This window comes from Scyliorhinus torazame, chromosome 14 (genome assembly GCF_047496885.1).
Source record: "Scyliorhinus torazame isolate Kashiwa2021f chromosome 14, sScyTor2.1, whole genome shotgun sequence".
In the NCBI taxonomy this organism is placed as follows: domain Eukaryota; kingdom Metazoa; phylum Chordata; class Chondrichthyes; order Carcharhiniformes; family Scyliorhinidae; genus Scyliorhinus; species Scyliorhinus torazame.
Window position 1 is genome coordinate 221,338,936 of NC_092720.1, and position 68,961 is coordinate 221,407,896.

General features: G+C 51.8%; 3 protein-coding genes across 4 annotated transcripts in view; 1 reads left to right on the top strand and 2 right to left on the bottom strand.

Annotated features, from left to right (window-relative positions):
* The window catches only part of cchcr1 (coiled-coil alpha-helical rod protein 1), a 47,614-nt gene extending 23,701 nt beyond the window's left edge, over window positions 1–23,913 (bottom strand). The window contains exons 1-9 of the mRNA XM_072475720.1: window positions 23,811–23,913; window positions 19,402–19,621; window positions 16,360–16,870; window positions 10,854–11,029; window positions 7,787–7,922; window positions 7,021–7,131; window positions 3,600–3,743; window positions 2,955–3,065; window positions 2,066–2,172 (exon numbers count right to left, since the gene is read on the bottom strand). Of these exons, the coding sequence (XP_072331821.1) occupies window positions 2,066–2,172; window positions 2,955–3,065; window positions 3,600–3,743; window positions 7,021–7,131; window positions 7,787–7,922; window positions 10,854–11,029; window positions 16,360–16,870; window positions 19,402–19,621; window positions 23,811–23,874 (1,580 nt within the window). The 5' untranslated portion in view covers window positions 23,875–23,913. The remainder of the gene's footprint in view (window positions 1–2,065; window positions 2,173–2,954; window positions 3,066–3,599; window positions 3,744–7,020; window positions 7,132–7,786; window positions 7,923–10,853; window positions 11,030–16,359; window positions 16,871–19,401; window positions 19,622–23,810) is intronic.
* A 5,506-nt stretch (window positions 23,914–29,419) lies between these two features.
* On the top strand, window positions 29,420–43,464 carry tcf19l (transcription factor 19 (SC1), like). Its single transcript, XM_072475721.1, has 3 exons — window positions 29,420–30,192; window positions 33,283–34,075; window positions 38,873–43,464. The coding sequence occupies exons 1-3, from the start codon at window positions 29,916–29,918 to the stop codon at window positions 39,126–39,128; spliced, it is 1,326 nt and encodes a 441-aa protein (XP_072331822.1). The 5' UTR covers window positions 29,420–29,915; the 3' UTR covers window positions 39,129–43,464.
* Window positions 43,465–45,554: 2,090 nt separating this feature from the next.
* On the bottom strand, window positions 45,555–60,660 carry LOC140390548 (POU domain, class 5, transcription factor 3-like). Of its 2 annotated transcripts, none has more exons than XM_072475724.1 (4): window positions 60,554–60,660; window positions 57,551–57,681; window positions 53,289–53,453; window positions 45,555–47,782 (listed from the first exon to the last, which is right to left on the bottom strand). In XM_072475724.1, exons 2-4 carry the CDS (start codon window positions 57,674–57,676, stop codon window positions 47,519–47,521), a joined length of 555 nt encoding a protein of 184 aa, XP_072331825.1. In that variant the 5' UTR covers window positions 57,677–57,681; window positions 60,554–60,660; the 3' UTR covers window positions 45,555–47,518. The 2 variants fall into 2 exon arrangements, with proteins under 2 accessions (XP_072331825.1, XP_072331823.1); XM_072475722.1 differs by lacking the exon at window positions 60,554–60,660 and adding an exon at window positions 58,793–58,972.
* Between the last annotated feature and the right edge of the window lie 8,301 nt (window positions 60,661–68,961).

The window sequence follows — 68,961 nt, forward strand, 5'->3', positions numbered from 1 at the left end:
CCTGGTAGCCCGGCGAAGGATTCTCCTTCAGTGGAAGGATGCGAGGCCCCCAAGCGTGGATTCCTGGATCAACGATATGGCGGGGTTCATTAAATTGGAGAGGGTGAAATTCGCCTTGAGAGGGTCGGTACAAGGGTTCTTTATGTGACAGCAACCGTTCATAGATTTCTGGCAGAACGATAGACATTGGTCAATGGCAGCAGCAACTCGGCGGGTGGGGGGGGGGTTTACTTTATTACTGTTTTTGTTATTTACACTGGAGGGTCTGAAGGGGTGTATATATCTGTTGTGTTAAGTCAGGGTGTTAATGTTAATTTATTATTTATGTACAGGGGGGAGGGGGGTATGGAGGGTTGCTTTTCTGGACTGTGTTTTGTACTTAACCCTGTTGGGTTCTTTTTTTCTTCTCATTTTGTGATTGATGTTTTATGAAAACCTTTAATAAAATTTTTTTAAAAATTTTTTAAAGTCTGTGCCGGCCATTCAGCACCTATCCATTCTAATCCCATTTTCCAGCACTTGCTCCGTAGCCTTGTTCGCTACGGAGTTTCAAATGCTCATCTAAATGCTTCTTAAATGTTGTGAGGATTCCCGTCTCTACCACCCTCTCCAGTGCAATCATAATCCGTCCTATAGTGTGGCGACGAGGACTGCACAGGGTACTCTAGCTGTGACCTAACCAGCGTTTTGTACAGCTCCATCATAACCTCCCTGCTCTTATATTCTGTCCCTCTGCTAATAAAGGCAAGTACCCCATATGCCTTTTTAGCCACCTTATCTACCTGTCCACACAGAGGGTGGTGAGCATCTGGAACGGGCTGCCAGAGGAAGTGGTAGAGGCGGGTACAATTTTGTCCTTTAAAAAGCAGTTAGACAGTTACATGGGCAGGGGGGTATAGAGGGATATGGGCCAACGAGGGTAAGTGGGACTAGCTTAGTGATAGAAACTGGGCGGCATGGACCAGCTGGGCCAAAGGGCCTGCTTCCATCCTGTAAACGTCAATGACTCTACGATATCTTCAGGGATCTATGGATTGCACCCCAAAGTCCCTCTGGTCCTCTGTCCATCCGAGCATACTACCGTTCATCATGTATTCCTTTGCCTTGATAGTTCTTCCAAAATACAGACACATTTCAGGGTTCAATCCCATTTTCCACTGTTCTGCCTATCTGACCAGCCCATCTATATCATCCTGTAAGGCTTTCCTCCTCACTATTTACCACATCACGGAGCTCGGGCAGATTACAGAGACCGGGAGGGTGATGCCATAGAGGTAACCGAGAACATGGATGAGAATTTTTAAATCGCGGTGTTGCTGGAACCAGTGTAGGTCAGTGAACACGGGGCTGATATGGGTCGAGGGGTCTGTGCGCGTTAGGACACAGTCGGCAGAGATCTGGAGGGTCTCAGGTTTCCTGAGGGTTGAATGTGGGTGCCCGGCCAGTTGTGGGCTGGGATAGTCAGGCAACTGCCTGGCTGAGGGTTTCAGCTGCGGGTGAGCTTAGACAGGAGCGAAATCTGGTGATGCATTAGGGTGGAAGGAGGTGGGCCCAGCTACGGCACAGGTATGGGCCAATAGGGCAGCACGGTGGCACAAGTGGCTAGCACTGTGGCTTCACAGCGCCAGGGTCACAGGTTCGATTCCCCGCTGGGTCACTGTCTGTGCGGAGTCTGCACGTTCTCCCCGTGTCTGCGTGCGTTTCCTCCGGGTGCTCCGGTTTCCTCCCACAGTCCAAAGACGTGCAGGCTAGGTGGATTGGCCATGATAAATTGTCCTTAGTGACCAAAAAGGTTAGGAGGGGTTATTGAGTTACGGGGATAGGGTGGAAGTGAGGGCTTAAGTGGGTCGGTGCAGTTTCGATGGGCCGAATGGCCTCCTTCTGCACTTATGTTCTATGTTCTTATGTGTGCCGAGGAGTTCATCCCACCAACCAATCAACCAACGCCCCAATCTTTGCACTACAGTACTGGATCAGGGGGAGGGGTAAGGGACGTACAAAATACTGCATCCAAGCACCGACTCGCGAGTCCGCTAATCAGTTTTCCAATGTGTCCTCCTTCTACCTGCTCACCACCTCCTTGAAGCTGCGCAAAGTATTCTCAGCTCGGTCTAACTGCCCCCGAAACCTCACGGCATCATTCTGAGCACCGGATAATTCCTCCTGGAGAGTCTGGATGGGAAAATAGAATCGTTGTAGACATTGGAGAGAAGGAGAGAGAGACAGAGAGAGAGAGAGAGAAAGAAAAGAGAGTGCGAAAGAGAGACTGAGAGAGCAGGAGAGATAGAGAGGGAGAGAAAAAGAAAATAAAGTGGGAGAGAGAGAGCGAGAGAAAGAGAGAAGAGAGAGAAAGTAAATAGGGTGAAGGAGCGAGAGGGAGAGAAGAGGAAGAAACAGAGGGAGAGGGAGAGAAAGAGGGAGAGAAAGAGAGGGAGAGAGGGACAGAGAGAGAGAGAGAGAGAGAGAGAGAGAGAGAGAGAAAGAGAGAAAGAGAGAGAGAGAAAGAGAGAGAGAAAAAGAGAAAACATGGGCAGCACAGTAGCACAAGTGGATAGCACGGTGGCTTCACAGCTCCAGGGTCCCGGGTTCGATTCCCTGCTGGGTCACAGTCTGTGCGGAGTCTGCACGTTCTCCCCGTGTGTGCGTGGGTTTCCTCCGGTTTCCTCCCACAGTCCAAAGACGTGCAGGTGAGGTGGATTGGCCGTGATAAATTGCCCTTAGTGACCAAAATGGTTAGGAGGGGTTATTGGGTTACGGAGATACGGTGGAAGTGAGGGCTTAAGTGGGTCGGGGCAGACTCGATGGGCCGAATGGCCTCCTTCTGCACTGTATGTTCTATGTAAAGGGAGGGAGGAAAAGAAAGAGAGACTGACAGAGACAGGGAGAAAGAGGAAGAGAGAGAGAGAGAATAAAATAAAGACACACACACACAACCCCGCCAGTTGATTCCTCACCTGATTTTGAACTCGCTCCATGTTCTTCTCTGCGGTCCTGTCTTCTAAGCTGTGTAACAGCACCGCGTGTTCCTGACCCTTCACCCTGATCTCCTCCTCCAGGTTTGCAATCTGTACCAGTTCAAAATGTTTCAGCTTCGTGAAGGTTTCACAGTCAAAAAAATACATCTTCACAGATAGCACGAACAAGGCGACAAAGCAGATAGATAACCAGCCTCATCAAGGACACGTTCCGCCTCTGCGTGACTTGCCAACGTTATTTTTGAAACAGCGCGGCATTAGCAGTGACCTCCTTTGCTGTTTTCAAGATTTCATAGAGATTTGGCGACCGATATGGTCGATTTATTCACACTGTGAAAATAACAGTGGAATACGATAGACAAATTAGGATTGGGGAGAAGGGGAAAAAAGTTGGGCAGAACGTTTTTGTCCCCCCCCAAAAAATGAAATATGCCATCAGGGAAAGTGAGTGGGCAAATCATACAGTCAGGAACCAAAGACATCTCATTCTCAGGCTCCACAGAGCAACCAGATAGTTTGGGTTGGGGTCGATCTACGAAAAAGGAAACAGAGCCCTGATTTGGGCTTTTCGTTTTTGGGAAAGGTTAGCAGAATTAAACCACTGTGCCTCAATCCAGTACGTACCTTGACCTGGAGCTGGTTCATTTCGTTGGCGTGATTGATTTCCTGCGATTTCAGCTGTACCAGCAGGGCGAACACCTTCTCCCGCCAGCGAGTCAACAATGGCGGTCTCTTCCCACTCTCCCCATCTCGGGAATCAGGATTGGGCTGGCAACACAAGACAGAAGAATTTGGATTTGGGTTTATTGTCAGGTGTACCGAGGTACAGTGAAAGGTATTGTTCTGCGTACAGTCCAGACAGATCGCTCCATACATGAAAAACATCGGACATTCGATAAATACACAATGTAAGTATACCGGCATCGGGTGAAGCATACAGGGGTGTAGTATTTATCAGTTCAGGGTCACTGAGGAGTCTGGTAACAGCGGGGAAGAAGCTGTTTTTGAATCTGTTAGTGCGCGTTCTCAGACTTTTGTATCTCCTGCTCTATGGAAGAGAGAATAATCCGGGTGGGAGGGGTCATTGATTATGCTGCCCGCTTTCCCCAGGCAGCGGGAGGTGTAGACGGAGTCAATGGATGGGAGGCAGGTTTGTGAGATGGACTGGGCGGTGTTCACGACTCTCTGAAGTTTCTTGCGGTCCTGGGCCGAGCAGTTGCCATACCAGGCTGTGATGCAGCTCGATAGGACGCCTTCTATGGTGCATCTATACAAATTGGTAAGAGTCAATGTGGACATGCCGAATTTCCTTAGTTTCCTGAGGAAGTATAGGCGCTGTTGTGCTTTCTTGGTCGTGGCGTCGATGTGGGTGGACCAGGACAGATGGTCGGTGATGTGTACAACTAGGATTTCCAGCAAACCCCATGATTCCATCATTTCCGGATGCGGCCCACACAGAGGGATAGGAATTCTGACTCTCTTGTCCCACTGCTCCACTTGTCAATGCATACTGAGCTTTAAATCCATGACAGTTCTATGGCCTCAGAGTCAGAATGCCGTGGGCTTAATGCCACCCACCCAACACCCATTCCCACCCCTCACCCAACCACCACCTTCACTTATTCTGGAACTCCCGACGGAGGGCAATTAATTTCTCCCTCTCTACTCTATCAATTTAGGTGGATTGGCCATGATAAATTAATGCGAATTTCCAAAGGTTAGGTGGGGTTACAAGGATAGGGCGGGGGAGTGGGCCTAGATTGGGTGGTCTTTCGAAGGGTCGGTGCAGACTTGATGGGCCGACTGGTGGCCTCCTGCTGCACTAGCTTCTTTAATCGTCTCAAACACTTCAGTTCCAATTAACCCTTCGTCTCCTATGTTCGAGGAACATGCGCCTCGTCACTGCTGTCTATCCAAGCAGCTAGGAGTATAATGTGGGGAAATGTGAACTTGCCCACGTTGGCAGGAAGAATGCAAAAGCGGTACGTTATTTAATGGAGATTGCAGAGCTCGGAGGCACGGAGGGACATGGGTCTCCTGGCACATGAATCAGGTAAAGTTAGATTACAATTGGAACAAGCGAAGGCAAATGGAATATAGGAACATAAGAACTAGGAGCAGGAGTAGGCCATCTGGCCCCTCGAGCCTGCTCAGCCATTCAATGAGATCATGCCTGATCTTTTGTGGACTCAGCTCCACTTTCCGGCCCAAACACATTCTTCAAAAAACTATCTATCTTTATCTTAAAAACATTTAATGAAGGAGCCTCTACTGCTTCACTGGGCAAGGAATTCCATAGATTCACAACCCTTTGGGTGAAGAAGTTCCTCCGAAGCTCAGTCCTAAAACTACTTCCGCTTATTTTGAGGCTATGCCCCCTAGTTCTGCTTTCACCCGCCAGTGGAAACAACCTGCCCGCATCTATCCTATCTATTCCCTTCATAATTTTATATGTTTCTGTAAGATCCCCCCTTATCCTTCTAAATTCCGAGTACAGTCCCAGTCTACTCAACCTCTCCTCGTAATCCAACCCCTTCAGCTCTGGGATTAACCTAGTGAATCTCCTCGGCACACCCTCCAGTGCCAGTACGTCCTTTCTCAGGTAAGGAGACCAAAACTGAACACAATACTCCCGGTGTGGCCTCACTAACACTTTATATAATTGCAGCATAACCTCCCTAGTCTTAAACTCCATTGCCGCTTGTTGCGAGGGAATGGAATATAAAAGTCGAGATGATTTGCTTCAGTTGAACAGGTTATTGGCGAGACCAGATCTGGAGCACTGGGCACAGTTTTGGTCCCCTCCTTTAAGAAATATGTTAGAAGCAGTTCGGAGAAGGTCCACTCGACTGAGACCTGGGATGTGGAGGGGCTATCTTACGAGGAAAGGTGGGAGGGTCGGGCTGCGCCTGTACCCATTGGGAGTTTAGAAGATTGAGCGGGGATCTTATTGAAACATTTTCGATCTTGAGGGGACTTGACAGAGTGGATGTTGAGAGGATGTTTCCCCTGGTGGGAGAGTTGGAGAGACCAGAGGCGGGGCGGAAGGGAGGGGGGGGGGGAGGAGTTTGGCTGGCTCCGCCACCTCGAAACATGGCTTGGAGGGCGCGGAAAATCCCGCCCAAGGGGTCTGCCATTTTAGATGGACGTGAGAAGGGTTTTTGTCTCTCAGAGAATCATGAATCTTTGCAACTCTCTTGCCAGAGGCAGGGTCTCGGAATATTTTTACGGCAGAGCTGGATAGATTCTTGATTAACAAGTGGGTGGGGGGGGGGGGGGGGGGTGAAAGGTTATCTGGGGTCGGCAGGAATAATGGGGTTGAGGTTACAATCAGATCGGCCACAATCTTATTGAATGACGGTGCAGGCTGGAGGGGCTGAGTGGCCTGACTCCTGCTCCGAGTTCATATGTTCGTTCGATCCTCAAGATTGAATCCTTTTAGCCCCAATACCATTTTGGTAAATAGGGATGGGCAATATATACAAATGACAAATAAAAGTTTTGACAAAGAGTCATCGGACTCGAAACGTTCGCTCTTTTCTCTCCCTACAGACGCTGCCAGGCCTGCTGAGATTTTCCAGCATTTCCTCTTTCGTTTCAGATTCCAGCATCCGCAGTCATTTGCTTTTAACAAATAAAAGTCACATGAACTTGGGGTGGCGGGTGACGAGAGTGCTCCCCACTGGCCTAGTCCAGCCTTACCTCCCCGTACATTAAAGCCGGACGTTGATCAGGAGTGGGGACTCCAGCACCAGTCTAGACGAGTACGGGGTGGGAATCGAACCTGGAGTCCTCGAGGTCTCAATTCAATGGTGTTTTTAAAAAAATAAATATTCGAGGAACCCCCCCCCAATCCACCTTGAAGAAATCAATGAAGTTTCTACCTCTGGGTGAACCCCCTCCTCCGACCCCCGCAAAGCGTCAGTTCCATTAAGATAATTTGTCTGTCTTTTCCCACTCTGAATCTGCAGGGTTCGGTGAAATGTATCGCGCGCAAGGACCCGGATGGGGGTTTTTCCAGCCCTGGCTTTCCTGTACCAGGTACCTTTCCGCTGTGGCCGCTTTCCTGGATGGTGAGGATGTCCGTCAGCGATCTCAGCCGTACGTTCAGGAGTTCTGCTGTGGCTCTCAGGGTCTCGCGCTCCTTCTCCAGGTGCTGTGGAACGAAAAGTGGACGCAACAGTAACTGGCCGGCTTCAGGTGCCACAGGAAAGTTACACCCCCCACACCTCAGGGACTGTAGCGGTTCAAGAGGGCGGCTCGCCACCTTCTGAAGGGATGGGAGGCAAATGCTGGGTCTTGCCAACAGTGCCCATGAATGAACACATTTTTATACAAAACGGAAACCGGGCAGAATCGAACCATCTGCTCAATATTCGGTTCCGACAGGATTAAGCAGAATCCCCACAGTGCAGGAGGAGGCCATTCAGCCCATCGAGTCAGCACCAATCCTCGGAAAGCCATGGGCACCCATGCACAATCTCCCGCCCTATCCCTGGAACCCCACCCAACCTTTCGACACTAAGGGACAATTTAACGTGGCCAATCCATCTACCCGGAACGTCTTTGGGCTGTGGGAGGATACCGGAGCACCCGGAGGAAACCCACGCAGACATGGGAAGAACAGGCAAACCCCACACAGTCACCCGAGGGTGGAATTGAACCCGAGTCCCTGGCACTGTGAGGCAGCAGTGCAAACCACTGTGCCGCCATGTAGCCCCTCCGTCAATCTCTCCGCCAGCGATTTTCCTGCAAGGTTTGGTCGACTAAAACCCTCACTGTGTATACATTATGACAGCAGCCGGACTAACCTGAACCCGGTTATTCAGCTCATCCTTTTCCTGCCGGGATTCCTCCAGCTGCTTCTCATCCGGCACCAGCTGTCCTATGTAGGTGCGTAGTTGATGGATCAGGGAGCTCTGGGATTCCAACTCATGCTTTGCCTGCCTTAAAGTGAAAGAAAGGGAGAGGCGACTTTTTTTTTGTTTTAACGGCACCTCTCACGCCTCGGCAAGCCCCTCAAGGGGACCCCGCCACCGGCCGATCATTTCCGAGGTTCGGCGCGCACGCTGCTGGCACAAAGACAAATCCAGCACAGCAAGATCCCAAAAGCGTCAGATCAGACAAATGAAAAGTTAATCCGGTTCAGCAGTTTCGGTTGGGGGAGGAGTGTTGGCCAGCCCGTAAGAACGGCAAGGAAGAGGAGCATTAGTGGGCCATTCGGTCCGTCGACCCTGCTCTGCCATTCGCTGAGATCGCAGCTGACCTTCCACCCCAATTTAGCTTCTTGTACTATTCCCAAAAATGGAACCATCTCTGCCTTGAATATCCTGAATGATTCAGCATCCAAAACTCTCTGGCGCAGAGAATCCCAAAGATTAAAATACTCTTTTGACGGAAGATGTTTGTCCATTCTAAATAGACGATGGGGAGGCAGTGGCGTAGTGGCATTGCCGCTGGACTAGTAATCCAGTGAGTTTGGATAATGCTCTGGGGACCAGGGTTCAAATCCCACCATGGGAGATAGTGAAATATGACTTCAATAAAAATCTGGAATTTTTATTGACCATGAAACCATTATCGATTGTCGTAAAAACTTCAGGGAAGGAAATCTGCCGTCCTTACCCGGTCTGGCCTACACGTGACTCCAGACCCACAGCAAATGTGGTTGAGCCAGCGACACCCAGATCAAAAACAAACCCTCAAGGCGGCGCAGCGGTTAGCACTGCTGCCTCACGCCGCTGAGGACCCGGGTTCGATCCCGGCCCTGGGTCACTGTCCGTGTGGAGTTTGCACATTCTCCCCGTGTTTGCGTGGGTTTCGCCCCCACAACCCAAAGATGTGCAGGCTAGGTGGATTGGCCACGCTAAATTGCCCCTTAATTGGAAAAAATGAATTGGGTACTCTAAAACTGATTAAAAAAAACAAAACCCTCAGTCTAAGATTGCTCCCTAGTTTCTGGACACCAGTGTTAAACAGCACAATAGAAATTTGAAATAAAAACAGAAAATGCTGGAAAAACCCGCAGATCTGGCAGCATCTGTGGAGAGAGTAACAGAGTTAACGTTTCGAGTCCATTAGATTCTTCTTCAGAGCTCCCCGTTTGCATTTTCTGTTTTTAAACCCAGGTTATACAGCGTCAACCCTGTCAAGCCTCGTATGGATTTTATTTGTTTCAATGAGATCATGTCTCAGATGGAATACAAGGTGAAAAAGTGTGAGGTTATGCACTTTGGAAGGAGAAATGGAAGCACAGACTATTTTCTGAATGGGGAAAGGCTTAGGAAATCAGAAGCACAAAGGGACTTGAGAGTCCTTGTTCATGATTCTCTTAAGGTTAATGTGCAGGTTCAGTCGGCAGTTAGGCAGGCAAATGCAATGTTAGCATTCATGTCAAGAGGTCTAGAATACAAGATCAGGGATGTATAAGGCTCTGGTCAGACCCCATTTGGAGTATTGTGAGCAGTTTTGTGCCCCGTATCTAAGGAAGGATGTGCTGGCCTTGGAAAGGGTCCAGAGGAGGTTCACAAGAATGGTCCCTGGAATGAACAGCTTGTCGTATGAGGAACGGTTGAGGACTCTGGGTCTGTACTCGTTGGAGTGGAGAAGGATGAGGGGGGGATCTTATTGAAACTTACAGGATACTGCGAGGCCCGGATAGAGTGGACGTGGAGAGGATGTTTCCACTTGTAGGAAAAACTAGAAGCAGAGGACACAATCTCAGACTAAAGGGACGATCCTTTAAAACAGAGATGAGGAGGAATTTCTTCAGCCAGAGGGTGGTGAATCTGTGGAATCTTTGCCGCTGTGGAGGCCAAATCACTGAGTGTCTTTGATTAATAAAGGGATCGGGGGTTCTGGGGAGAAGGCAGGAGAATGGGGATGAGAAAAATATCAGCCACGATTGAATGGCGGAACAGACTCGATGGGCCGAGTGGCCTAATTCTGCTCCTATGTCTTACGGTCTCATTCTTCCATACTCCACGAGATACAGGTCTACTAGATAGATCTCTCCTCGTGTTATAAATCTCGAGGTGGACACTCACCTCCCTTCAGCCTGGATTATGTCCAAGACTGGGTTGCCCCGACTCTGGGCAGTGAAGGTCCTGAGGCGCGTTGACAGAGTGAATGTGGAGAGGATGAGAACTGCAGGTGGGAAGGATCACTGTTTAAAAATAAACGGTCGCCCATTTAAGACAGAGAATAGGAGGCATTTTTTCTCTCTCAGAGGGTCGCGAGTCTCTGGAACTCTGGAACACGGTTCGGATCCCACCACGGCAGATGGTGGAATCTTTTAAAAGTCTAATGATGACCATGAAACTATCATCGATTGTTGTAAAAGCCCATTTGGTTCACTAATGTCCTTGAAGGTAGGAAATCTTATTACATTCAAGAGGCAGCTGGATATCGCACTCGGGGAGAATGGGATCAAAGGCTATGGGGAGAAAGCAGGATTAGGCTATTGAGTTGGATGATCAGCCATGATCGCGATGAATGGCGGAGCAGGCTCGAAGGGCCAAAAGGCCTCCTCCTGCTCCCATCTTCTATATATCTATCTTCTATATAAATCATCCCTACCCGGTCTGGCCTACATGTGACTCCAGGCCCACAGCATTGTGGTGCCCTCTGAAATGGTCGAGCAAGCCACTTAGTTCACTGGGCAATTACTGGTGGGTAACAAATGCTGACCGTGCCGATGACGCCCACATATGCCTGAAAGAATAAGGGAGCCGTGATCTTATTGAATGGCAGAGATCGAGGGAGTCAAATGGCCGACTCCAAACTTGTATGAAATTAAATCCATGGCCTCCAGTGCCCCGAGGAGCCAACAGAGCAAACTCCGCCGAACCGGCAATGCCAATAGGCCGACTCACTTACCTCAAATCCTCCTGCAAGGTGTCCCTCTCCTCACCGGCTGCCTTGAGCTTCTCTCTGAAGCGTGCCGCGTCCTGCGCTCCCTTCTCCCGGCTCAGCCTCAGCTCTCCCTCCAATTCTGCCACCGTTTCCCGGAGGGCAGCGCAATCTTTGCCACGAGACTCCGCCGAGTGCAAGAGCTGTCGGGACGAGACACGAAAGACGTTTCTCCGGCAGGCGAGAAAGGGAGCTTGGCTAACTCATCCGTCCTGAAGAACCAGAAAGCTACAACCCCACCCCCTCCCAGCTGCTAAAAGGCTCTTAAACGATTCCTGTGCTTTCAACCGCTCTACTGAACCCAAAAATCCATTTCACGTTGTTTGGAAAATTAGAGCCCTTAATATTTTTTTGCAATATCATTGTCATATACTGGGGGAAAAAACTTGTGTGCGAGTATGGGCGTGACTAGTTTGATTAGACTGCAACGGTCAAGACATTAATAAAGGAGGCAATTGGTTGAAATGGTAATAAACAGGGGGAGCCAGGAAAGCGGCCTGACCAGGAATTGACATTAGGTAGATATGAGAAGTTTATGATTTTAAAGTTGACTGATGGATCTCAAAGGCAAAATAAATAATTGGGAGATAATAAATGTTTGAGGCAAAGCAGTAGTTACTTTATAAATAGTGTTCACGAATTAATAATTTTAAAAAAGGTTGATCAATTCTGGGGAGAGGTGCGAGCTGGAGAAGTACGGGCTCCCCCCGGGGAACACCTTCAGGCACTTACAGGTAAGGGCGTTTGCCAGGCGGCAGGTGGTGGAATTCCCACGGCTACTGACACACACAGTACAGGACAGGGTGCTCTCGGGGGGGTGGGTGGGAGTGGGGAAGATCTCGGAAACTTACCAGGTGATGCAGGAGGAGGAGGAGGCCTCGGTGGTGGAGTTGAAAGGTAAGTGGGAGGAGGAGTTGGGAGAGGAGATCGAAGAGGGGACGTGGGCAGATGCCCTAGGGAGGGCAAACTCTTCCTCTTCATGCGCGAGGCTCAGCCTCATACAGTTTAAGGTGCTGCACAGGGCACACATGACCGGGACAAGGGTTCTTTGGGGGTGAGGACAGGTGTGTTAGGTGCTCAGGGAGCCCAGCAAATCACACCCATGTGTTCTGGGTTTGCCCATCGCTGGAGGAATTTTGGAAGGGCGTAGCGAGGAAGGTGTCGAGGGTGGTAGGATCCAGGGTCAAACCGGGCTGGGGGCTCGCAATATTTGGGGTGGCAGAGGAGCCGGGAGCGCAGGAGGCCGGAATTCTGGCCTTTGCGTCCCTGGTAGCCCGGCGAAGGATTCTCCTTCAGTGGAAAGATACGAGGCCCCCAAGCATGGAATCCTGGCAGGGTTCATTAAATTGGAGAGGGTGAAATTCGCCTGGAGAGGGTCGGTACAAGGGTTCTTTAGGCGGTGGCAACCGTTCTTAGACTTTCTGGCAGAACGATAGACATTGGTCAATGGCAGCAGCAGCTCTGGGGGTGGGGGGGGGTTTACTTTATTTTTGTTTATGTTATTTACACTGGAAGGGTCTGAGGGGGTGTATACACCTGTTGTCTTAAGTCGGGGTGTTAATGTTAATTTATTATTTAGGTACGGGGGGGGGTTTGGGGGGTTGCTTTTTTAGATTGTGTTTTGTACTTAACCCTGTTGGGTTCTTTTTGCTTTCTCATTTTGTTATTCATATTTTATGAAAACCTTTGATAAAAATTATTTTTTAAAAAATAATTCTGGGGAGAGGAATTTCCAAAGGATTGTTCAAACAATCGAGTGGAAGCTCGATGGGGAAAATACTAATTTCAAGTGAGACTGAAGGCTGTTATGTGGGGCTGTGAGATTTTGAACACGACAGAATGTGTTGAAGCCAGACCTGTGAATACCAGTGAATGCCATCCTCCAGAAGCGAGCCTGTGTGAGGTTTCCCCTAGAGCAGCAAGGCATTGTGTGGTAATGTTACTGGACGTTTATAGATTAGAAAATCTGTAAGGACTGTTGCCATCAAGAGGGGGGTTTTAGCTTGGAGTTTATTTAATCCAATATCTTTCATGAAATGTTTCTAAAGTACTGTTAACTGAGTAACTGTGTTCCTGTGTCAATGTTATTTTCTTTATTTTTAATAAATATTAAAAATTAATATTTAAAGGGCGACATGGTGGCGCAGTGGTTAGCACTGCTGCCTCACGGCGCCAAGGAGCCTCAGGTCACTGTCCGTGTGGCGTTTGCACAATCTCCCCATCTCCGCGTGGGTCTCACCCCCGCAACCAGCAGCACAGTGGTTAGCACCGTGGCTTCACAGCTCCAGGGTCCCAGGTTTGATTCCCGGCTTGGGTCACTGTCTGTGCGAAGTGTGCACGTTCTCCCCGTGTCTGCGTGGGTTTCCTCCGGGTGCTCCGGTTTCCTCCCACAGTCCAAAGATGTGCAGGTTAGGTGGATTGGCCGCGCTAAATTGCCCTTAAGTGTCCAAAAAGGTTACGTGGGGGTTACTGGGTTACGGGGATAGGGTGGAGGTGTGGGCTTAGGCAGGGTGATCTTTCCAAGGGTCGGTGCAGACTCGATCGGCCGAAGGGCCTCCTTCTACACTGTAAATTCTATGAAATTCTGTAAATTCGATGAAACCCTATGAAACCCAAAGATGTACGGGGTAGTTGGATCGCCCCTTAATTAGAAAAAGAAATTGGATACTCTAGGTTTATTTTTAGAATATGTAATATTTAAAATGATTACAAGTGGTCTGGATTTACTTATCTTGACTCCAGATCACTCCTCATAATATACAAATTGCAAACCATTGTGGCAGCTTGGTCCACGTTTCCCTCTGGGCAGCCTGGCTTGACCATCTATCGTGCCATAACAAAGTGCACACAAGAAATAGGAGCAGGAGTGACCATTCAGCCCTTCGAGGCTGCCCACCTCTGCAGACTCTGTATCTCCACATTCCCGACCGCTCCCCATATCCTTCGATTCCCTGTCTGAGCCAACCTTAAATGGATTCAATGACGGAGCATCCACAATCCTTTGGGGGGTAGAGAATTCCAAAGATTCTTAACCCTAGGGCAGCACGGTGGCGCAGTGGGTTAGCCCTGCTGCCTCACGGCGCCGAGGTCCCAGGTTCGATCCCGGCTCTGGGTCACTGTCCGTGTGGAGTTTGCACATTCTCCCCGTGTCTGCGTGGGTTTCGCCCCCACAACCCAAAGGTGTGCAGCTCATCAAATCTGCCTGAAGGTCCGACCTCGGCTGAAACCAACAGAGCCATTAAAATTAAGTCTTCTTCTGTAGGGGAATGGGGCCTAAGTCTAACATCTCGTCTTTATGACCAGCAGGGCGGCACTCCTGCAGTACCGCATGGGGAGTGTCAGCTTAGATTGCCTGCTCGAGCCCCTGGACGGGGCTAGAACCCACAACCTCTCGATTCAGAGATGAGAGCATTAGTCACTGCCAGGGCTAAACCGTAGCCACCCCCCCCCGCCTCCAGATCCTTCTAATTGAATATGGTAGCCATCACAAAGGAGAAAGTGCTAGAGAAACTAAGAGGTCTAAAAATTGATAAATCTCCGGGCCCAGATGGGCTACATCCTAGAGTTCTAAAGGAGATAGCTGAAGAAATAGTGGAGGCGTTAGTTATGATCTTTCAAAAGTCACTGGAGCCAGGGAAAGTACCAGAGGATAGGAAAATCGCTGTTGTAACCCCCTTGTTCAAGAAGGGAACAAGGAAAAAGATGGAAAATTATAGGCCAATTAGCCTAACCTCGGTTGTTGGCAAGATTCTAGAATCCATTGTTAAGTATGAGATTTCAAATTCTTGGAAGTGCAGGGTCGGATTAGGACAAGTCAGCATGGATTTAGTAAGGGGAGGTCGTGCCTGACAACCTGTTAGAGTTCTTTGAAGAGATAACAAATAGGTTAGACCAAGGAGAGCCAATGGATGTTATCTATCTTGACTTCCAAAAGGCCTTTGATAAGGTGCCTCACGGGAGACTGCTGAGTAAAATAAGGGCCCATGGTATTCGAGGCAAGGTACTAACATGGATTGACGATTGGCTGTCAGGCAGAAGGCAGAGAGTTGGGATAAAAGGTTCTTTTTCGGAATGGCAACCGGTGACGAGTGGTGTCCCGCAGGGTTCAGTGTTGGGGCCACAGCTGTTCTCTTCATATATTAACGATCTAGATGACGGGACTGGGGGCATTCTGGCTAAGTTTGCCGATGATACAAAGATAAGTGGAGGGGCAGGTAGTATGGAGGAGGTGGGGAGGCTGCAGAAAGATTTAGACAGTTTAGGAGAGTGGTCCAAGAAATGGCTGATGAAATTCAACGTGGGCAAGTGCGAGGTCTTGCACTTTGGAAAAAAGAATAGAGGCATGGACTATTTTCTAAACGGTGACAAAATTCATAATGCTGAAGTGCAAAGGGACTTGGGAGTCCTAGTCCAGGATTCTCTAAAGGTAAACTTGCAGGTTGAGTCCGTAATTAAGAAAGCAAATGCAATGTTGTCATTCATCTCAAGAGGCTTGGAATATAAAAGCAGGGATGTACTTCTGAAGCTTTATAAAGCATTAGTTAGGCCCCATTTAGAATACTGTGAGCAATTTTGGGCCCCACACCTCAGGAAGGACATACTGGCACTGGAGCGGGTCCAGCGGAGATTCACACGGATGATCCCAGGAATGGTAGGCCTAACATACGATGAACGTCTGAGGATCCTGGGATCATATTCATTGGAGTTTAGGAGGTTGAGGGGAGATCTAATAGAAACTTACAAGATAATGAATGGCTTAGATAGGGTGGATGTAGGGAAGTTGTTTCCATTAGCATGGGAGACTAGGACCCGGGGGCACAGCCTTAGAATAAAAGGGAGTCACTTTAGAACAGAGATGAGGAGAAATTTCTTCAGCCAGAGAGTGGTGGGTCTGTGGAATTCATTGCCACAGAGGGCGGTGGAGGCCGGGACGTTGAGTGTCTTTAAGACAGAAGTTGATAAATTCTTGATTTCTCGAGGAATTAAGGCTATGGAGAGAGAGCAGTTAATGAAATCAGCCATGATTGAATGGTGGAGTGGATTCGATGGGCCGAATGGCCTTACTTCCGCTCCTATGTCTTATGGTCTTATTACTAAGAAGCCCAAGAGCAGAGAAGAAGCAAGAGATATGCCTGCCTCGAGTAAACACATTTCTTTGTAGCGAATGGACTTCATTAAACCGCTGAAGTTTTGCAACTCCCGTCCTACCCAAATCATGCAGAGGTGAGGAGGAGTTTCTTCTCTCAGAGGGGAGTGAATCTTTCCCGCAGAGAGCTGTAGAGGCCGGGTCGTTTGGTATGTTCAAGGCCGAGAGAGACAGATTTTTAATCAGTGAGGGAATTGAGGGTGACGGGATAAAGAGGGAAAGTGGAGTTGAGGATTACATCAGATCAGTTTGGAATGCATTGAATGGCGGAGCAGACTCGATGGGCCGAATGGCCCCCTTCTGCTCAGACGTCTTATGGTCTAATACCTCTGCTGTGCGTAGATACTGAGCCTCCTGTAGCCTGGCGATCTGTAACCGGTCGTCTTTGCTCTTTGCTTCAGCTTGCTGGGCCAACTCCTCTTGCAGGGCAGCCAGTTCCCGCCGGTGGCACTCTCTCATCTCTTCCACCTCGCTCCTCAGCAACTCGGCCTCCTCGCCCCAGCGGGCCCGCTCCAGCGCCAGCTGGCTCTTCAGGCGCTGGCTCTCTGCCCGGTGCTGGCTCTGTGCCTCCTCTGCCTCGGCCTGGTACTGCAGCTGTAGCTGACCCGCCTCCAGCCTCCTCTCCCGCAGCTCGGCCCTCAGTTCCCCCAGCTGCTCGCCCAGGTGCGCCGCCAGACTGTCCTTCTGTCCGATCGCGGCCGCCTGCCGTTCCACCGTGCTCCTCAGCAGCCTCGCCTCCGCCGTCAGGCGGTGGATTTCCCGGGTCTGCGACGCGACAATCTCCATCCGCTCGGCCAGCTCCCCGGAGCACTCGGGGTCCGTCTCACGGTCCAAGGACCTGCACGGATCAGGAATAAGAAAACACACACTTGTATAAAAGCAAAACACGGAGTAGCTGAGAATCCAAAATAAAGAAAGAAACAAAGAACGATACAGCACAGGAACAGGCCCTTCGGCCCTCCAAGCCTGTACTAGTCATGATACCAACCTTGGCCAAAACTCTCAGCACTTCCTTGTGCCGTGTCCCTCTGTACCCATCCTGTCCATGTGTTTGTCAAGATGCCTTTTGAACGACGTTAATGTATCTGCTTCCACAACCTCCCCTGGCAACGCGTTCCAGACACTCACCACCCTCTGTGTAAAAAACCTGCCTCACACATCTCCTCGAAACATTGCCCCACGGACATTAAACCTCTGCCCCCTGGTGACTGACCCCTCCACCCTGGGAAAGAGTGCCTGCCCATCCATCCATCCATGCCCCTCATAATCTTGTAGACCTCTATCAGGTCACCCTGCAACCTCCATCTTTCTAATGAAAACAATCCGAGTCTATTCAGCCTCTCCACATAGCTAACACCCTCCAGACCAGGCAACATCCTGGTAAACCCCCTCTGCACCCTCTACAAAGTCTCCACATCGTTCTGGTAGTGTGGCGACCAGAATTGTGCGCAATATTCCAAGTGCGGCCTTACCAAGGTTCCATACAACTGCAGCCTGACTTGCCAGTTTTTATACTCGATGCCCCATCCAATGAAGGCAAGCATTCCGTCTGCTTTCTTGACTACCTTGTCCACTTGTGTTGCCACCTTCAAATATCTGTGGACCTGCACACCCAGATCTCTCTGACTTTCTATTCCTAAGAGTTTTGCCATTTACGGTATATTTCCCCTCTATGTTAGACCTACCAAAATGCATTACCTAAATATTACCTGGAAACATCCAGCAGCTCAGTTAGCGACTGTGGAGAGAGAAACAGAGTTAATGTTTCAGGTCAACAAAACATCTCAGAGAACTCGTCTGTCTCTCTCTCCCTCTCCACAGATGCTGCCTGCCCTGCATTTTATGCTTTCACAAGAAACAAAAGATATTCTAGATTGAAACAGCTTATTATTGTCACCGGGATTTCAATAAAAGATGCTTCGAAGCCCTGGACTCTGTCAAACTTCAACGTGAACAGCAGCAACATTCCCTCAGAGCTACAGAGTATTATAATCCCAGACTAGACCCTAACAGTTGCTCGGATCCCGGACAGAAACCCCAATATTTTATTTAATTTGTAAGACTGTGAGGAAAGGTACTTCGCTCCAGGAGTGATTCTACGTACAAATAGGGATGTGATATATTAAAACAAACTTTATTAACACAGTATTAAAATTAACTTTAACATCACCAAGGAAATAGCTTATAATTACCAGTTAAACAATGTTTAACAATGAAACACCAACTCCTAACTGCTGTCTTTTATCTCCACTCAAGCAAAACCCGTCTCAGGTCACAATCCACATTTAAATGCAAGTTAGCAGACTTGCTGTAAAGAAATGTCTTGGATAAACTGCTTTGAGAAAGAGAGAGATCCTTCAGCAACCAGCTTGCAGATTCTTGCCTGTGACAAACTACTGTTTAACCTGTCAGCCTTTTCAGAAACTGCTGTTCAGTTCACAGGTAAAATCGTTTTAACTAAACTGCTCGTCTGTTCACAAAACTGAACTCCAAAACTCAACACCTGTCTGCTTCAGCCCTTGACTCCTCCCATTGACTACATTACCTTACTCAAGCTAAACACAATCTCTCTAATTATATACTCCCCAGGGAACCCTCTTTATATAAACAAAGTTCCATCAGCCCAACTTCAGGTAAACAATATACATGGTTGGAATGAATGATTTCATTTTTACGATGCTTTAATTGCACCTCTGTATCCAAAGTGTCTGCTGGTCTTATAAACCAGAATTATAAAAAAAGCGTGACTGCAGCAGTCACACACACTAACCAAGGCTTTTAGCCCTTACTGCACCAAATACATGCAATATAATGTATATATGAAATTCCTTCATTCATCGAAACAGGGAGACAAACGGACTGTTCGCAAGAAGTGGTTCCTTGAAGACAGGCACCTGTGCATCTGCATGGCAATCTTAAAGGGATTGCACGGTACAACAGTGAAAGGGCATCAGAGGGACACTGCCCAGCCGCCCAAGGTCATTCGGCCCAACTGTTCTCTGCTTGTGCGAATGCTCCACACGAGGCTCTTCCCACTGTACTTCAACTCACTCCGTCAGCATACCCTTCCATTCGTCCCTCCCTCCTGTGTTTATGTAACTTTCCTTTATAACGCATCTCTGGCAGTCGCCTCAACTTGGCAGCCTTCGTGGTGGTCAGACTCTGTTAAACAGCGCCTGGTGTGTCTCAGAGGCCCCAATGACATGGCACAGTCTCTGCCGCATTCGGTCAGTACCACTGCCGAAATATTGTCCAAGGGGGCCGTTGCAGTATCCAGTGCCAACAGCCTTTTCTTGATATGGGCATATGAAGACTTAGAGATCTGGTCAGAAAATGCTGGTCACCTCATTCTCTAAACATGCACTATACCTGGCTCTGGTGGAAACCTTTTCTGATTCATTTCCCGTGTGCCCTCTGAGGTTGTCCCTGTTTGACGGCCTCTGTATCGCCCTCAGGCTGCTGTTTTCTTGCCGCAGTTCCAGGATCTCCTTATTTGCCTTGGCTAGGGCAGCCCAGGGCTCTGTGTCCACCAACGGTGGCGCAGGGCATCGACCCTCAAAGTGCGACGGAGGAATCAGGTCCTCCGCTCCTGTCGATAAAGAAGAGGCTCCATTGAAGAAAACAGTAACAGACTGCCGGAAGAGCAGAGGTTTCTAGTTGCTGCACTCGGCTGTGGCTTACGTTATTCTCCTGGAACGTAATTTAATGGCTGGAGTCTACGCATCATAAGACATCATTGTACTTCTTTCCTTCAGATCTGATCAAGACCTTTCTCAAAAGCCTGGTGTTCCTCACATAGCAGCTGAAACACCCCACAATCTCTGACAAAAACAGCCCCAGTTTTTAAGCCTCCCTTCACACTTTCCTGTCCTCTCTCATATTAGGCACAGCCTGATCAAACTGGGCTGCACCATCTCTATTGCCTCAGGGCGGCATGGTGGTGCAGTGGTTAGCACTGCTGCCTCACGGGCACCGAGTTCCTGGGTTCTATCTATGCCCCGGGTCACAGTCCGTGTGGAGTTTATACATTCTCCTTGTGTTTGCGTGGGTCTCACCCCCACAGCCCAAAGGAATGCAGGGTAGATACATAGACACATAGAAGATAAGAGCAGGAGGAGGCCTTTTGGCCCTTCGAGCCTGCTCCGCCATTCATCACCATCATGGCTGATCATCCAACTCAATGGCCTAATCCTGCTTTCTCCCCATAGCCTTTGATCCCATTCTCCCCAAGTGCGATATCCAGCCGCCTCTTGAACATATTCAAAGTTTTAGCATCAACTACTTCCTGTGGTAATGAGTTCCACAGGCTCACCACTCTTTGGGTGAAGAAATCTCTCCTTATCTCTGTCCGAAATAGTGGGCAGCACGGTGGCGCAAGTGGTTAGCACGGTTGCCTCGTGGCGTCGAGGTCCCAGGTTCGATTCCGGCTCTGGGTCACTGTCCGTGTGGAGTTTGCACATTCTCCCCATATTTGCGTGGGTTTCACCCCCACAACTCAAAGATGTGCAGGGTAGGTGGATTGGCCACACTAAATTGCCCCTTAATTGGAAAAAATGAATTGGAAAAAAATCTGTCCGAAATGGTTTACCCTGAATCCTCAGACTGTGACCCCTGGTTCTGGACACACCCATCATTGGTAACATCGTCCAAGGTGGATTGACCACGCTAAATTGTCCCTTAATTAGAAAAAAAAAGAATCGCTATTGCCTCAATATCTGTCCTAATGTCTGGAGCCTAGCTGCGCGGTACAGCAACAATGGCTTTACATTTTTAAGTTATGCAATTAACTATAGAGTGTATCATTCACATTCTGCATCTAAATTTCTAAAAATAAGCCCACGTCTCATTTATAGGTACACCGCATTTGTATATCCACAACGAATAGGGCGGCACTGTGGCTTCACAGCTCCAGGGTCCCAGGTTCGATTCCCGGCTTGGGTCACTGTCTGTGCGGAGTCTGCACGTTCTCCCCGTGTCTGCGTGGGTTTCTTCCGGGAGCTCCGGTTTCCTCCCGCGGTCCAAAGACGTGCAGGTTAGGTGGATTGGCCATGCTAAATTGACCCTTAGTGACCAAAAAAGGTTAGGAGGGGTTATTGGGTTACGGGGATAGGGTGGAAGTGAGGGCTTAAGTGGGTCGGTGCAGACTCGATGGGTCGAATGGCCTTCTTCTGCACTGTATGTTCTTTGTTCTTTGAATACCCCGCGTGTATCTATAATCCATGCATTTCTCAGATGTACATATACATCTGCCACGTATGTCCACCTCATAGATCTGTAGGACCATCTCGCGTATCTATACCTCAGATAGCGATAGGACCGCACCATATATCTGGTGGATATATGGATCGATAAATCGATATATCCACCCCATATGATAAAGGGCAAACCAGATCAAGAGGTCACAGATACAGTTTGAGAGGCGGTAGATTTAAAACTGAGATGAGGAGGAATACTTCTCGCAGAGGGTGGCGAATTAGTGGAATTCGCTGCCCCATAGCGCGGTGGAGTACGAATCATTAAATGGTTTCAAGAGGGAGATAGATATATTTCTAATAAAACGGATTAAAGGGATATGGGGTACAGGTAGGGAGGTGGATTTGAGACCAGGAGATCAGCCATGACTTGATGGAATAGCGGAGTAGGCTCAAAGGGCTGAATTGCCGACTTCTGCTCCCAATTCCGATGTTCCTATGTATATCTATACCTTAGGTGCCCCATCTCACTGTACCTCAGGTATCTCTATACCTACCGATGTGTCCATATCATAGATATCCAAATGTCAACTCAATTATGTGTACATTTAAGAACTATATATAACCGTTCTAGACATCCATGTCCAGGATTTTACACACAGCCCGCCCAGTGGGATACTGCAGTCCCAACAAACTGAATGGAGATTTAAATAGCTCGCTGCAACGACTGTGGGGAGACACCGCAACAGCGGCATAAAATCCAGGCCTCTTGGTCAGCACTGTGGCGCAGTGGTTGGCACTGCTGTCTCACGGCGCCGAGGTCCCAGGTTCGATCCTGGCTCTGGGTCACTGTCCGTGTGGAGTTTGCGTAATTCACCCAGTGTTTGCGTGGGTTTCGCCCCCACAACTTAAAAATGTGCAGGGTAGGCGGATTGGCCACGCTAAATTGCCCCTTAATTGGAAAAAATTAATTGGGTACTCTAAATTTAAAAAAAAAAAATCCTGGCCTCTTTTTCAGATATCTATAGGCCTGTCCTATATTTTCCTATTCTGCATCTCAATAAATCTACTTTGTATACCTACTTGTCAAATGTTCATGTCCCAAACGGCAGCGTCTCAGGTATCTGTACAGCTAACGATACATCCATATAATAGATAACTAAATATCTACTCATTATATCTACATCGCTCCGTATCTAAGAAATCTATAGGACTTCCCCACAAATCTATATCTCGTGATATTTATAGAAATACTCCATACATCAGGGATTTCTACCTCTTTCCCCATATATCAATGTTTCAGGAATGTACAGGCATTTCCCTATATAATCCAATCGCAGGAATCTATATGTCTTTCTCCTACATCGACATCACAAGGATCTATGCGTCTTCCTCATATCTCTGAAATCTAGAGGTCTTATCGTTCTTATCTCTATATTTCAAGAATCTATGGGTTAGTCTTCTGTAGGTCTTTTGAACATAGCAGGATCAATAGGTCGTTCCCTGATTATTAAGGGTCTACAGATCATTCTCTATATATCACGGACATAGAGATCTCCCCATCAATATTGGCGATCTATAGATATTTCCATGTAAATTAGGATTATACTGATCTTTCCCAATATCAGGGATTTATAGAATTTTCCCCACATACCAAGGACCTACAGATCTTTCTCTGTATATCAGGGACCCATAGATCTTTCCCTGAATATCAGGGCATTTTCAACCTTTCCTTATATGTTAGGGATCTATCGATCTTTCCCCATATATCAAGGATCTAGACGTCATTATCAAATATCCGGGATCTATAGATCTCCCCCTATACGTCAGGGATCTATAGATCTTTACCTATATCGACCAGGAACCTATTGAAATGTCCCTAAATTTCAGAGATCTATAGGTCTTCCCTATATATAAAGGATCTATAGACATTTTCCTTATGGGATATGTAGATCTTTCCCTATGGGATCTGTATGCCTGCCTATGGGATCTGTATGTCTGCCTATGGGATCTGTACATCTGCCAATGGGATTGGTACATCTGCCTATGGGATCTGTACGTTTTTCCTGTGGGATCTGTAGGTCTTTCCCTATGTGGTTATGTAGGTCTCTCCCTATGGGATTTGTATGTCTCCCTATGGGAGCTATATGTCTCCCTGTGGGATCTGTATGTCTTTCCCTGTGGGATCCATGTCTTTCCCTATGGGATCCCAGATATTTCAAGATTTGTAGGTCTTTTGCTATATATCAGGGATCTGTATGTGGTTACCTATGGGATCTGTATGTCTTTCCCTCTGGGATCTATAGGTCTTTCCCTGTGGGATCTATAGGTCTGGCCCTATGGGATCTATAGGTTTCTCCCGGTGGGATCTATGGGTCTTTCCCTGTGAGATCTGCAGGTATGTCCCTATGGGATCTATAGGTCTTTCCCTATGGGATCTATAGGTCTCCCCCCCTGTGAGATCTATAGGTCTTTCCCTGTGGGATCTGTAGGCCGTTCCCTGTGGGATCTATAGGTGTGTCCCGATAGGATCTATAGGTGTGCCCCTACCTCGGGCTGTTATATGATTAATTCTCGTGATCTTACCGCTCCGCCTGCTGAAGGCTGCCGGCGGGTGCAGTCCCCTCCCCGGGGGCCGCCGCTCCGCCATGGCTCCGGCCTCCCTCCCGCTCCCCAGCGCCGCCAATCCAGCCCGTGTCCCCCCAACAACAGTCCGCCCGCCAGTGTGTGTGTCACACCCTTCACCGTCCGGCCGGAGCGAGCAGCCAGCACACTCACACAGGGCAGGGGGGGGGGGGGCTTTAATTGTCTGCTTGTTATTACAAACACATCCCCCTCCCTCGAAGGACTTTACACCCAGTCTAATACTTTTTAAACGTTTTTATTTTGTTGAAAATTGCAGTCACTGTGATGATGGAAGAAGCAAGGCAGCTCATTTAATCATCATCCTAATCTTCATTGTCACAAGTTGGCTCACATCAACACAGCAATGCAGTCACTGTGAAAATACAGAGATGCTTCAGATCTTTAGCTATGAGGAGCGGTTGAATAAACTCGGTTTGTTCTCACTGGAACGATGGAGGTTGAGGGGCGACCTGATAGCGGTCTACAAAATTATGAGGGGCATAGACAGAGTGGATAGTCAGAGGCTTTTCCCAGGGTAAAGGGGTCAATTACTAGGGGGCATAGATGTGGAGATGCCGGCGTTGGACTGGGATGAGCACAGTACGAAGTCTTACAACACCAGGTTAAAGTCCAACAGGTTTGTTTCGATGTCACTAGCTTTCGGAGCGCTGCTCCTTCCTCAGGTGAATGAAGAGGTCTGATCCAGAAACACATATATAGACAAATTCAAAGATGCCAAACAATGCTAGGAATGCGAGCATTAGCAGGTGATTAAATCTTTACAGATCCAGAGATGGGGTAACACCAGGTTAAAGAGGTGTGAATTGTACCAAGCCAGGGCAGTTGGTAGGATTTCGCAGGCCAGATGGTGGGGGATGAATGTAATGTGACATGAATCCCAGGTCCCGGTTGAGGCCGCACTCATGTGTGCGGAACTTGGCTATAAGTTTCTGCTCGGCGATTCTGCGTTGTCGCGGGTCCTGAAGGCCGCCTTGGAGAACGCTTACCCGGAGATCAGAGGCTGAATGCCCTTGACTGCTGAAGTGTTCCCCGACTGGAAGGGAACATTCCTGCCTGGTGATTGTTGCGCGATGTCCGTTCATTCGTTGTCGCAGCGTCTGCATGGTCTCGCCAATGTACCACGCTTCGGGACATCCTTTCCTGCAGCGTATGAGGTAGACAACGTTGGCCGAGTCGCACGAGTATGTACCGCGTACCTGGTGGGTGGTGTTCTCACGTGTAATAGTGGTATCCATGTCGATGATCTAGCACGTCTTGCAGAGATTGCCATGACAGGGTTGTGTGGTGTCGTGGTCACTGTTCTGAAGACTGGGTAGTTTGCTGCAAACAATGGTTCGTTTGAGGTTGCGCGGTTGTAAGACTTCGTACTAGGAGGCATAGGTTTAAGGTGCGAGGGGCAAGGTTTAGAGATGTACGAGGCAAGTTTTTTTACACAGAGGGCATTGGGTGCCTGGAACTCGCTGCCGGAGGAGGTGGTGGAAGCAGGGACGATAGTGACATTTAAGGGGCGCCTTGACAAATCCATGAATAGGATGGGAATAGAGGGATACGGACCCCGGAAGTGTAGAAGATTTTAGTTTAGACGGGCAGCATGGTCGGCACGGACTTGGAGGGCCGAAGGGCCTGTTCCCGTGCTGTACTTTTCTTTGATCTTTGAAATAGATGCAGGAAGTGCCAGAGATCTCAGCATCTGGGCGGCACGGCTGCACAGTGGTTAGCGCAGTTGTTTCGCAGCTCCAGGATCCCAGGTTCGATTCCCAGCTTGGGTTACTGTCTTCACGTTCTCCCCGTGTCTGCGTGGGTTCCCTCCGGGTGCTCCGGTTTCCTCCCACAGTCCAAATATGTGCAGGGTAGGTGGATTTGCCGTGCTGAATTGCCCTTGGATTAGGTGGGGTTACTGGTTTACGGCGATAGGGTGGAGGTGTGTGCTTAAGCGGGGTGCTCTTTCCAGGAGCAGGTGCAGACCCGATGGGCCAAATGGCCTCCTTCTGCACTGTAAATTCTATGATATGTGAAGAGAGGGACAAGCGTCACGGTAGCACGGTGACTACTACTGTTGCTTCATGGCCCCAGGTTCGATTCCGGCTTGGGTCACTGTCTGTGCGGAGTCTGCACGTTCCCCTCGTGTCTGCGTGGGTTTCCTCCGGTTTCCTCCCACAACTCCCGCAAGACGTGGTTAGGTGAATTGGACATTCTGAATTCTCCCTCTGTGTACCCGAACAGGCGCGGAGTGTGGCGACTAGGGGCTTTTCACAGTAACTTCATTGTAGTGTTAATGTAAGACTACTTGTGGCAATAAAGATTATTATTATAAAAAGAGTTAACGTTTCTTTAGAAGGGGAAGAGTCAGTCCTGTTGGATTAACGTTGACCCTATTTGCTCGCTCTGCAGATAGCTTCCAGACCTGCTGAGTTTTCCCCAGCACTTTCTCCTCTCATTGTAGCTAATTATCTGTAAATTCCTGCAAACAGCAGCAGTGTATTAAAATGGGTCTTTTACATCCATCAGAGAAGATGGATGGGGGTAGGGGGTGCTTCAGTTTCAAACCTGAACAGTTCATTATTCTCCGTCAGTACTGGACTGAAGGATCAGGCCTCGGTGTTGTTTGCGTGCTCAAGACCTGGAGAGGGGTCCCAGAACTTTGTGCTTTGGAGAAGAGGTAAAAGTAAGCCAGTACCATCCGTTACAGTGCACTGGTAAGAAACTGGCCTGAGCCGACTGGTAAAAGAGATACTACAGGTCGACAGGAGGTATGCGGAGACCCCAGAGGCAGGGCTTATAAGGGAACGGCGGAGGCTACCAGGCTGAGTTCGGCTTGTTAACCACAGGGAGGGCGGTGGAGCAGCTGACAAAGGCGAGGGGGGCGATTTATGTACATGGAGAGAAGGCCAGCAGAATGCTTGCACAGCAGCTTAGAAAGAGGGAGGCAGCCAGGGAGATAGGGAAAGTAAAGGATGGAGATGGGAACCTGGTTGGAGACTCAGCAGGGGTGAATAAGGCGTTTAAGGAGATGGCTGTATGGGTCGGAACCCCCAACGGGGCAGGAGGGGAGGAGGCACTTCCTAGGGGGTCTAAAGTTCCCGAAGGTGGACGGGGAGCTGGTAGAAGGGCTGGGGGCCCCGATCGGGATGGAAGCGATAGTGGAGGGTCTGAAGGCCATGCAGTCGGGTAAAGCCCCGGGGCTGACGGGTACCCAGTGGAGTTCAATAAAACGTTCTCTGGGATATTGGGGCCATTGTTGATGAGGACATTCAACGAGGCAAGGGAGAGAGCAGTGCTTCCCCCGATGATGTCACAGGCCACGATTTTGCTGCTCCTGAAGCGGGTACAAGAACCCGGAGCTGTGTGGGTCCTACAGGCCGATAACCCTATTGAATGTGGACGCCAAACTGCTGGCCAGAATTTTGACCTCTAGGATTGAGGATTGTGTTCCGGATGTTATTGAGGAGGGCCAGATGGGGTTTGTTGAGGGAAGGCAGTTGGTGGCCAATGGAAGAAGGCTATTAAACGTGATCAGGAAGGTAGGGAGGTGGAGGTAGTGGTCGCAATGGACGCAGAGAAGGCCTTTGATCGAGTAGAATGGGAATATCTGTGGGAGGTACTGGGACGGTTTGGGCAGAGCGAACAGACGAATAGGACAACATCGGACTATTTTAGGCTTCATCGGGGGAATGAGACAGGGGTGCCCCCTCTCCCCACTGTTGTTCGCATTAGCCATTGAGCCGCTGGCAATTTCACTGAGAGCCTCAAGGGGCTGGTCCAGGGGGGGATGGAGCACAGAGTCTCGCTTTACGCAGACGACCTGCTCCTGTATGTATCGGACCCAGCAGAGGGGATGGGAGAAATCATGAGGATTCCGGGGGAATTTGGCCAGTTTTCGGGGTATAAACTAAATATGGGGAAAAGTGAGATGTTTGCAGTCCAGGCGAGGGGACAGGAGAGGCGACTGGGGTTTAGAGTAGTAGGCGGAAACTTTAGGTATCTAGGCATCCAAGTGGCGCGGGAATGGGAACGGCTGAACAAGCTAAATCTGGCCCGACTAGTAGACCAAATGAAGGACGATTTTCGGAGGTGGGACGCACTCCTGTTGTCAGACAGTGTCTGAGAGTGTGGTGGAGGCAGGTTCACACAGCGAGTGGTTAGGGTCTGGAATGCACTGTCTGACAGCGCGGTGATGCAGACACAGCGAGTGGTTAGGATCTGGAATGCACTGTCTGACAGTGTGGCGGAGGCAGGTTCACACAGCGAGTGGTTAGGATCTGGAATGCACTGTCTGACAGTGTGGTGGAGGCTGGTTCACACAGTGAGTGGTTAGGACCTGGAATGCACTGTCTGACAGTGTGGTGGAGGCAGGTTCACACAGCGAGTGGTTAGGGTCTGGAATGCACTGTCTGAGAGTGTGGTGGAGGCAGGTTCACACAGCGAGTGGTTAGGGTCTGGAATGCACTGTCTGACAGTGTGGCGGAGGCAGGTTCACACAGCGAGTGGTTAGGATCTGGAATGCACTGTCTGACAGCGTGGTGGAGGCAGGTTCACACAGCGAGTGGTTAGGGTCTGGAATGCACTGTCTGGCAGTGTGGAGGCAGATTCAATCGAAGCATGCAAAGGGAATTCGACCATTATCTGAAAGGAAAGAATATGTTGGGTTACAGTGAGAGGGCAGGAGAATGGCATGAGGTGAATTTTCTTTATTATCCCATGGGATATGGGCATGCTGGCACGGCAGCACAGCACTGTTGCTTCACAGCGTGAGGGTCCTGGGTTCGAATCCCGGCTCGGGTCACTGTCTGCGCGGAGTCTGCACGTTCTCCCCGTGTCTGCGTGTGTTTCCTCCGGGTGCTCCGGTTTCCTCCCACAAAGACGTGCTTGTTAGGTGAATTGGATGTTCTGAAATGCCGTGGTGGCATTTGAACCCGCGAACCAGGGGAATCAGCCTGGGTTACTGGTCCAGCGATGGTGCCACTGCACCATCATCTCCCCGCTCATTCCGAGAGCCGGCGCAAACACGATGGGCCTCGCTAGCGGCCCTCTTTTGCACCCCAACAGTTCTGCCCACATTGGACTCGAAATGTTAACTCTTGTCTCTCTCCCTCTCTCCACAGATGCTGCCGGGCCTGCTGAGCTTTTCCTGCAGCGCTTTCTCTTTCCACCACCTCCTTGATGGAGATCAGCAGGAATTATTGGAGCGAAGCAGTGAACTTTGGACTGCGTTGATTATTGTCATCTCTAACCTGCCTCACAGAGCGATGGCTGGAAATCTGAAATAGAAACAGAAAATGCTGGAAATACTCAGCAATGTGGGTGGGGGCAGAGAAAATGAAAACAGTTCTGATTTCAGGTGGATGGACTTTGGTCAGATCCTGGCATCTTTGTTGTGAGAGAGCAGGTCCTGACAGCTGTGCCTGTCACAATGGGCGCTCCTCCCTTTCTGCCTTGATCAAAGATGGCGGCGCACAGGGGCCCGGAAAGCGACCTCAACGCGCAGAGCGCGGCGACCCGGAGCGCATGCGCACTGCCGTCGGGCGCCGGTCGGAGATCTCGCGCTGCCTCTGCAGAGCGCGCCAATTTTCAAAGGCGCTTCCTGTAAACAAGAGACGGGGGAAGGAAGTAGACCGGGCGGCCAGCAGCTGTTGGAGGGTTGGCGCCTCCCCGCCCGTTGAACAGCATCGGCCGGTGTCGGGCTCGCGGAGAGGGCGCGCGCCGCCCCACCCCACCCCACCGACCGGAGTGGTGATGACCTAACAATCAAGCTGTTCCCCCGGCAGCAGCGGAAGCTTTGATGTCGTGACGAGCGGACCCTTCCCCACCGACCAGCGCAGGGTGTGATGACGTAACAATCGTTCCCTTCCCCACCGACCAGCGCAGGGTTTGATGACGTAACAATCGTTCCCTTCCCCACCGACCAGCGCAGGGTTTGATGACGTAACAATCGTTCTCTTCCCCACCGACCAGCGGAGGGTTTGATGACGTGACGAGCGGACCTTCCCCCGTCCGCGGAGGAGCGCGGTTTTTGATGACCTGACGCCCGGCCCGCTCCCAGGGACGATGCTGTCCGAGGTGCAGCCCTGCCTGCAGCTGCTCCGCATCGGGCCCGGACCGCAGGCCAGCCCGCCGGCGCCCGCCCGCGACCTCTACACCTTCCTGCCCGCCGGCCAGCGCTGCACCTTCCGCCTGGGCCGCCGGCCCGACCTGACCGACCTGTGCCTGAGCTCGGGCGGCGGCCGCGCCGAGGAGCTCATCTCCCGGGTGCACGCCGAGCTGCAGGCCGAGAGGGCGCCGGCCGGAGAGTGGAGGGTGCACATCGTGGACAGGAGCACCAACGGTATGGGGTGGGGGGGTGATTGGTTTGGGGTGGGGGTGTGATTGGTTTGGGGTGAGGAGGGTGATTGGTTTGGGGTGGGGGGGGGTGATTGGGCTGATGGGTGTGTGATTGTGGTGGGGGGCTGATTGGAGTGGTGTGGTGGGGGGGGTGATTGGTGGGGTTTTTTGGGGGTGGGGGGTTGATTAATTGGTGTGGGGGTGGCGGGATGATTGGTGTGGGGTGGGGGGGGGATTGGTGGAGTGAGGAAACAGTTCACGTTTCAACTCAAACTGGTGTGGGTGGGAGGGTGATTGGGGTGTGGGTGGGTTGGGGGGGGTGATGGGTGGGGTGGGGGGGTGATGGGTGGGGTGGGGGGGTGATGGGTGGGGTGGGGTGGGGGGGTGATGGGTGGGGTGGGGGGGGGTGATGGGTGGGGTGGGGTGGGGGGGGGGGTGATGGGTGGGGGGGGGGTGATGGGTGGGGTGGGGGGGGGGTGATGGGTGGGGTGGGGGGGGTGATGGGTGGGGTGGGGTGGGGGGGGTGATGGGTGGGGTGGGGTGGGGGGGGTGATGGGTGGGGTGGGGGGGGTGATGGGTGGGGTGGGGGGGTTGGTGTGGGGGGGTGATTGGTTTGGTGTGGGGGGGGTGGTGGTTGGTGTGGGGGGGTGAGGGGGTGATTGGTTTGGGGTGTGGGTGTGTGATTGGGGTGGGGGTGGGGGATGATTGGGGTGGGAGTGTGTGATTGGTGGGGTGGGAGTGTGTGATTGGTGTAGTGGGGGGGTGATTGGGCTGATGGGTGTGTGATTGTGGTGGGGGGCTGATTGGAGTGGTGTGGTGGGGGGGTGATTGGTGGGGTTTTTTGGGGGTGGGGGGTTGATTAATTGGTGTGGGGGTGGCGGGATGATTGGTGTGGGGTGGGGGGGTGATTGGTGTGGGGTGGGGGGGGTGATTGGTGTGGGGTGGGGGGGGTGATTGGTGTGGGGTGGGGGGGGGTGATTGGTGTGGGGTTGGGGGGGTGATTGGTGGAGTGAGGAAACAGTTCACGTTTCAACTCAAACTGGTGTGGGTGGAAGGGTGATTGGGGTGTGGGTGGGTTGGGGGGGGGTGATGGGTGGGGTGGGGGGGTGATGGGTTGGGTGGGGGGGGGGTTGCTGATGGGTGGGGTGGGGGGGTTGCTGATGGGTGGGGTGGGGGGGTTGCTGATGGGTGGGGTGGGGGGGTTGCTGATGGGTGGGGTGGGGGGGTTGCTGATGGGGGGGGGGGATGGGTGGGGTGGGGGGTGATGGGTGGGGTGGGGGGGTGATGGGTGGGGTGGGGGGGGTTGGTGTGGTGGGGGTTTTTGGTGTGGGGGGTGATTGGGTGTGATTGATTGGTGTGGGGGTGGGGGGGTGATTGGTGTGGGTGGTGATTGGTTTGGTGTGGGGGGTGGTTGTGGGGGGGGTGGTTGTGGTGGGCGTGTTGGTTGTGTGGGGGGGCGTGTTGGTTGTGTGGGGGGGTGGTGGTTGGTGTGGGGGGGGGTGGTTGGTGTGGGGGGGGGTGGTGGTTGGTGTGGGGGGTGGCGGGATGATTGGTGTGGGGTGGGGGGGGGTGATTGGTGTGGGGTTGGGGGGGGTGATTGGTGGAGTGAGGAAACAGTTCACGTTTCAACTCAAACTGGTGTGGGTGGGAGGGTGATTGGGGTGTGGGTGGGTTGGGGGGGTGATGGGTTGGGTGGGGTGGGGGGGGTGATGGGTGGGGTGGGGGGTGATTGATGGGGTGATGGGTGGTGCGGGGTGATGGGAGTGGTGGGGGGGGTTGGTGTGGTGGGGGTTTTTGGTGTGGGGGGGTGATTGATTGGTGTGGGGGTGGGGGGGTGATTGGTGTGGGTGGTGATTGGTTTGGTGTGGGGGGTGGTTGTGGGGGGGGTGGTGGTTGGTGTGTGGGGGGGGTGGTGGTTGGTGTGGGGGGGGTGGTGGTTGGTGTGGGGGGGGGTGGTGGTTGGTGTGGGGGGGGTGGTGGTTGGTGTGGGGGGGGGTGGTGGTTGGTGTGGGGGGGGGGGTGGTGGTTGGTGTGGGGGGGGGTGGTGGTTGGTGTGTGGGGGGTGGTGGTTGGTGTGGGGGGGGGTGGTGGTTGGTGTGGGGGGGGGTGGTGGTTGGTGTGGGGGGGGGGTGGTGGTTGGTGTGGGGGGGGGGTGGTGGTTGGTGTGGGGGGGGGTGGTGGTTGGTGTGGGGGGGGTGGTGGTGGTTGGTGTGGGGGGGGTGATTGGTGGAGTGAGGAAACAGAGTTCACGTTTCAACTCAAACTGAATCCCAAACTCCGTTTTCTCACTCTCTGAACAGGTACAATTCACCCCCTAAAACATCAGCCCAGCTGCTGGGTTACTCCTGAACGAACCCTTGCACACCCACCACCACAATACCCACCAAACTCGTCCAGGACCCCCGCCCCACACACATCGCTCCCACCCCCACCGATCGCCCGCATTTGCAGTTCTGGTGATACTGAAATGTGAACTCAGTTTCTCGCGCGCTCTCTCTCTCTTCCACAAATGCTGCCAGACCTGCTGAATGTTTTTCCCCGGCACTTTCTGTTGTATATCTCTGATCGACAGCACTTTGTTCTTGCCCTGGGTGATGAGGGAACATGGAGGCCACAGGATGATTTAAACAAAAGAACCGATGCGGCTCCGAGGAATCATGATCGATGCAGTCTTTTTAATGTGAGGGGGGGGGCGGTAGAATGGGAATCGGCTTCTTCAGTGTCAGAGCTGTTAGATGCCAACTCGCCGTGTTCCCTGATATAGCTGACACTTGCTCTTTGAATGAGGGAAATATGAGCACTTTCTGTTTGTGTTGGGAATTGTAAACCAAGCTGGCCGTTCTGTCGTGGTACTTGTGACAGATGGTTCATTAGAAGGTGATATGATATTGTTTAATGGGATCAGGCTCTGGAGGGATTGAACGACAGGCACCCGAGGTGGTACTTGTTCTGCTGACTGGGTTGTATAGTAGATGCTGGTGAACTGACTGTGTGAAGGGGAGAGGGAGAAATTATGCCTTTTTTTTTAATGGGGTGCATAATGCAAGGTGTTTAATTCTTGATAAAGATCACACTAATGCCTGTGTCATTGTAGGTACGTTTGTCAATGACGTTCGCATTCCCAAAGGGCAGAGGGCGGAGCTCACTGACGGAGATACAGTCACGTTTGGCCACCCTGATGCTGTGAACATCCGCGAGGGTTCCTTGGCGACCCAGCAGGACTCTGAGTTCTACTTCCTGTTCCAGAAGGTCAGGGTCCGCCCAGCGGACTTTGATGCCATAACCATCCCCAAGGTCCGGAGACAATGCGGATTCCGGCCGGTCTGTTCGACAGACAAGTGCGCCTCTCCCCAGCGGGCCCGGATCCGCAGCCTCACGAAGGTACCCGCCACCTCCCGGGCCACGTTGATCCTGAACTCCATTGGGAGCATCAGCAAGTTGAGATCGCAGCTTTTCATGCTGCACTCGGGGAGCAGCGGGGAGCGGAGCCAGTGCGGCGACCCCGGGGGGGTGCTGGGGAAATTTCAGCACTTCTCTCTGGGTGCGTGTCATCGCGGGAGCGACGCTGGTGTCACCACTCCTGCGCCGAAGAGGCCATGCGATCGGCCGGTGACCAAGCATCGGCGGAAGACCGTTCACACTGTCCTCCCCGACCTGGAGCTGGAGGAGGAGCTCCAGCGGTTTTCAGTCGAGGTGCAGCAAAGTGCCACCAGCCGCCGGCACTGCAAGTCCGAGTCTGACCTGGACCCAGATCTGTATCGACATTTGACCTTGGGTCTCCGAGCCCTCTCGCCTGAGCAAAAACCGGCTCTCAAAAAGCACAAAGTGGAGCAGGAAGGGCACGTCCTCCGAGATTCGATAGAGAACCCACACATCACACCAACTGGGTAAGCTCCTTGAATTTAAAATTGCCATGGCCTCGCTATACATGAAACCCGGCTAGGAATCATCCTCGAGTTTTAGCATCTCGTGTTGAAGTGAGACCTCTTTGACCAAGAGTGGTGGGGACGTGAAACACGCTACCACAGGGCACGGTTGGTGGGGACGTGAAACCCGCTACCACAGGGCACGGTTGGTGGGGACGTGAAACACGCTACCACAGGGCACGGTTGGTGGGGACGTGAAACCCGCTACCACAGGGCGTGGTTGGTGGGGACGTGAAACACGCTACCACAGGGCACGGTTGAAGTTAATAGTGTGGATACATTTGCGGGAACAAGAGGGAGAAGGGGAAGAGAGGATTACGGTAACAAATTTACATGGGGAAAGATGGGAGGCGGCTCGAGTAAAGCCAAGTCGCCATTGTCCCAGCAACCATTGGCTGCTTGACCCTTTTGAGGGCAAAGAGCTGACTGGTGGTGAATTAACCTGAGGATCACCACACGAGGGGCAAGGTTGAGAAGGCGGGGCCTGTGAATGACCTCAGCCGGTGCGGGAATTGAACCCGCGCCGTTGGCCTCGCTCGGCATCACGAACCAGCTGTGCAGCGGAGCATAAACTCCAGCCGATACTGGATGGGCTGAATGGTTTGTTCATGTGCCGTGTCTCCCGTGTGATGGTTTGGATGTGTTTCATCAAGGTAAATGTTTGTTAATTATGCCCAAAGGTGGGCAGCACGTTGGCACAGTGGTTAGCACGTGTGGAGTTTGCACATTCTCCCCGTGTTGGCGTGGGTCTCACCCCACAACCCAAAGATGTGCAGGGTAGGTGGATTGGCCGCGCTAAATTGCCCCTTAATTGGAAAAAAATGAATTGGGTATTATTTTTTTTTAAAAGATGAGCAGGATAGGTGGATTGGCCACAGTAAATTGCCCCTTTAATTGGGGGAAAAAGAATTGGGTACTCTAAATTTATGACAAGAAAAGAAAATGTCCAAAGATGCCCAGGTTGTGTGGATTGGCCATGCTGAATTGCCCCTTAGGTAATGAGGAGTGTGGAGATAAGTGTAGCGATAAGTCTTTACATACAAGTGTTTTACAGCAGGGATTGTGAGACCAGAGGGAACACTTAAACATTCTGGCGAGAAGCTGCTGGCGCAGTTAACGGGCAGTGGGATTAGTTTTGGATTACTCTTTAACAGAGTTACCGCAGATGTGCCTGATGGATGAATGACTTCCTTCCGTGCTGCATTCAAATGGAGAGTTCAAAATTGGCTTCCAATCATCGATGGTTACAGCGCAGAAGTAGGCCATTGGGCCCATCGAGCTTGTGCAGCTCCCTACATTTAGCTCCTCACACGGTTCCCCTTTCTCTGTTGTCCTGCAAGGTTCCCTTTAGATGTTTATCTAGTTTCCCTTTGAAAACCACAATTGGTTCTAAGATGCTGAGATATGGTCCCAAAGTTTACTATCTGCAATGCTAGCCTTCTCTATAAAGATTTTTGCCGTTCGTTTTAACTGTCAGAGTTGTGCATTGCTGTGTGCAGAAAACCCTAGCTACTCATTGCACAAAATGTTGTGCGAAGTAAAATGAAATGTCGGCATGGCGGAATTAATGTTCGAGGCGGGATGGTCAGCTTGTATTAACTGAGCAGGGTAGCACAGTGGTTAACACTGTTGCTTCAAGCGCCAGGGTCCCAGGTTCGTTCCCAGCTTGGGTCACTGTCTGTGCGGAGTCTGCATGTTCTCCGCACGTTCTCCCCGTGTCTGCGTGGGTTTAGAGAATTTACAATGAACTCTGCACATTCATCTGCAACTGCTAGGGAAAGCAAAGGGTAATTAGGTTAATTGATTGGCTGAAAGACGTGAATTGCTGCATATGATTTGTTCTTCCGAGCACTCGGGAGCTGGTAAGATAGTTGGAATTGTATTGGGTGAGCGAGTGGTTTGGTGTTTGAGAGGCGAGATCAGTACCGATGGAGAATAGGTGGTCATTGAATTTTGCAATAAAAGAGATTGCAGTGCGGAGTGCATCATTGCAGAGGATCAATGTGAATTTCGTAAGACTAGTTTCCCTGAGCTGTGACGGTCGTGTTGCCTGCCAGGAGTTAAGGACATCTGGAGGCGGACTTTGAGCAAGAGGCGGGGAATGCAGTTGTCGTGGTTCACATAAGAACCAGCAACGCAAGTGGAACTAGAAATGATGTTCTGTCGAGAGCGTTTGAAGATTAAAATGCAGAACATCAACGGTAATCATCTCTGGATTGTTACCTCCGACACATGCCAGTTGGCATAGATTAGAGAATTGAGCTGGTGGCTCGGATAATGGTGTGGGAAGCCATGATGTGGAGGTGCCGGCGTTGGACGGGGAGGGCACAGTATGAAGTCTTACAACACCAGGTTAAAGTCCAACAGGTTTGTTTGGAATCGCTAGCTTTCGGAGCGCAGCTCCTTCCTCGGGTGACTCACCCGATGAAGGAGGTGTGGGAAGAGAAGGGTTTTGATTCATGGGACACTCTCTCTAGTAGTCTGGAAAGAGAATCCGTTCCGTCAGGGTGGGCTCCTCTCGAACCCGACTGAGGCCAGTGTCCTGGCAAATCGTACAGCCAGGGCTTTAAACTAACGGAGCGGGAGGAGGGTTCGGGTAAAGGAAGATTTGGAAATCAAAGTGAAAAGACGAGGCAGCAATAGGGAAGTGGAATGGGAAGGAACCAAAGGTTTAACTGTCGTTCTCCATCAGTTCCAATAACACTCAAAACTCAACACTATCCAGGGTGCTTGACTGGCACCCCATCCACCATTGTAAACATTCGCTCCCTCCATCACCGAAGCACAGTGGCAGCGTGCGTACCATCTATAAGATGCACTGCAGAAACTCACTGAGGCTCCTTTGAAAGCACTGTCCAAACCTGTGACATCTACCACCGAGAAGGCCAAGGGTAACATACATGGCAACACCACCACAGGGAAGTTCCCCTCCGAGTCACACCACACTGACTTTGAAATATGTCGCCGTTTGCTTTAAGCGGTGAGTAAGGTCCATGCAGAGAATAGTAATAAAAGAATAAAATTAAAGGCTCTTTTTATTTGAATGTGAAGCATCTACTAGCTGTGATAGCTAAACTAGGGGCACAGAGATCAAATTGTTATTACAGAGACATGGTTACATGATGACCAAGGTTGGAAAATAAATATTCCAGAGTACACAATGGTGGACATGGCAACATCTTGAATGTACAAAATAGCAAGAGTAGGCCATTCGGCCCCTCGAGACTACTCCGTTATTCAATAAGATCATGGCTGATCTGTGTGTGTTTCAAACTCCACGTTCCCATCTAGCCCCCCTCCTCTCCACCCTGCCAATTGGGCGAGGGAATCGATCTACCTCCACCTCAAAGTTATTCAATGACCCTTGCTTCCTGAAGCAGTGAGCTCCAAAGTCGCATAAGCGCCAGAGGAACTGTCCCAAAAGGACGACCCTTAATTTTAGTACATTGCCCCTGAGTTGTGGACTCCCCTACACCAACTTTGTCAAGAACGTTCAGGATCTTATAAACTTCAATCAAGTCACCCATCACTTTAAACTCCAGTGTAACCGAGCCAAATTTGTCCAACCTTTCCTTATAAGATAACCTGCTCATTCCAGGTATCAATGAGTTAACCTGTGAACTGCCTCCAACACGTTTCTATCCTTCCTTCATTTAAGGAAGCCAAAACTGCCCTCAGTATTTGGGATGCTGTCTCACCAATGCCCTGCGTAACCGAAGCATGAAATCCTTACTGTTCGGCTCAATTCCTCTTGTAATCGAGGATTACATTCTGTTGGGCAGCACGGTGGCGCAGTGGGTTAGCCCTGCTGCCTCACGGCTCCGAGGTCCCGGGTTCGATCCCGGCTCTGGGTCACTGTCCATGTGGAGTTTGCACATTCTCCCCGTGTCTGCGTGGGTTTCGCCCCCACAACCCAAAGATGTGCAGGCTAGGTGGATTGGCCACGCTAAATTGTCGTTAATTGGAAAAAATTAATTGGGTACTCTAAATGTATTTTTTAAAAAGGGATTACATTCCGTTAGCCGCCATAAATGCTTGCTGTACCTGCAACTTGCGACTTATGCACAGGAACACCTAGATCCCTCTGCACCATGTCTCAAAGCACCTTTACATCCACTGAAGTACTTTTGAAGTGTAGCAGCTGTTTTATTTACCCAAAAACGGCAGCCAATTGGCGCACAGCCAATCCCCACAAGGAGCAAAGCGATAATCTCTTTTTGTGATGCTGAACTCCCAGGAAACAGTGACCATAACGAGGTACAATTGAAATGAAATTTAGCTTGAGTGAGAAATGTGGATCAGAAACAATTGTGCTAAACTTGAGTCCGGGTAATTACAACGAAACGAGGGCGGAGTTGATCGGAGTGGACTGGGAAAGGAGTTTTGCAAAAATGGCAGTCGAAGTCTGCGAAAATAGTTCTTGACTCAACAGAAATGTATCCCGATGAGGAAGGAGGATTCTAGGAAGGGAATCAATCAACCAATCAAGGATGGTATTAAACTGAAAGAAAGAACGTACAATGTGATAAGCCAGAGGATTGAGAGGTTTTTTTTTGAGGGAGAAGAAAAACTATAAGGTCACTGCTTTGGTCTGCCGCTTCTATTTTCAGGAGTTCCGAAACTGACCGGTGAAAGATTTCAGGAATGCCGCAATATTTACAGGAATGCCGCAATATAATGCAATGGATCGCGGTGCCGGAAATGGGGAAAGACAGCAGCGTCGCCCATTTATCGACTGACTTGTGATTTTTCTTTCAGAAAGAAACGAGGGCGGCCTCGGAAGCATCCGCTGGGCGCCATCCCGCTGGGGCCGGAGGTCATGTGCAAGGTCTTCACGCACACACTCTGCGCGGCAGAGCAGTGCGCTGCAGAGCGGTGCCGGATACCCCAGGAGGACACCGTGGAGTGGGTGCAGTGCGACGACTGCGACGCCTGGTACCATGTCGCCTGTGTTGGCTGCAACTACAGCGCGATGAAGGAGGCCTCCGCGGAGTTCCACTGTGGCTGCACGTAACAGTCAGTCTGCCCCAAATCAAAAGACACGACCTCCGTAACGCCGTCCCGTCCGTCAGGGTTCTCTCTTTTTCAGAACTGGAGTGAAAATGTCAGCCATCTTTGTTTGTCCAGCCTACTGGCCTTTCCTTCTCTCGTTTCCTATCTGGGGGTCTTGTGGTTTACATGGCTACTTGTTTGCTGTGATTGTGGAGTGTCGCTGCTGAGTGGGACTTGCCAAGTGAATGAAAGGAAAGCATGTTTTAGTTTCAGAGGAGGGAACGCTTTACTTCTGCTCGCCAAAGAGCCACCATGGGGGCAAATCCGACATTGTCAGCCGCAGACAACAGCTGGGATGCTTGGACTTTGTCTGGACCTCCAATTGTTTTGATGTCCTTGAGGGGGGGGGAGGAATGCTGAATCTTGTTTCCGATAAACTGTTTTTCATGTCAACTCCAAAGATTAACATACAATATTCGGATGTTTAGCGGACCTACTTAAAAGGCAATCCTGATCCCGTCAGTGGAGTGGCAGGCTTCTATTGTACGTCACACAATAAGAGCCATTTCTTCGATGGCTTCATCAGTGTGCCCCCTGCTGGAGGGTTGAACCAAACTCCCCGGTGCGATCTGACGTTGCCGTTTGCAGTCCTGACAGTACAGAGCTACGATACGGTCAAAGTCAGCATTGTTTACCGGGGAGTACAGCAAACCCACAAAGGATTCCCAATCCTCTGTCGGAAATTGGCTCGAGGGAAGACTTGGCTGTACGTTTGTGTAGACCGAGTATTCCCAATTTGGCACTTGGCGGAGTCCATACCATGTGGCAAATGATACCTTAAAGTGAGAGGGTTCTTTCAGGAACGGTTCCCGTGAGCCTTTCTAGTCGCAGGTGTTTGTTGTAAATGTTGTCTTTGTCTGAAGTACACTTTGGGCTTCCAGGGATTGGGTTGGGGGTGAGGGAGAGCAAGGATATTCGACCAAGCTGAGTGACTGAAGGAGGCAGAATCGAGCGGCTGGGCCCTGGCTCTTTATGGCAGAGCCCAGTGGGTTCACAGGTAGACCCAATCAGGGAGACGCTATACGCCTACCGTATCTATCCATTGCCCCCGAGATGTGCTTTCACGGCCTATGAGGGGTATTGGAAAGGCAGTCACCCTTTTTTAGGTAAACACTCTTATGGAATTTTTTGCCTGCATTCCGCGGAGGCCTTTTCCTGTTCTTCTTCGAGGCCCGAGCACCAATACTATTGGCGGACAAGCCTGTACTCCTGATACAACCGTAGACCCACGAAGGGTGGTCACCTGGTTGCGATGCCTTGACCCGCTTGTAACCGCTGGCACGGTCAGCGTTTGGTGCCAATCCCTAATTGCCGTTGCCTGATGTGTGTGTGGATTTTTTTGGGGGGGCGGGGGGGGTGAAGCACGATCAGTTTGCTCTTAAAATTTTGTGTTTGAAAGTTTGTTGTGAGTGTGGGGAAGTTGCCATTTTATTTTCACAAACCAGACCTCCTCCTTCAGAAGGATGAGGGAATCTTAGCTTCGGTAAGCAACACCGAAGCCAGGATGTCCATTACAAGAATGCACTTCAACTGAGCTCTATTGTGGGGCAGCACGGTGGCGCAGTGTTAGTACTGCTGCCTCACAGCGCCGAGGTCCCAGGTTCGATCCCGGCTCTGGGTCACTGTCCGTGTGGAGTTTGCGCATTCTTCCCGTGTTTGCGTGGGTTTTGCCCCCACAACCCAAAGATGTGCCGGGTGGGCGGATTGGCCACGTTAAATTGCCCCTAAATTGGAAAAAATGAATTGGGTACACTAAATCTATTTTTTAAAAACTTGAGCTCTATTGTGACAGTAAAGCATTTTGAAACAGAGAGCATTAAATTCGCCTTTGGCATTTCACAACAAAAAAAACTTTGTTTAAAGCGAGAAAGATTCTCGGCTTTAGAATGATGACACACACAAGTGCTTCCCAAGGAATCTCCAACCGTGACCCCCGTATGGTGGGAAAGTATTTAATGCGAAAGGATTCTGAAAACCCACCTGCCCCCTGGCTTTTTGGAAGCCGGAATCGGACCTGGAAAGGTCGGTCAGTCGGGCCACGTCCGCAGAGGATTTCAACATGGGGGCTCGCCACCTCAGAATCTTGTCTCGTCACCCCACTGGGAGGGGGAGTCACGACCTGCGGTCTGGGAAGCCCTGCATCGTGTGTAATAGCAGGGGGGGGGGGTGGGGGGGGAAAGAGCTGTGCTAAACCTTTATAAATCACTGATTGAAGACCTGGTCACCCCGAAGTGCTTTACAGCATTGAAGTACTTTTGAAGACACCTGTGTAATGTCGGTAAACAGAGGAGACACAAAAGTGGGGGTGAAAAGATGAGCAGAATTTTTATTGCAAAGCATGTGGATGGAATAAACTGCCTGGAATGTTGGTGGGAGCAACTCTCACTCGGTTGATTCCTTCGCTTTGGGGAATGGGGGTGAAATTACAGGGTAAGAGTGGAGCGTAGGGCTAGCTGGACAGCTCCTTCAAAGAGCTAGCACTGGCACTGTGGGCTGAATGGCCTCCCTCTGATGTACTATTATCCTTTTTTCTCAATTGAGCAATTTCCTTTTTATCTATCTTCATTTTGTACATTTCCAAAATTTTAAAGCACTTAATTGTGGATCTTGCTGTATTTATTTATTTTTGGGGAGAAATGGTATCAGCAGCTCCCTTCGCAACCAACGTTTTGTTTGACCTTTCCTGACACTGGTCACTTTTTCTTGGTCAGCCGCTGCCTTTTCAATCGCGACGGATGAATTTGGCTTGGTTGAGGAATTGCACTGTGTTTGGGCAGATGGGGCGGGGAGGCCATTGTGGAGGTGAATGCGAATGCTGCACGTTCCGGATTTGAAAACTCTTGTCACTGCCACGTTTCCCCTCATCCGCCGGGAAATACAAACGGAGTAAAAATGAACCAGCGTGTTCGGCCAACTTCAGGGAATCTGCTGATGTGGATTTTCCTGCCAGAGACATGGATCGGAAAGCGCAGGCCTCCGCTGTGAGAGTGGCCCCCGGTGCTGTCTTGTTTCAATACCTTTTCCCTTCTCTGAGATCTCTCCCACTGGATGGAGCCCATCCACTGTGTCGAAAGAAACCAATGTTTGTGGACCTAACTATTAAACTAGCAGTTATTGTTATTAACTGGCGCTTTGAAAATCAGGGCCAGGCCGAGTGAATTTTATTGTGGGTAACCAACCTCCTGACCAAAATGGTGGGTGGGTGGTTATCATCAATACCACTGTGCGTGCCATGGTTGGTAAAGTTTGTGTGATTTGCACCGTGACCTGCCGGCATTAAGCTGGCTGACAGGTTAGAGATTATTTTGTACTTTATATTGCTTAGTGTGTGGGGTGGGGGGAGAGAGAGAGAAAGGGGCAGAGCAAATGCATTTAAATTGTTTTCTCGTCCACGTTTCGTTGAAACTAAGAGGTTGTTGTGCATGGTGCAATTTGACGTACCCCCTTAAAACTGGATCGTACCGTTAAGCAGTTTATCCATTTCCGGATGGAAACATGGAAGTTCCCCCAACACCCATCGGGAGACACCCTTGGGTTCGACCCTTGCTTTGCATCAGTTTGCTGATCTCAATTGGTGAGGTAGGGGGTCCAGTGGCCTCGGGGGGGGGGGGGGGAAGAGGAGAAATGAGCAGATTCCTGGTGGAAGTCTGCAAGCTGGGTGTGAGTAGCTCAGACTGTAGTTGTGAATCTAGTTCCGATGTTTCACTACGCACAATCCAGTGGGTCAAATCAAAGTTTCTGAAGATTATTTATATATGACAGTGAGAAATCTGGAATCCGGGCTTTGTGAATCAGTCATTTAAAGTGAGCTGGGGGCCTGGGGTGGGGGGGTTAACCTAAGCCTGAACGTGCTTTCTGCAAATCATGATTTCTTTGATGCTTCCTCCTTCAAATCATTGCAAGCCTTAAAGGCTTTAAAAAAAAAACAGGAGCAGGGCTTTTGTGGGGAACGCCTTGCTTTTGACTGACCATCGCCCCCTTTTGAAATAGAATAAAATAGTATGTCGGGTGTTTTGTCTGTTTGCGCAGGGGGGGGTGGGGGGAGGAGATTATGCATACATAATCAGGAGATTCTTAACCAAACAGAACTCAGCTACATGTATCAATCAATAAGCGTATATTCTGTTTAGGTGAAGGTGTAATTTTCTTAACAGTGCGTCTTGTAAAGGTCACTGGATTTTACTTTGTCAGAATGTGTTAATGAAACCTGCCTTCATCGTAACTGTCTAAATATAAATTGTAGAAAGGTTCTTGTATCACTGCCAATATTCAATAAATTAAACTGCCAGAAAGTGTCATTTTTTTTCCCCCCAATTATCTACTGTATTCAGAGCTGGTCAAGAAATTGCACCTGGGGCCTGAGCTGGTCTTAATCTCGCATCGAACAGTGCCCCACAACAGGTGTACCAATGAGAACAGAGCTAAGCTGGGTCCTGGTAGTAACTCCTGATAAATGAATCCTGGGGGAGTGGGTAAGATCAGACCGTTTGTCTTTCAGAGTGAAAGCAGCCTAACCTCGCGCTGTATCTAGACACGCTAAATGCCTGTGGAACTGTAGGTCAGCAAGGCCTTAGAAATAACCTGTCAATAGGAATGGGAGGATTTGGTGATTTCAGTCCTATTTGAACATGTTGGAGTTTACAGCAAAGACCCTCCCAAGCCAAACACCTCTTCCCCTCCCCCTTGTCAGCATTTTGCAGGGACCATTCCCTCTGGGACATCCTGGTCCACTCCTCTATCACCCCCAACACCTCTCCGTTTTCCCATGCAATCGCAGGTGTGACACCTGCCCAGTTACCTCCTCCCTGCTCCCCATCGTATTCAAGTGAGGCAGTCCTTCAGACCCTCCTTCATTCTGGGTTATTGCATTTGCTGCTCCCAGTGTGGTCTACTCTACTGGGTGACCGCTTCGCAAGACGCAGACCAGGCACAATGGTTAGCACCTCTGGTGACTGCCTGTGTGTAGTTTGCACTTTCTCAGTGTCTGTGTGGGTTTCCTCCCACAGTCCAAAAATGTAGATTAGGTGGATGCTAAATTGCCCCTTTGTATCCAAAAGGTGAGGTGGGGTTATGGGGATAGGGTGGAGGCATGGTCTTGAGTAGGGTGCTCTTTCCAAGGACCAGTGCAGACTTGATAGGCTGAATGACCTGCACTAAGTCTAGCTTTACTGTTGCTGCCATTTCAACTTTACCTCATGTCCATTCTCGGCCTGCTGCAATGTTCCAGTGAAGCCCAGCGCAAACTGAGGGAGCAGCACCTCCTCTTCTGATTCGGCACGTTACAGCCTTCGAGGCACGTTACAGCCTTCGGGACTTCAGACTGAACTCTCTCCATCTTCACCCCATTTTTATTTCCATTTCTTCCATCGCTCATTTTTTTCCCTAGCCATCTGTCCCTAGTGACCCTTTGACACTGCTCCCCTTTGTTCTGCCGATTGCACCCTTCTTAGCCTTAATCGCCCCCGTTTATGATTGTGGACCCACTGGCAGGCAGTGACGTGGCTTAATTTTGAAACGAAGATCACAGTCTGATATAATGCACGTGCACTATCGCCTTTCTGCATGCACAGTCTGTTATTCCCATGCCCAGCAATCAATAGCAGCACTTGCCATGTGTGTGACCAATCCCTTGCCATTCTTTTACCCTGTTGCAATCGAACCCAGATTGCACATTTGGTCATGCTAGATGTAGAAAGGGAATAAGCTAATAAGCTGAATCGAAGTATTCACAAGGGAATTAAAGACAGTAATTGCAAAGAATGTGCAGGATCACAGGAGACAACAGCTCAGGTAGTTCAGACGCAGCAAGTCAGCTAGCTTGTACAGAAACAGCAAGTGCACTGGTTTGACAAGGGATCCACACTCCACTCCTTCCCTGTGAAGCTTCCCAGCTGCAATACTTTCCCCGCAATCCCTGCTTTTATTTTTGTTCACTTTGCAGTCTGCAAAGTCCTAGCTTTCAAGTACAAAAAATTATGAATGGCAGCCAGGGTCTCCAATTCTCCGGGGGGGGGGGGGGGGGTGTGTGAGAGAGAGAAAGTTACTCGACAAATCCAACTTGAAACTTTCCTGGGCAGCGTGGTGGTTAGCACTGTTGCTTCACAGCGCCAGGGACCCAGGTTCAATTCCCAGCTTGGGTCACTGTCTGTGCAAAGTCCACACATTCTCTCTGCCTGTGTGGGTTTCCTCCAGGTGCTCCGGTTTCCTCCCACAAGTCGTGCTTGTTAGGTGAATTGGACATTCTGAATTCTCCCTCAGGCGCCGGAGTGTGTCGACGAGGGGATTTTCACAGTAACTTCATTGCAGTGTTAATGTAAGCCTACTTGTGACAATAATAAAGATAATGATTATTTCCAGCGATGCTATCAGACCAGAGTCTCCCGTTGGGCGCATTATAAAAGAGCAAGTTCTTTTATTTAAAATTACATTCTCAAAAGAAAAATGATAATTAGAAACCAAAGCTCAGTTCAAAAGGAAGAGACAGATTTTGTCCTGAAGGACAACTTCGTTTCAGCTCCCTCTCCTCCCCCAGTATCTCACTACAATATCAGATAAACAAGGAGGAACACACACTGTCCTGCAATAACAAGTTAAAACACAAAAAAAGGTGCACGGTGGTTTCATATAAAAGGTCACATGGAGATTGCACAGCTGGACGTGTAGAAACCATTTCAAAAGGCGAGGAGGAAAATGCGGGGTTACATTCTTGAATGAAAAGATTCTCATGTAATAATTTTACTTGTCACCAGGTGGTGAGGTTGGGCCTTCAGCTCCAACCAGGAATTAAAGAGAAATACGGCAGATGTATTCGCTCTTCCCCTCGCAAAAAAACAGTAAAGTTACTCACTAAATGACCCACAGCACTTTTAAGCATATCTTTGCTCAAGATCTTCCCTTGGCAATGCTTCAAAGTTGCAGGATTCTCAAGAAAACAGATTAGTGTAGATAGAATACTGGCAAGGGTTCGAGGGACTGAATGACCTTCCTGTCCCTGGGGGAATAGATGTCATCACAGCTACCAGCAGGAGGAAGACAGCTGGATGGGTGTAAGCCATGGGCTATCTGGCTCGAGAAATCTGAATCACAACATGGTTGTTTTTCCACAGGTAAAGGGGCTAAATCCGTATCGCAGCCCTCGCCCATTCATTTCCTCCGAGATCACCCTGCTTCAGCACCCACTGCCATTAAACTGCACAGTTTCAACATTGCTGTAAACAATCATGCCCACAAAAGCAGGTGGCAGAGATTTCCCCACCTAAAAGTTAAATCTAAAACTCCCATTAGTCCCTGCCTTCTATTTGTACACCAACACAGACAAGGTGATTCCCATCGAAGCATAAATGGATGTCACAGTTGCACTCCCCCCACCCCCCCTAATCTTTGCCTGTAGTAGAAACACTCCCACCAGCACCAAAACACCCCCCAGTACAATTTCCAAAGGCCAGTGTTCCCGGCAAAATGGTAGCAGCTAACCCATGTTGCTTGCCACCCATGTGTACAGCAGCTTTTTAGGCTGTCTCAAAGCACTTCAGGGCTGCTGTACAAGGTCAGAAATCCAGCAGCCAACTTTCAGGCAGCAACGCTCCCACGAATCAGCAATGACTCAGATAGTGACAAGCTTCAAGTGAATGTTGGTCGAGGGGGGACTGAGTAAATCGCGAGTTGAAATCCTGATCCCCCCCCCCCCAGAGGAAGAGAATGAAGGGGCGACGAAGTGAACAGTAGACCCAGGTGATGAGATTTCTCAAGGAGCTGGGTTTCTGCAGGTGGGAATACAGGAGCGAGGGAGAGCTGGAGAAGCGGGATTGAATCCGCCACTCGACCTAGAGACTGCAGATTGGGCGTAGCAGGTAACAGCTGGTCAGTGCAATACAGTTACTGTGGCCAATCCAAGTTGAAAACTACAGCCCCTGGGAGGTACAGGTTACAGGGAAACTGGTGCAGGAAAGCTAAGCTATAAGAGGGAGGACAAACCACACGTTAAAAAACATAATGGACAAATGGTATCCCAGTCTCCACATACCCTCTTGGGTAAAACTAGATAAAATACAATAACAATGATGAGAGTTGGGGAACGCCCAGGAACGTGAAGACCATCACCAGAAGACCCAAATGATTCTAGCGGAGGATACCAGGGCACATCCAGCAAGACCCTGGGTCATCGCTGCAAAAATTGGGTAGGGCTGCATTTCGGTCAAACGTTGACAAAGTTCTCATTCCATCGCAAGGGCTTTTGACTTTGCTCCCTCGTAAAGTGTCAACGGTCATCTTGTCACGATGGGTGACCATGCGCCAAATTCCCATCCCGCTGCCTCTTTCGAAGGGTCTTTTGTTTGGCAATGCCCACTGGTTCTAACTCAAGTGCATCGTCCTGTGCACCGGAGTGGCTTGCAATGGCATGGGGTGGTGGTACAAGTCCCCCTCGTGGAACTGAGGTGCGTAGATGGCGGCGGTGGCGATGGCTGCCCCGTTGTACCCCTGAGGGGCAGGCACCCCCACTGGGGAAGGCTGGAGCTGGGGTATCATGTACCCGGCCAGTCCCTCGTACTCATCCCCAAAATTGAAGGCTGCCCTCTTCCCTTTCTGACGCCGGTTGCAGAACCAGACTCGGACGACCTGTGGAAGAGGCAAAGACGGGGTTAAACGCGTTAGCAGGAAGGAAGCGGCGGGTTAAAGGAGCAGGGCCCGAGAGCGATCATCTGCTTAAATGATGGAAAATTCACTGCAGGGTCACTCTCACACAGGCAGTCACTCACCACCCTGACTTGGAAATATATCAGCTTCATTGTCACTGGGTCAAAATCCTGGAGCTCCATTCCTAACAGCACTGTGGGTATACTTACACCACGGACTGCAGCGGCTCCTCACCACTTCCTCAAGGGCATTGGCGACACCCATGTGCCATAAATGAATTAACAAAATGGCTGGAGCAGGAGCTGACTGCTTCAAACAAACAAAACTAAAATAAAACTATAATTCATTCTCGTCTAGATAAGAGTAAATGCCCCACAAACCCACTGGTTTATTTTTTAAACCTCGTGACTGCTTCCAGGGCAGGATCGCACCCTCTTTGGCTTCCGAAGTAAGGGTAGCCAACTCTAGTTCAATGTATCCCTGGCCGTTTGGTCACATGACTCATCCCCACACTCCAGCTATTAGTCGGCCAATACATCCAATCCTTATGACTTTGCGCCCTCCTGCGCCAACTGGAAAACAAAAATACTCTTACCCCCCCCAATTGGACCTTCCGCCATTTTCAATATAGCAGAACAAAATGGCAGAGTTTTTCTCCAGGCTTCCACACAGCTGGGTCCTGGAGATTGCTCCTTGACAGGACGTTGCTGTGGATCTGTAGGCCAGACAAGGACGGCCAATTTCCATCTCTAAAGGACACGAGTGAACCAGATGGGTTTCACGGTCACCATTCCGGACTTTTATTGAATTCAAATTTCACCATCTGCAGTGGCGGGATTTGAAGCTGGATCGCCAGAGCGTTACTCCGGGTCTCTGGTTTATTAGGCCAGCGACAATGCCGCTCCTCCACAGCCTCCCCCCAAAACGTGGTGGGATTCGAACCCAGGTCATCACCCTTGGGTTCTGGAACATGGGTCCGGGGAGGGGGGGGCGGGGGGGGGGGGGGGGGGGGGGGGTGCCTCTGTTAAACAAAGTGGCTCTAGCTGCTTGGGCTGGAGGCTCTGAGTTATGGGGAGATTGGAATGGGCTGGGGCTGTTTCCCTTGGAGCAGCGAAGGTCGAGAAGGGTCCTGATAGAGGTCTATAAGATTATGAGGGGGCATTGTTAGGAAGGCACTTTTTCCATTAGTCGAGGGGTCAATAACCAGGGGGCACAGATTTAAGGTAAGAGGCAGACGGCCATGAGGGGAGTTGAGGAGAAACCCTTTCACCCAGAGGGAGGAGGGAGTCTGGAACCACGGCCTGAGAAGGTGGTTGAGTCGGAAACTCTGGGTCACATTGAAGAAGTATTTGGTTATTCACTTGGGCTGTCGTAACCTCCAGGACTTTGGGCCAAGGGCTGGAAAATGGGATTAGTGCGGTCAGATCTTTGTGGGCTGGTGTGGCCACAATGGGCCGAATGGCCTCCTTCTGTGGTGTAAGCATGTAGGAATCAATAAATCCAGTCTCCGAACCTTATCCAGAACTGGGGCTCATGGTCAGATACTGAATGTGGGCGAAACGAGTCAAGTTCCTTCACTGGAGAAGGGAGTTGGGGGGGGGGGGGGGGGGTGGGACTCACTGCCCCAAGTTCTGGGAACTCACTCTCACAGCCCCACTGCCTCCCCCTGCTTCCCTCTTTTCTTTTGAGATATTTGCTGAAACATAGGAACCCTCGGAGTGGGTACAGAGAGGGACGGACTGGAATTTGAACCAGGGAGAGACTTCAGGAATGATGATATTGGGTATCTTTTAAATCCCATTGCAGCGTGAATCAGAGAATTTACATAGAATCTGGCACGACTGTTTAAAAACCAGCTGTTCCTACCAGCAAAATAGCGTAATAGTGCAGAAGGAGGCCATTCGGCCCATCGAGTCTGCACCGGCCCTTGGAAAGAACACCCTACCCGAGCCCACACCTCCGCCCGATCCCCGTAACCCCACCTAACCTTTTTGGACACTGAGGGCAATTCACCATGGCCAATCCACCTAACCTGTACGTCTTTGGACTGTGGGAAGAAACCGGAGCACTTGGGAGGAAACCCACGGAGGGGACTTGCAGACTCCGCACAGATGGTGACCCAAGCCGGGAATCGAACCTGGGACCCTGGAGCTGTGAAGCAACTGTGCTAACCACTGTGCTGCCCTAGTGTGGTTAGGCTGTGGAATCCTCTTCCCCAGAGACAGGTCATTGAATTCATTCATAGAGTCGAACAGTACAGACGAGGCCCTTCAGCCCATTGAGCCCACACTGACAAAACTACACTGAATCTACACCAATCCCACGTCCCAGCACCTGGCCCATAGCTTTGGATGTTACAGCATTTCAGACGCTCATCCGCGCATTTTTTAACGGTTGAGAGGTTTCCAGCCTCTACTACCCTCGCAAGCAGCGAGTTGTAGACTCATTATCCTCAAATTCCCTAAACCTCCTGCCCTTTAAAATTATTACGCCTGGTTATCGGTCCTTCAACTAAGGGAAACAGCTGCTTCCTAACCACCCTGTCCATGCCTCTCAATCTTATACCCCTGTCCCTGGAACAAAGTAGAAAGGGTCGAGAGCTTGACGTTTTTAGGTATCCAGATCACCAACAACCTGTCCTGGTCCCCCCATGCCGACACTATAGTTAAGAAAGCCCACCAACGACTCTACTTCCGCAGAAGACTGAGGAAATTTGGCATGTCTGCTACGACTCGCACCAACTTCTACAGATACACCATAGAAAGCATTCTTTCTGGTTGTATCACAACTTGGTATGGAGCCTGCTCTGCCCAAGACCGCAGGAATCTACAAAAGGTCATGAATGTAGCCCAGTCCATCACGCAAACCAGCCTCCCATCCATTGACTCTATCTATAATTCCCGCTGCCTCAGAAAGGCAGCCAGCATAATTAAGGACCCCAGGCACCCCGGATATACTCTCTTCCACCTTCTTACACCAGGAAAAAGAAACAAAACTTTGAGGTCACGTACCAACCGACTCAAGAACAGCTTCTTCCCTGCTGCCATCAGACTTTTGAATGGACCTACCTCGTATTAAGTTGATCTTTTCTCTACACCTTGCTATAACTGTAACATTATATTCTGCAGTCTCTCCTTCCTCCCCTATGTACGGTATGCATTGTTTGTACAGCATGCAGGAAACAATACTTTTCACTGTATACTAATACATGTGACAATAATAAATCAAATTAAATTACACCTCAATCAGGTCCCCCCTCAGCCTTCCCTGCTCCGAGGAAAACAGCCCCGGCCTAACCAGCCTCTCTTCACAGCTGGAACGCTCCGGCCCACGCAGCATCCTGGAGAATCTCCTCCGCACCCTCTCCAGTGCAATCACATCCTTCCCAGCCGGCTTAGCTCACTTGGCTAGACAGCTGGTTTATGAGGGTCAGCAGCGAGGGTTCAACTCCCGTACCGGCTGAGGTTAGTCATGAAGGCCCCCGCCTTCTCAACCTTGACCCCCTCGGGTGAGGTGAGGTGACCCTCGGGTTAAATCACCACCATCAGCTCTCCCCTGTCAAAAGGAGAAAGCAGCCTGTGGTGGTCTGGGACTAGGGTGACTGTACCTTTAATACTGTGCACAGTATTCGAGCTGTGGTGGACTGAGCTGCCGAGTGGAGTGGCGGAAGAATAATAACACTTGGAAGGGGAAATAAAAGAATGGCAGGGTTGTGGGGCAGGATCAAAGGAGAGGCAGCGGTTATTCTACCAGCACAGGTGGATGGTCGAATGGTCGGCCTTCTTGCAAACTCATTTTCTGATTCTACGTCTCTCAGTGAGACACGTATCCTGAGTGTGTGTCTGCTGCGTTGCAAGGGGCTATAGAAATGCATTGTTGCTGGAAATCCAAAAGGCAGACATTCCTTCCCCCTCCCCCTCTCTCACCCCCTCTCCCACCCGCCCCCTCTCTCCCCCTCCCCCACCCCCCTCTCTCCCACCCACCCCATCCACCCCCTCTCCCAGCCCCCTCTCTCCCCCTCCCCCACCCCCTCTCTCCCCCTCCCCACTCCCTCTCTCCCCCACCCCCTCTCCCCTGCCCCCTCCCCACCCCCTCTCCCCCCCACCCCCTCTCTCTCCCCCTCCCCCCCACCCCCCTCTTTCCCCCTCCCCCCTCTCTCTCCCCCTCCACGCGCCCTCTCTCCCCTCCCACCGCCCCCTCGCTCTCCCCCGCCCCCTCTCTCCCCGCTCCACCCCACCCCCCTCTCTCCCCCCTCCCCCGCCCCCTCTCTCTCCCTCTCCACCCTGCCCCCTCTCCCCCCTCCTCCCGCCCCCTCTCTCCCCCTCCCCCCGCCCCCTCTCCCCCACCCCCTCTCTCTCCCCCTCCACCCTGTCCCCTCTGTCTCCCCCTCCACCCCGCCCCCTCTCACCCCCTCCCCCCACCCACTCTCTCACCCCCCACCCCGCCCCCTCTCTCTCTCCCCCCTCCCCGCCCCTCTCTCTCTTCCCCTCCCCCGCCCCCTCTCTCTCCCCCTCCCCTGCCCCCTCTCTCACTCCCCCTCCCCGCCCCCTCTCTCCCCCTCCCCGCCCCCTCTCTCGCTCCCCCTCCTCGGCCCCTCTCTCCCCCTCCCCCGCCCCCTCTCCCCCTCACCCTCCCCACCCCCTATCTCCCCCTCCCCCACCCCCTCTCTCTTCCCCTCCCCCTCTCTCTCCCCCTCCCCCTCTCTCTCCCCCTCCCCCCTCTCTCTCACCCTGCCCCCTCTCTCCCCCCCTCCCCCTCTCTCTCCACCTGCCCCCTCTCTCTCCCCCTCCCCCGCCCCCTCTCTCTCCCCCCACCCCTCTCTCTCCCCCTCCCCCCCACCCCCCTCTCTCCCCCTCCCCCACCCCTTCTCTCCCCCTCCCCCCACCCCCTCTCTCCCCCCCCCCCCACCCCCTCTCACCCTCCCCCTTTCTCCCCCCCTCCCCCTTTCTCCCCCCCTCCCCCTCCCCCCTCTCTCTCCCCCTCCCCCCTCTCTCTCCCCCTCCCCCCCTCTCTCCCCCTCCCCCCCTGGCACCCTCTCTCTCCCCCCCCGCCCCCTCTCTCCACCCCTCTCTCTCTCTCCCCCTCCCACTGCCCCTCCCCCCCGCCCCCTCTCTCTCCCCCTGCCCCCTCCCTCTCCCCCCCACCCCTCTCTCTCCCCTCCCCCGCCCCCTCTCTCTCTCCCCCTACCCCCCGCCCCCTCTCTCTCCCCTCCCCCCGCCCCTCTCTCCCCCTCCCCCCGCCCCCTCTCTCTCCCCCTCCCCCACCCCCTCTCTCTCCCCCTCCCCCCACCCCCTCTCTCTCCCCCTCCCTCTCCCCCTCCCCCTCTCTCCCCCTCCCCCCGCCCCCTCTCTCTCCCCCTCCCCCCACCCCCTCTCTCTCCCCCTCCCCCCCACCCTCTCCCCCTCCCTCCCCCCCCCACCCTCTCCCCCCCACCCCCTCTCTCTCCCCCTCCCCCCCACCCCCACACACACGCGCACACACAGCTTACATCCTTCTCCAGATTCAGGTTGTCTGCAATCTGAGCGATCTCCAGGGTGGAGGGTTTCGGACATTTCACAAAGAAGGTCTCCAGCGTCCCCTTCACGTTATTGTCAATGCTCGTGCGTCGCTTCCGCCTTCGCATCGGAGCCAGTCTTTGCTCAATGCTGCACAGCTGCTCAACAGAAATGGGGAGAATATATCGATTTTGTATGTTTCAACAGAACGACCCAACTCTAATCACATGGGCAAGGCCACTCTGCCTGCTTCGCAGTGGAATCCGAACAGAAAGCACTGGTCGGCTGATTGACTGTGGTGGGCATCGTGCAAACTGTATGATCCCCCTTCCGCAGACAGGGTGCGATCCTCTGACCACGCTGCACCGGTAAAGCATCTGGCCGCGGTGCAGCATGTCCGCTGGGAGACGCCGCTCCTGGGATCTATCCGGCTCGCCACGCCTCGCGCGACGTTAGAGTCGTGAATCCCGCCCACATTGGCCACCATCACCTTTTAGCAAATCTGCATATTAGAGCGAGGCAGTAAGCCTCACTCACATGTGCAGATTCCCGAGGGGAACTCGAGCGAGCGCCGTTCGGTACTGGTCCCCAAACAGGACCAGATGGAATGGCTCTCGTGGGAGTCTCCAAGGGAGGCCCCTAGCTGCGTGCCCTTGGCGCACGGTGTTGCCAGCCTGGCACTGCCAAGGTGCCCAGGTAGTGCTGACAGGGGCACGCCCAGGTAGTGCTGACAGGGGCACTGCCAGGTTGGTATTTTGATGCACGCGGGTAGGGCGGGGGCAGGGATTCTTTTCGGGGCTCAGCGATCGGGACGCCATTTTTAAATGGCGTCCCTATCTCTCGCTGCAACGGGCAGTTCCTCAGAGTGTCCCGGGGAAAACACGGCTCGTTAGGAGACGTTGTTCCCATTTGGGAAGATCGCACCCACAGTGCGAAACCTGACCCGGGTGGGGATAAATGGGACGGACAGACACATACACAAACCAGTTCCAGCAGGGATCATATAGATCAATGGCCCATCCTGCCAGTCCAGCCATCCTGCCAGTCCAGCCATCCTGCCAGTCCAGCCATCCTGCCAGTCCAGCCATCCTGCCAGTCCAGCCATCCTGCCAGTCCAGCCATCCTGCCAGTCCAGCCATCCTGCCAGTCCAGCCATCCTGCCAGTCCAGCCATCCTGCCAGTCCAGCCATCCTGCCAGTCCAGCCGTCCTGCCAGTCCAGCCGTCCTGCCAGTCCAGCCGTCCTGCCAGTCCAGCCATCCTGCCAGTCCAGCCATCCTGCCAGTCCAGCCATCCTGCCAGTCCAGCCATCCTGCCAGTCCAGCCATCCGGCCAGTCCAGCCATCCTGCCAGTCCAGCCATCCTGCCAGTCCAGCCGTCCTGCCAGTCCAGCCGTCCTGCCAGTCCAGCCGTCCTGCCAGTCCAGCCGTCCTGCCAGTCCAGCCATCCTGCCAGTCCAGCCATCCTGCCAGTCCAGCCATCCTGCCAGTCCAGCCATCCTGCCAGTCCAGCCATCCTGCCAGTCCAGCCATCCTGCCAGTCCAGCCATCCTGCCAGTCCAGCCGTCCTGCCAGTCCAGCCGTCCTGCCAGTCCAGCCGTCCTGCCAGTCCAGCCATCCTGCCAGTCCAGCCATCCTGCCAGTCCAGCCATCCTGCCAGTCCAGCCGTCCTGCCAGTCCAGCCATCCTGCCAGTCCAGCCATCCTGCCAGTCCAGCCATCCTGCCAGTCCAGCCATCCTGCCAGTCCAGCCATCCGGCCAGTCCAGCCATCCTGCCAGTCCAGCCATCCTGCCAGTCCAGCCATCCTGCCAGTCCAGCCATCCTGCCAGTCCAGCCATCCTGCCAGTCCAGCCATCCTGCCAGTCCAGCCATCCTGCCAGTCCAACCACCCTGCCAGTCCAGCCACCCTGCCAGTCCAGCCATCCGGCCAGTTCAACCATCCTGCCAGTCCAACCATCCTGCCAGTCCAACCATCCTGCCAGTCCACCCATCCTGCCAGTCCAGCCATCCGGCCAGTCCAGCCATCCTGCCAGTCCAGCCATCCTGCCAGTCCAGCCATCCTGCCAGTCCACCCATCCTGCCAGTCCAGCCATCCTGCCAGTCCAGCCATCCTGCCAGTCCAGCCATCCTGCCAGTCCACCCATCCTGCCAGTCCAACCATCCTGCCAGTCCAACCATCCTGCCAGTCCAACCATCCTGCCAGTCCAGCCATCCTGCCAGTCCACCCATCCTGCCAGTCCAACCATCCTGCCAGTCCAGCCATCCTGCCAGTCCAACCATCCTGCCAGTCCAGCCATCCTGCCAGTCCAGCCATCCTGCCAGTCCAGCCATCCTGCCAGTCCAGCCATCCTGCCAGTCCAACCATCCTGCCAGTCCAGCCGTCCTGCCAGTCCAGCCATCCTGCCAGTCCAGCCATCCTGCCAGTCCAGCCATCCTGCCAGTCCAGCCATCCGGCCAGTCCAGCCATCCTGCCAGTCCAGCCATCCTGCCAGTCCAACCATCCTGCCAGTCCAGCCATCCTGCCAGTCCAGCCATCCTGCCAGTCCAGCCATCCTGCCAGTCCAGCCATCCTGCCAGTCCAGCCATCCTGCCAGTCCAGCCATCCTGCCAGTCCAGCCATCCTGCCAGTCCAGCCATCCTGCCAGTCCAACACAATAGTGATAGTTCAACACTGGCCAACCCAGCTGGAAACCCAATTTTACAACCTATTGGGATGGGGGCAAAGGTGGAGCTCACTGACTCGACCAGCATTTATTGTCCATCCATAATTGCCCCTTGACAAGGTGGTGCTGAGCTGCCGTCTTGAAGCCGCTGCAGTCCCTGAGGTGTAGGTACACCCACCGTGCTGTTAGGGAGGGAGCTCCAGGATTTGGTCCCGGCGACACTGAAGGAACGGCCGATATATTTCCCCGTCGGGATGGGGAGTGACTTGGAGGGGAACCTCCAGGTGGGGGGTGATCCCAGGTATCTGCTGCTCTTGTCCTTCTAGATGGTGGTGGCCGTGGGTTTGGAAGGTGCTGCCTGAGGAACCTCGGTGAGTTCCCGCAGTGAACCTTGTCGATGGTGCACACGGCTGACACTGCCCATCGGAGGGGGAGCTCCCCATGTGGGAGCTCCTGAGAACCACACCAGGTCGGGGTTCTTAGCCAAGTCACTGGGTTGTTTGGTAAACGTTTTAAAAAGATTATTCACTCTGGCAACATGAGCACCATGGGCTAGGCCTGCATTTGTTGCCCATCCCCAGTTGCTCTCCAGAATGTCGGAGAGAGAGAGAGACCGTTTGAACTCTGTAGGTACACCCACAGCGCAGTTAGGGAGCTAGTTTCCAGGATTCGGACCTGGCGACAGTGAAGGAACGGCAGGTGATATGTTTGAGATGGTCAGAGAGCTGGAGGGGAACTTGCCGGTGGTGGCGTGTTCCCCGGTGTCTGCAGCCCTGGTCCTAAAGACCACAAGACATAGGAGCAGAATTAGGCCACTCGGCCCATCGAGTCTGCTCCGCCATTCAATCATGGCTGATATTTTCTCATCCCCATTCTCCTGCCATCTCCCCATAACCCCTGATCCCCTTATTAATCAGGAACCTCTCTATCTCTGTCTTAAAGACACTCAGTGATTTGGCCTCCACAGCCTTCTGCGGCAAAGAATTCCACAGATTCACCACCCTCTGGCTGAAGAAATTCCTCCTCATCTCTGTTTTGAAGGATCGTCCCTTCAGTCAGAGATTGAGTCCTCTGCTTCTAGTTTCTCCTACAAGTGGAAAGATCCTCTCCACATCCACTCTATCCAGGCCTCGCAGTATCCTGTAAGTTTCAATAAGATCTCCCCTCATCCTTCTAAACTCCAGCGAGTACAGACCCAGAGTCCTCAACCGTTCCTCATACGACAAGCTCTTCATTCCAGGGATCATTCTTGTGAACCTCCTCTGGACCCTTTCCAAGGCCAGCACATCCTTCCTTCGATACGGGGCCCAAAACTGCTCACAGTACTCCAGATGGGGCCTTACACTGCAGAACATCAGCAAAGTGAAGAAAAAAAAGTACCAACTTGCTATTTGCCTGTGGAGGGCATCGCAAGAGCAGGTAATCCTGCTTTCTCCTACGTCACATGTTTTTAAAAAATGGCAGGGTTGGGAGGTGCTGTTGAGCTTGGAAAGGACCGAAAACAAAGAGAGCTTTTCTCCCCAGTTCAGGGCCTGCGTAGCGGTTGTTAGCTCCTGTCAGAGTGGAGAGCCGGTCCAGTGTGGGTCACACTTACCTCCTGAAAGTTCTCATTGTCCTTGGCCTCCTCCAGCCAGCGCTGCAGCAGGGGTTTCAGCTTACACATGTTCTTGTAGCTCAGCTGTAGGGCTTCGAACCTGCAGATGGTCGTCTGGCTGAACATCTTGCCTGCGGAGCGGGGGGGGGGGAGAATGCAAAATAAAAAGGCAGCTCGAACCACAGGATTAAGCACAGATTCCCCGGGAATAGATGCCCACAGGCCCCCCCCCCGGCCCTGCCCGAGGATCCCAGTCTCTCTCAGGCACGAATCAACACTCTGCTTCTGTAAGACGGGACGCTGGGAGAAGGGAGAAGACAGGTTTAGAAGTCATCATGGCAACTGAAAAGAGCAGTCTGGAACTAGATGCTTCAAACCTCTAGTCAGGATTTGATTCCATATTCTTCCGGTTACCTCAGATAGCTGCTCCGCAGAGACCCCTGGAGGCCAACTGCGAATCAGCACAGGGTGAAAACCCCCACAAATCTGCACCTCCCAGGCCACTGGTACCAAACACTACCATCCACTCTCCCTCCCCCACCCTCAATGACCTCGGAGCACCTCCACCCCTCCTACACGCACCTCCCAGCACCTCCATTTGCTCCCGCAGTCCACAGGGAGGGGCGACAGAACCAGACCGCTTGCTGCAAATTGCGCGCACAGTCCTAACTGTTTATTGTTATGTTTTAACAGATTGTGGTATGGGGAGCACACGGCCCACTCTACAGGTGTGGGACAGCAGAAATGGAAAAGTATCTTTTAAAGCAAAACAATGTTTATTCTATGAACTCAAGTTAACCTTTTTTTAAAAACATACAGTGAACATCTTAGCAACCATTAATTCAAATAAAAACCTCAAAGAATACAACACTAAGTAATCCTTTAAGCTTTCCTTTTAACATCCATACGACTTAAAACACCTTTTACCAGAAGCACATCAGGTTAAAGTCACCACTGTTATTAGTTTTAAATCACCAGGATCGATTTACAGTCTTTAGATTACAGAGAGAGAGAGACTAATACCCCTTCTGGCTGTGACTGCAGCTATCCAGCTCTGAAAACTAAACTAAAACACACCCTGTGGCAAACAGCCTAAAATGAAAATAAAAAGCTGACAGACAGCCCAGCTCCGCCCACACTCCGACATCACTGAAAAACACCCATTTCTTAAAGGTACATTTCTTAAGCACCCGTTTCTTAAAGGTACTCCCACATGACAATATGTTATTACCAGACAGCTACCTGTCATGCACACCGTCATTGACGACGGTGCAGAGGGCATTGGCAGGCCAGGGACAGCGGAGAGAGGTCACTGGATTCTGCGCATGTGGACCAGTGGGCATGTGCGGACAGGTACCGACGGCCATCTTGTGCAGCCATCTTGTGCTGGCAGGACAGAGAGTTGATCGTTTAATCCCAGGCCGGACGCGGCAGAGGGATCACTCGCACCCAAAACAAAACAACAAAAATAATCACCACACTGATTAATGACTGGCCAGTTTACACACCCGTTAGACGGGGCTAAAGGCAAGACACCTTCAGCACACTCCTGGGGAAATGCCCAATTTTAGGCAAGCTCGTGCCGTCAATTGGCCTGAGCACCTTTGCAGGTGGAGCGGTGGGGGTAGAAAGTGCAATTTAGCAGGCCACCTCCCCCCCCCCCCCCCACCTCTCCCCCTCCTTCCCCCACCCTCTCCCCCTCCTTCCCCCACCCTCATTATCCAACACCTCCTTGCCGGTAAGGTACACAGGAGGCAAGGACAGGAACTGACTCACTGCGATGCCCTTCATGGTTGAATAGCAGTCACCACCTTCACACAAGAATGATCACTTTTGCCAGGATGAGCAGTTGGGGGTCAGCCCTAAACTAGGTTTTATTTCAAAAAAGGGGATAGAATCAGAAAGAAGGAAGTGGTTCCTAGCCCGGATTGGAACTTTATCCGACCACAGCCGTGCGCAGTTCTGGCCAGCACTTTCCTACACAGGGGCACCGGAGAGGCAGCAGAGACGATTGACGAGGGTGATCCCAGAAACATGGGGGTTCACTGGGTCTCCTTTCACTTGGGAACAAAATGGCGGCTGGGGGGGGGGGGGTCTAATTAAAGGTCTTCAAAATAAACGGTTCTGATCCAGAGAGAATTTTTTCCTCTTGGGGGAGGAGTGCAACTAGAGGCCATCGATATAAAATAGTCAGCCAGAAATCCGATGGGGAATTCAGGAGAAACCTCTCACTGAGTGGTGAGAATGTGGGACTCGTTCCCACACGGATTGGCTGAAGTGAATAATATCGATGTCTTTGAGGGGAATGGAGACGGGGATATGAGGGAGAAGGGATTAGAGGGTGAGGATGATAGATTTACAGTGCAGAAGGAGGCCATTCGGCCCGTCGGGCCTGCACCGACCCTCGGAAAGAGCACCCTACCCAGGCCCAATCCCCCCAACCCCACCTAACCATTGGGACACTAATTTAGCACGGCCAGTGCACCTAGCCTGCACAGCTTTGGACTTGTGGGAGGAAACTGGAGCACCCGGAGGAAACCCAGGCAGGCACGGGGAGTGGGTGCAGACTCCGCACAGTCACCCGAGGCCGGAATTGAACCCGGGTCCCTGGCGCTGTGAGGCAGCAGTGCTAAACTGTGCTGCATATGGAGCAGAGGCCTCGGATTGGATTGGCCGTATCTTTTTCTGAAAGGGACTCCAGCAACTAAAACAAGGAGCGGGATAGACGGACCTAACTTGGTGGTCAAGTTAGTCTGTGACAAGATTACAGCCCTCAACTCCCCATCTTCTCCCCCCCCCCCCCCCCCCACCCCCGCAAAATGGAATTATATTCTCCAGAGGCGCGAGTGCTCTCTCCGGGAGCCATGAGTGACACTAATTAAAAGTATGTGATGGGGGGTCATTCGTTTTTAAACCTCACTCTCCTTTACAGTCAACAAAACCTTTTTCAAGGATTTTTTTTTCTTCTTAAATCGCGTTTGATCGAACTTTCTTCAGACCCACCGTACAAAGCCCCGAGGGCCAGGCCCACCTCTGCCTGCGTGAAACCCAGAATGATCCGTCTCTTCTTCAGTTCTTTCGCAAACTGCTCCAAGTCCTCCGAAGTGGGCGATTCCTACAGAGTTCAACATGAATTCATTAACACCAAAATATCATCAGCTGTTAAGTCTTCATGGCCGTTAGGGTGGCGCAGCGGTTAGCACAGTGGTCTCAGAGCGCCGGGGATCCGGGTTCGATCGCTGTCTGTGCGGTGTTTGAAAATTTGCCCCGTGTCTGCGTGGGTTTCGCCCCCCAGGACCCAAAGATGTGCAGGGTAGGTGGATTGGCCACGCTAAGATGCCCATCACCCCCCCCCCCCCCCAAAATCTTACCCATTGGGACCCCATTTCAAGGTCTGGGATTTGCCGTGAACCCTCCTTTCAACGTAGCAGAGAGAGCGCGCACGGGTCTGATCAGGGAGGTCGCATGAGGAGACAGAATCTTGAATCCACAGAAGCCCCACAGTGCAGAAGGAGGCCATTTGGCCCATCGAGTCTGCACCGACCCTCTGAAAGAGCCCGCTATCGAGGCCCACACCCACGCCCTATCCCCGTACCCACCTTACTGGCACATCTTTGAATCACACAAGATCCTGAGGGAATTAGAGTCAGAGAGTTTTACACCCTTCGGCCCATGTCGGCCATCAAGCACCTATCCATTCTATCCCATTTTCCAATACTTATTGCATGCCAAGTGTTCATCTAAATGCTTCTGGAGGGTTCCCGCCTGACCCTCTCAGGCAGCGAGTCCCAGATTCCCAACACCCTCTGGGTGAAAAGGATTCTCCTCAAATCCCCTCCAAATCTCCCACCGCTGACCTTAAATCTATGCCCCCTGGTTATTGACTCTCTACTAAGGGGAAAAGTTCCTCCCTATCCAACCTATGTCCCTCATAATTTTGTCCACCTCAATCGAGCCCCCCTCAGCCTTCCCTGCTCCGAGGAAAACAGCCCCGGCCTAACCAGCCTCTCTTCACAGCTGGAACGCTCCGGCCCAGGCAGCATCCTGGTGAATCTCCTCCGCACCCTCTCCAGTCAACCACATCCGTCCTATAGTGTGGCGACGAGGACTGCACACAGTACTCTAGCTGTGGCCTAAGCAGTGTTTTATACAGCTCCATCATAACCTCAGGGAGGTTATATTCAATGCCTCGGCTAATAAAGGCAAGTATCCCATACGCCTTCCTTTTGTTCTCCTTTTTAAAGTTTTTTTTAAAGAGTACCCAATTCATGTTTTCCAATTAAGGGGCAATTTAGCGTGGCCAATCCACCTAGCCTGCACATCTTTGGGTTGTGGGGGCGAAACCCACTGCGCCACCGTGCTGCCCTGCCTTCTGCCTTCCTAATCACCTTATCTACCGGTCCTGCTGCCTTCTGTGATCCGTGGACATGCACCCAGAGGTCCCTCTGATCACCGTACTCCAAGTGGCCGACCGGTCAATGTGTGTGTTCCACTGCCTTGTTAGTTCCCTCCCCACCCCCCCCAAAAAAAATGTTGACAGGGTGGATGCTGAACATTGCCTCTTGTGGGAGACATCAGAACATGGGGCGGGGGGGGGGGGGGGGGCTATTTAAGGGGGAGATAAGAAGGAATTTTATCTGTCCCGGGGTGTGGAATCTATCGAACTCTGAGAGCAGTGGAGGCAGAGTCATTGAATATTTATAAGGCAGAGGTACCTGGATCTGACTAAGGAGGGAGTCAAAGGATTGGGGACGGAGGGGGGGGGGGTCGCAGGAATGTGGAGTTGAGCCCATAATCAGATCAGCCAATGATCTTATTAAGTGGCAGAGCAGGGTCGTCTGACATTTCCAAACTGCCACCACCACGCAGACAACCCCAAACAGCGGCTGTATCAATAAGAGACAAGATACAACGCTCATGCAGTGTCTTTCACTAACTCTGGTTTGTGCGATTGTGTGAAATCATAGAATAGATTCCCAACCCGTGTAGGAGGAGGCCATTCGGCCCATCAAGTCTGCACAGACTCTCTGAAAGAGCACCCCACTCTAGGCCCAATCCCCCACCCTATCCCCGTAACTACCTATGGGCAATTTAGCCCCAAAAGACGTGCTGTTAAGACAATTTGGACATTCTGAATTCCCCCTCCGTGTACCCGCACAAGCGCCGTAATGTGTGACTAGGGGCTTTTCACAGTAACTTCATTGCAGCGTTAATGTAAGCCCACTTGTGACAAAAAAATGATTCTTATTATCTTTGGACTGTGGGAGGAAACCGGAGCAGCCGGAGGAACCCCACGCAGACACGGGGAGAAAGTGCAAACCCCAAACAGGCAGTCACCCGAGGTCGGAATCGGTCCCCGACGCGGTGAGGCAGCAGTGCTAACCACTGTGCCTCCGTGCCGCCATTGCGGTTGCCCCACGATGCTTTCTATTTCACTGCAGTCCGCGTGGTTGCATTGGTCAGAAGCAGAGCAAGATGTCACAACTAGAAACACGATAATGACCAGGTCATCTGTCGGTAAAGAGACTCGTATCTAGTGAAGGAAAAAAGAACCACGGTAGATTTTCGTGGCTCGAATCCAGGAAGTCGGCAAAGCTGGCCAATTATTTTTTTCTTGGAAACACACTTATGTCGGGCTACTGGGTTTCTGGCCTCTGCAATAGGCTTTCAAAATCTCTTCGCCTCGGTCTCAAACACACCCCACTTATCCAGAAACCGTTACTCCCAAGTCGTCGTCTCTCCCCCCCCCCCCCACCACCACCACCACCACCCAGGTCAGGATCCCAGTCAATCCTCCCAGAATCTCCTCTTCCATTTGGATCCTGTCGTCTGAACCTTTGGTAAATTGGAGGCCCAGTCTGCTTAGTCCCTCTCCTCACAGGAGGACCCTCAATCCAGAGCAACTTGGTTGGGGGCAGCACGGCGGCACAGTGGTTAGCACTGCTGCCTCAGAGCCAGGGGACCCGGGTTCAATTCCGGCAGTCTGTGTGGAGTCTGCACGTTCTCCCCGTGTCTGCGTGGGTTTCCTCCGGGTGCTCCGGTTTCCTCCCACAGTCCAAAGACGTGCAGGTTAGGTGGGTTGGCCGTGATAAATTACCCCTTAAGTGTCCGATGGGGTTATGGGATAGGGCATGGGCGTGGACCTAGGTAGGGTGTTCTTTCGGAGGGTTGGTGCAGTCTCGACGGGCCAAATAGCCTCCTGCACTGTGGCGACTTGATGAAACTGCTCCCCAATGTAGGAGAAAACACTTTGAATCGAGTGGTTACTACACCACACAAAGATTTCACTCAGGCCAGTGCACACTGGCTCTCTGTAAGAGCTGTTCAGTTAGTATCACCTCATCCTGCCCTTTCCCCCAGAACCCGACCAATTTCTCCTCCGTTAATCGAGCCGTGTTTGCATCAGCTTCTCGCGCTCACTCAGGCAGTACACTCCAGATCCCACGCTGTGTACAAACAAATGTTTATCACATTGCTTTGCTAATCACCTGGAATCAGTCTCCTCCAGCTCTCTGCCTCGGGAAATATCTGCAATGTTCAAACCCTTCATCCACCACCTAAGCATTGGTGTAAGGTAGACAAGGGCGGAGTTGATCTTACGCAAATCTTTTCCGCATCCTCTTAAAACGCATTGGGAAGGTGGCGGTGATGTCACTGCATTCATAATCCAGAGGCCCAGGCGAATGGTCTGGAGGATGGGTGGGGGGACGTGGGGGGAGGAGGGCACACAGAGGGAGCAACATCAGGCAGACCGAACAATGAGGTGTCGACCTGGTGAAGCTACAACACAGGACTACTTGTGTGTCACACAGCAAGTAACAGTCAGAGCTAAACGATCCCACACCGAACACATCAGATCTAAGCTCTGCAATCCTGCCACACTCAGCCGTGAATGGTGGTGGACAATTAAACAACTCACTGGCGGAGGAGGCTCCACAAATATCCCCAGGCCCTGGATACAATTTCAACCAGACGTGCCGAGTGGATGATCCATCTCGGTCTCCTCCGGAGGTCCCCAGCCTCACAGATGCCTTTCTTCAGCCAATAAGACTCACTCCACGTGATATCAAGAAACGTCTGAAAACGCTGGATACTGCAAAGGCTGTGAGCCCTGACAATATCCCGGCAATAGTACTGAAGACTTGCGCTCCAGAACTTACCGCACCCCTAGCCAAGCTGTTCCAGTACACTGGCATCTACCCGGCAATGTAGAATTCCAACCCAGCCAATACCCGCCCTATCAGTCTACTCTCCGTCATCAGCAAAGTGATGGAAGGAATCATCAACAGTGCTATCAAGCAGCAGTTACTCAGCCATAACCTGCTCACGGACCCTCAGTTTGGGTTCCGCCCAGGGTCACTCAGCTCCTGACCTCATTACAGCCTTGGTTCAAACATGGACAAAAGAGCTGAATGCCAGAGGTGAGGTGGGAGTGACTGCCCTCGACATCAAGGCAGCTTTTGACCGAGTGGCAACAAGGAGCCGCAACTAAACTGGAGTCAATGGGAATCAGGGGGAAACTCTCCACTGGTCGTAGTCATACCCGGCACAAAGGAAGATGGTTGTGGTGGTTGGAGGTCAATCTTCTCAGCTCCAGAGCATCACTGCAGGAGTTCCTCAGGGTCGTGTCCTCGGCCCAACCGTCTTCAGCTGCTTCATCAATGACCTGCCTTCCATCATAAGGTCAGAAGTGGGGATGTTGCGGATGACTGCACAATGTTCGCGACTCCTCTGATAATGAAGCAGCCCGTGTCCAAATGCAGCAAGACCCGGACAATATCCAGGCTGGGCTGACAAGTGTCAGTGTCAGGCAATGACCATCTCCTACAAGAGAGGATCTAACCATTGCTCCTTGACATTCACTGGCATTACCATCGCTGATTCCCCACTATCAACATCCTGGGGGTTACCATTGATCAGAAACTGAACTAGACTAGCCACATAATACTGTGGCTACGAGGGCAGGTCAAAGGCTAGGAATCCCACAGCAAGTAATTCACCTCCTGACCCTCCAAAACCTGTCCACCATCTACAAGGCACAAGTCAGGAGTGACATGGAAAACTCTCCACTTGCCTGGATGAGCTCAGCTCCAACAACACTCAAGAAGCTCGACACCATCCCGGACAAAGCAGCCCCGCTTGATTGGCGTCCCTTCCACAAACATTCACTCCCTCCCCCTCCGATGGACAGTGTCAGCCGTGTGCACCATCGACAAGATTCACTGCGGGAACTCACCGAGGTTCCTCAGGCAGCACCTTCCAAACCCACGGCCACCACCACCTAGAAGGACAAGAGCAGCAGATACCTGGGATCACCCTCACCTGGAGGTTCCCCTCCAAGTCACTCCCCATCCTGACGGGGAAATATATCGGCCGTTCCTTCAGTGTCGCCGGGTCCAAATCCTGGAGCTCCCTCCCTAACAGCACGGTGGGTGTGCCTACACCCAGGGACTGCAGCGACTTCAAGAAGGCAGCTCAACACCACCTTGGCAAGGGGCAATTATGGATGGGCAATAAATGCTGGTCGAGTCAGTGACCCCACATCCCATAAATGAATAAAGGCTGAGAGCAGGAACCTGGACTAATTGTTTCAAAGCCTCCCAATTGTAGAAATATTGCCGGCATGTCAACCAGTCTCATCCTTCTCCTTCCCGCGGCTTTTAAATCCCCCCCCCCCTCCCCCTGCCCCCTACCACCACCCATAAGGTACTCCCAACTCATTCAAATGCCCAGGAGAGACAAACAGGCAGCTCCAGGTAACATTCCATAGATAAAAACGGTTTGAAATTCACCTCCCTACTCGAAATGTGCATGCCAAAGCCTTACTCACATTACAAATGCATTATTCAGCTCGGACAGCTCTGCATTCCACACAAGACACATCCACTTCACCCCTCCTCTGTCTGTCTGTCCCTCCCTCCATACACACACGCCCCCCCCCCCCCCCCCCCCCCCCCCCACCAACCAACCAAAGAAAACCCAAAATCACAAGATTCAAACAAAGAGGGGCTGGTTTAACACATTGGGCTAAATCGCTGCCTTGTAATGCAGAACAAGGCCAGCAGCGCGGGTTCAATTCCTGTACCGGCCTCCCCGAACAGGTGCCGGATTGTGGTGACTAGGGGCTTTTCACAGTAACTTCATTGAAGCCGACTCGTGACAATAAGCGATTATTATTATTCATCTTCCATGAGGTTTTTGGTGATATATTTGGTTATATGCCTGTTCTTGCATTTACCCTCAGCGCTCGATGTGGTCCAATATTGGAACACAGTTTTTGCTGGGATCTCATGCAGACTCATACTAACAGCAGAGAAAGAGACCCTTCGGCCCATTGTTTTTGTGTCGGCCATCAAACACCTATCTATTCCAAACCCCATTTTCCAGCACTTGATCCGTAGCCTTGTTTGCTACATCGTTTCAATTGCTCATCTAAAGGCTTCTTTAAATGTTGTGAGGGTTCCCGCCTCTCGGGCAGTGAGCTCCGGATTCCCCGCACCCTCTGGGTCAAAGGGTTTATCCGCCTTCTGCCGTTTTGTTCTCCGTGAGGGGCACAGATAGAGCAGACAGGAAATAACTTTTCCCCTTGGTGGAGGGGTCAATGACCAGGGGGGGCAGAGATTTAAGGTCAGGAGCAGGATTAGAGGGGATGTGAGGAAAACATTTTTTTACCCAGAGGGTGGTGGGAGTGTGGAGTCGCTGCCGGGAAGGGTGGTGGAGGCAGAGACCCTCAGAACATTTGAGAAGTATTTAGATGTGTCGGCTATGTACGGGCCAAATGCTGGGGAATGGGATTACCACAGTTAGGTGGTTGTTTTGATGGGCCACAGGGCATTTTCAATGCTGTCGACCTCTGACTATCTGGGACAGAAACCCACTCCCTGGATTCTGCTCGAACTGGATCTCCTTCAACCCGCGAGCCATCCATTGGCAATGGGGACAAGAGGGCAGTTCGCAACTGAACCCAGCTGCACCTGGGGGAGGGAGGGGGAGTGGGGGGGGTAAGGATAGCTTTACGTTCCTGGGGGTCCACCATCACCAACAGTCTGTCCTGGTCCAGTGACGTTGATGCTACGGTCAAGAATCAAGAAAGCACAACAATGTCTCTACTTCCTACGGAAGCTAAAGAAATTTGGCATGTCTGCATCGACCCTCACAAACTTCCACAGATGTGCGATAGAGAGCATCCTATCCGGCTGCATCACAGCCTGGTATGGCAACTGCTCGGCCCAAGATCGCAAGAAGCTGCAGAGTGTGGAGAACTCAGCCCAACGCATCACAGAAACTTGCCCCCCTCACATTGATTCTGTCTACACTTCCCGCTGCCTCAGGAGGCAGACAGCATTATCAGAGGCCCCTCCCACCCAGGCATTGCTTTCTTCCAGACTCTTCCGTCAGGCAGAAGGTACAGAAGTCTGAAGACCCGCACATCCAGACACAGGAACAGCTACTTCCCCACAGCTACTAGACTCCTCAACCACTCCCCCTCGTACTGATCTGTTCCCTGGAAGAACACTATTCACGACACCCTATGCTGCTCTTACTCATGTATTTGCTTTGTTTGGCCTCTTGTTCCGCACTGTAACCAATCACTGTTTGTCGATGTACCATTAGTCAATGTTCTCTGTTGATTATTCTTTTGTCTACTGTGTACGTTCCCTCGGCCGCAGAAAAATACTTTTCACTGTACATCGTACATGTGACAATAAATCAAATCAATTAATCAATCAGGAGGGAGGAATCAGAATCCCTACACTGCAGGAGATGACCGTTCAGCCCATCGAGTCTGCACCAACCCTCTGAAGGAACACCCCGCCCAGGCCCACTCCCCTGCCCGGTCCCTGGAACCCCACCTAACCTTTGGACACTAAGGGATCACGGCCAATCCCCCAACCTGCACACCGTTGGACTGTGGGAGGAAAGCGGAGCACCCGGAGGAAACCCACGCAGACACGGGGAGAAGGCGCAGACTCCGCACAGACACTCAAGGCTGGAATCGAACCCGGGTGCCTGGCGCTGTGAGGCAGCGATGCTAACCACTGTGCCTCACATGGTGCTCAAGCCTCAGATTGGATTGGTCGGATTGTATTCTGCGTCTATTTCCTTTTGTAACCAATTCAATCCATTTTCAGGAGAACATTTGGAGAATCCCCCCCCCCCCCGCCCTCCCCCACCCCAGTGTAAACAACAAGAACCATTTACAGAACGTTATACGACAAAATGTTGACACTCAGCCAAGTTGAGATAAGGAGGTGATCGAAAGCTTGGACAAGGACAAGTTTTAACTTCGGTGTGTTGGAAAGAAGGGGGGCAGAGGGAAGGCTGGGGGCTCAGGCAGCCCAATAGAAATCCGGGATACTCCAAAAGAGGCCGGAATTGGGAGAGGGCGAGCAAGGGGGTTGTGGGGGCTG

Bases quoted from the DNA above. Each gene is read 5' to 3' on its own strand.
- tcf19l (XM_072475721.1), top strand. From the start codon at position 29,916: ATGCTGTCCGAGGTGCAGCCCTGCCTGCAGCTGCTCCGCATCGGGCCC. The intron at 30,193-33,282 runs GTATGGGGTGGG...GTGTCATTGTAG, and splicing joins CGTGGACAGGAGCACCAACG to GTACGTTTGTCAATGACGTT. The intron at 34,076-38,872 runs GTAAGCTCCTTG...TTTTTCTTTCAG, and splicing joins CCACACATCACACCAACTGG to AAAGAAACGAGGGCGGCCTC.
- LOC140390548 (XM_072475722.1), bottom strand. From the start codon at position 58,832: ATGCCCTCTGCACCGTCGTCAATGACGGTGTGCATGACAG. The intron at 53,454-57,550 runs GTAAGTGTGACC...TCTGTTGAGCAG, and splicing joins ACAATGAGAACTTTCAGGAG to CTGTGCAGCATTGAGCAAAG. The intron at 47,783-53,288 runs GTAAGCTGTGTG...CCTCTTCCACAG, and splicing joins ACCTGAATCTGGAGAAGGAT to GTCGTCCGAGTCTGGTTCTG.